The 70,275-nt window shown below is 36.5% G+C and overlaps 1 protein-coding gene across 1 annotated transcript; it reads right to left on the minus strand.

Annotated features, from left to right (window-relative positions):
• Positions 1-31,698: 31,698 nt before the first annotated feature.
• LOC132096753 (divergent protein kinase domain 2A-like) lies at positions 31,699-60,733 on the minus strand. Its single transcript, XM_059502342.1, has 3 exons — positions 59,903-60,733; positions 41,653-41,956; positions 31,699-34,054 (listed from the first exon to the last, which is right to left on the minus strand). Exons 1-3 carry the CDS (start codon positions 60,554-60,556, stop codon positions 33,714-33,716), a joined length of 1,299 nt encoding a protein of 432 aa, XP_059358325.1. The 5' UTR covers positions 60,557-60,733; the 3' UTR covers positions 31,699-33,713.
• Positions 60,734-70,275: the final 9,542 nt, after the last annotated feature.

A 70,275-nucleotide genomic window follows, 5' to 3' on the forward strand; every position in this document is an offset into this window, starting at 1 on the left:
GTTTTTATTTTCAGCATGAGTTACTCAGAAATCTTATCATATACACAATATCTGGAGAATTTCCAAAATATGGCTGTCAGGCTCCTCAATTCCCTGACACCTTCCACCTCGAGGAGAAACACTAGACTGTTGAACTGAGGCTAAATGCTGTAATTACAGAAACATTTGCACTACTGCCAGTACCTGGCATCTTTATCAATATATGTATAATGCATTGTTTAATTAGTATTCCTTCATGCTATACTGTATCAGTAAATTACTATAACAATAATTGTAACCTCAGGTATTCTTACAAACTGCTGCTGCCACAGGAAAAATCCCATACCATTTTATGATTCCATCCCTTGTATAATTATTATTGCATCGTACACTGTGTTTGTCTTTCTTCAAATGTTTAAGATAAAATTAATACTTTTATTAGCGAAGGGTGTGTTCAATTTATAATGTTACAGAAGGTTTCTGTTTCTAAAAATTCTTTGGAACTTTTTATTCATCGTAGAATCACCACTGAAGAAAAACATAAAACAATAAATCTATCATGTTTCCACTAGAATTTTAAGCAGCAAAGCTGTTTTCAACATTGATAATGACACTATTTTTATAACTACATTCAACATATACGAACAATTGTAAAGGATCATGTGACTGAAGTAAATATCACAAAATTAAATGACATTTTACAATGTATTAAAACAAGAACATTTAGTTATTTTAGACAGCTAATGTTTGAACAGTATCGTAAATGTAGATATTTTGCATGCTGCGGGATGCAACATTTTTATCTGTTTTGGTAGCTGTTTAAACATAAACCTCACTAAATGTTGTTAGATTAAAGAACTTAATTCTTATTTTATTTTTATTTTTTTCTAGTAAGTCCAACAGACTTGTTTCAAATCGCTTTATTTGATGATGTGGTAACACTTTAGTATAGGGACCAATTCTCACTATTAACTAGTTGCTTATTAGCATGATTAAAAACATATTGGCTGTTTATTAGCACTTATAAAGCACATATTTTGCATGACCATACAGCCCAGAATATCTAAATTTAACAGCTACCTTACTAACTATTAATAAGCAGCATTTTTTTAGTTTATTGAGGCAAATGTCACAGTTAATTGTTTGGTAATGACAAGAATTGGACCTTAAAATAAAGTGAAGATGGTAATACATTTTGATTTGTGATCACTAATCAGTTCAAATAAGGCATTATGGCAAGGTTATAACTATCTTGTCATTTAGACACTATTTCAATTCATTCACTTTAATTCTTTCTACCTATCTATTCTCTTTCTTATGTCTTATTTCATGTATATTTTCCTCTCAATCACTAATCTGCAGCATTGCTGTTCGTATCCTAAATGAACTTTCCAGTTAGTTAGCTTTCAGTTTTTATGTCATTCAACGACATTGCAATCATTGAGGTAGTTAATCGAATTCCCATCCTGTATTAAGAGCAATGATTAAGGGCTAGATTTAGCATACCCACGTGGGAGCAACTTGATTACACAGCAGCCGTCGTGAATTAGCACCACTAGATTAGCAGGGAGGTCTGTATGTGCTCATCTAGTATCCTCAACCATACAATTATACACCAAACACACTAATTACTCATCCACGCTCTGCAGACTCCCATGATGTCATTGAGTACACTGAGATATGCTCTAGGTACTTCATCTATTGGCAGATAAACTTTTTGCTACTGAATGAAGTGAAAATGTTTAATGGCCTTAATTATCTCTTACCAACCATGAAACTGTATTTTCTGTACTACTTTCTTTTTGTTACTAAGCCAATGTCAATATTGAATTTTTTATTTATTTTTTCTGCTGCAGGTTATTGAGTCACTCACAGCACCATAAAAGATGAGCCATTCTTTCACACATACTGAGTTTGTTCCTATTGTTTTGGTCGCTCGATGTGAGGAATATTTGTATCACCACTGGAGTTCTAAAAAAAAGTAAAACTTTAGGAAAATGCCTAAAGTTTATTCAGAGGTTATAACACATGCCTGAGAAAAAAAAGATTAAGGGGGTCTCACAACAGAGATAAAACTATGCTGAATGCACATCAAAAAATATAACTAACCATATAATTATGCAAAATAATAATAATCATCATCATCATTAACAAAATAGACTCTTGCTAAAAACCGTCAAATTAGGCAGATGCCAACATGACAGACCTAGATAACAGCCAGCTTAAACAAATCTAGATTGAAACTGAATACTGTACTCACCAAAGCCAGTTTAGACTCTCTTGTGAAGAAGAAGTGTGCTAGTACTAGTAGTGTAATTAAAATCGTAAAAGTATATCATTATACTTGCAGATAACGGGATATAATCTGAATGACATGAAAGTGTATATAAAGAGAGATCACTTTATGATTGTTTCTTAACATGCTTAAGTAAACTTAAAAAACATGCACTTAATGTCAAATTAAAAGTTTTATTAAAAAACAAAATGCATAACAATCTACTGTCATACTTTAAAGTACTCTTATTTTGAGGTTGACCAACACACACATAATGTACTTGATTACAATTTTAAAGGGATAGTTCACCCAAAGATGAAAATCATGCTGTTCCAAACCTGTAGGACCTTGAAACACAAATAAAGATATTTTTGATGCATTCCGTGAGCTCTCTAACCCGCCATAGACAGAAAGGATCCTAACACGATCAAGGCTCAGAAACGTAGAAAGGACATCGTTAAAATAGTCCATGTGACATCAGTGGTTCAACCATAACTTTATGAAGCTACAAGAATACAATGAATGCAACATATGTACGTGTATACATTGTTTACGTTGTTTATGCTTTGATATGAACATAAACAACTTATTCACATGCATACGTTGTTTTACGTACTGTATATAGGGTGATCAGGTGAACTATCCCTTTAACTGTATTGTTAGTCAAACTAAATATAAATGTACTAAAATGCATCTTTATCATTACAAATGTGTAATTACCAATATATTTATAAATGCATGCTATACAAGTTTCAATAGAAATAATTTACCATTTGATTGTCAGTACATTTTAACCATAGGCAAACCATGAAATAAGATCTGACAACAGAAAATGATGTTCAAGACAAAGTCTATTTATTTAAGAGGTACAGATTAGCGGTCCTGAAAGAAGATTATTTAAGAAACCATGGGGGAAAATAAAGGAGGAACCGGAGTGACGCCAAACCAAAGAAATAATCAAAAGCAGAAACAACCCTGATAACTTAACCCCAACCCAACTAATCTAACTATCAAACAGAAAATGTAGAAATGAGATTTCTTTGCTTATCTGATGCCTAACATAAACTACCCTAATTAATAGCAAAAGTACAGAGACGACAGTCACTCCCTATCTAAAACTAACAAAAAATAGAACTATAAGTTAAATGCAAAAACTTACCTACCTCCGTCCCCTGAAACTAGGCTAACAGGACTCATTGATTTAGGTTAACTATTCTCTGGTATAATGTCAAAAGAGCAATCACAGCTCCAATCATTCGACAACAGGTGTTTCCAAGTTCTAATGATCAATGACCTAATTTTAGTAACATATCCACAAATCAGTAAACCTCAAACCAACCAATATGTCAGTCAACTAAACAATTCAGAAAATAACTAAAAACACAACTCAAACAATCAAAGAGAAAAATGAAGGCGGCTGGCAAAAATGGACAGTCGCCCGCTGGCTGAAAAGCAGGACGGCTGACAACGTCACACAAAGCCTGGCCCCCTTTTAAGCAGGCAAGTCCATCCTTATTGGTCGAGTGATGAACAGCCAATAAACAAAACCTAAGAATTTAGAACAGAAAAAGAGAGGGAAAGAAAACAGGGAGCAAACAAAAACAAAATACAGAAAGTACAAGGAACGTAACAAGGACAACTGACATAAAGAAACGTAAATCTTATTTAAGTTGGTCAAAAAAACTAAACAAAAAAAGCACTCGTAGGTTCAACTAACTGCATTTAATATACATTTAAACTAAAATGCATTTTTATTTAATTACATGCAACATGCAATAAAGTGTCCAAAAACACTTACACACAGTTGGCACTTAAGTATACTATTTTAAAGTATATTATTTCCATAATAAGCACTCTTTTTAAAAGTATGCTCAAGTGAACAACTTTTTCACAAGGGCTGAGTGCTAGTTTTGGACCCTTTCTACTGGTATGATATATTAAGATGCACATATGAATCTAAAGGTACTAGAAAGGCCTCCATTCTGCAGCCCGTTATAATGCCCTTAAACAAGGCTGTTTGTAGGATGCAACTATCTTCCAACTGTTTTGTCGGTTTTAAATGGAATCCATTGAAAAGACATAAGTCCCTTCAGCTGCCTCAGACAAAAGCTGATTCTGTTTTACTTCCCCGTCATTTTATTAACACATGAGTCAGATTTGATCGTTTTGCTTCTCTTTTTCTCACCATATCATACACAAATCCATACTTTGGGTCTATTTTTTTTTCTCTCTCTTTTTTTGATGAATATATTACCATAAATTTAGTCAAATCCACACATGGATGTCGCTTCTAATGAGGCCACATTACCATTTCAGACAGAGCAGGCGCTGGTTTTATCTTCTGTTCATGGAGACACGCTGCCTCAAAGAGAATGGCAGAAGCGAGCAGTAGAGGCTCTGTCATTCTCAATAAAGCGTGATGGTGTTTATCAGGGAGGATGGTTCCCTTTGCCAATTGTTAGCCTTGCGAGCAGAACCCAGATCTCGCACTTTCACCGATGCACGCTGCAGTCAGCTACTGTGGGCTTTTGTGCCACGGCTAGCTGTGTTAGCATGCAGGTGGCAGCGTTTGGGACTTCAGTGTGCTGGAAACAGCAGTTTTGAGTTGACCCAGGGTACTGAACACAGCTTGAACCAGCTGACGACGAATGACCCAAAACAGATTTCTCACCTCAATTTAAGGGCATTGTGGTTCAAAAGCATTTTTAACTGTTTTCAGGGTCATTAAATTGTCTGTCAAATCAAAAGAGGGTCTGGATCTGCCCTTGGGCATGAAAAGCCTTTTATCTATATGACATAGTGTTTTGTCTCTTAAAGCTTTCTCTCTGAGCACAAGTGCCACAAAACTGACATAAAAAAAGACAATAAAATCTGCATAATTAAAAAAAAAAGACTGTGATTGTATTTCTACTTTTCTTTTAAAGTAATAATTCCTCAGAAATGTATATATATATTTATATAGTCATTTTTACTCACCTTCATGTTGTTTCAAACCGGTATGATTTTCTTTAGTGTATAGTCCTCAAAAGGAAATATTTGGAAGATTCTGCTCTTTGTTAAAATTGAGGCTTTCGAACTTCAAGAAGGAAACAAAACATTACAAAAGTATCAGTAAATTGGTCATTATGACTTGTGAACTATATTCAGAATCTTGTGAAGTCATATGATGATTTATGTGAGAACAGACAGAAATGTAAGTTATTATTCACTGAATAATGTCCCCTCCAGAGAGCCGTTAACAGCTGTGAATTTACCAAGTTGAAGTAGAGGACCAGATCAGTTCCGTTTTCTGGTTTTGTGAAGGTTTTTGTGAACAGAATCAACTCATTGACTGGAAAGATTCAACAGCATTAATTGTCTTCCAAACTTCTTTTGGAATAACATTCTTAGAATACTTAGAATGTAAATAATATACTTTTAAAGAATACGCTTACATGCAAACTCAATAAATGTATGTACTTGGTGTATGCATGTTATTTGCAATTAAATTAAAATGTATTATAGTCCAAATTTATATTAAATGCAATTAGTTGACCGTAAAAGTGTTATATTTTTTGTTTGGTAGTTTGTTTTAGGACTTAAGTATCTTTATACATAATTTAATAATTCTGTTGTCTTTAACATGTGGTTGAAGTGTGCAGTCAAAGTTCTGACAAGCATTTTTGGTAAACCAAACTGTACTTAAATGTCACATCTGAAAAGTGTATGTCATGTATTTAAATCTATTTGTTATTACACATTAGTAATGATGAAGTTCCAATCAGTATATTTAATATATATTAACTTTAAATGCAATATCAAATAACACACTACAGTTCAAATGAAAGTAAGTACTTGTACATGTGCATTAGTATGTTAGTCAACACATCAGAATAAGCATATTCTTTAAATCATAAGATAATATTATTAAAGTGTGTTTAAAATATACTTTAAAGTAAAATTTTAATTTGACATTATTACAATGCGTACTAATGTATATCATCTCAAAGTGCCTTTTAGTCAGTACTAAGTGCACACTTATTTTTTTCACAAGGAATGCCATTGAAAGCTAGGCCTAATTTAAAGATTTTTAAAGAATAATGAATATTCTGTTTTCCTAATCAAGCTATTGTATAGAATAAGAATATATGGAGCATTTTCAGTTTTTTTTTAAATCCTTTTTGAAGACTGAAAGCACTAATTCCTTGTAAATTAAATAGTGTCCAGCACATTCTTGCCTTGCAATGATAATTTATCATTTATCTCACTGCATGTTAGTAATGGAGTTATGGAGAAAAAAGAAAAACTTTGATCATCTTCAAAGTTTTCCTGAGATAAACTTTTTAGGAGCATGCGAGTTGCGACAGATGCTGACACAATGTTTTGTTTCTCATAGCCCTTTCTCAGAGGACTAGTGTCGAGAAATGCCATTGCCACAACTGATGTCACCCATATGCGTAATTTAAAAGACTTGCAATATTTCGCGCTTCCACAGATGGTAGGCAGATGGAGGCGTAGATCAATGACGAGGTCTCAGATCAGAGAGTCTTGAAAAATGGGACACCTGCACGGGACTCGTTGTTTTCACCCACAGATGAAGATACTTTACACTTTATCACCCTTTAATTATCAGCAGTCTCATAAAAAGCCTCTTTGTCTGTAAATGCTCCACGGAGAACAAGGGTGGCAATGACACCGGAAGGTTTGGCTGCAAATCGCTCTCTGAGAAAAGTGAGCAAAATGTCTCTTTGGTGGGATCTTAGGTTGTGAGAGGAAAAGAGGAAATGAAAGGGCGATTCTTAGTGAGGCTCTAAGTGGGCTGGAGAGTCTAGACTATTTGAGGATCAGATTAAATTTTTCATCACGGGTCAAAACCTTTCTCAAGGATAAACTAAAATACCCACTGGCCAGACCGATGGTTAAAGTGTGAATATTTTCAACTCTGTCTGAATAGTTCATACTGGAATGAAAGTTCCGTCATCATTACCTTTGTCTCAAATCTGTACAACATTGATTTTATTCCAAGGAATGCTTTTAAAATGACACATTTAATGTTCATGATGTATGGGTATGAACATGACTTTCCTTAACAGATCAACTTTTAGGAATGTATATTATGATAATTGTAAAAGTATATTTTATCTTCAAAAAATATATATATTGTAACACTTTTATGATTAGTATTCAAGGTGTAAAGAAAATGAGCTATTACGTTTTACTTGATGGTTACATCACATGACATGAGTTTTAATTATATATGGTAGTATGGTACTTTTCCTGGCTACTATAGTATATGCTGGCCACACGATTTTCAATTCTAATGATTTTTTTGGTTTTAAAATCAGTTAACATTCCAAGTCAAAGATGGAAAATGGCAGCAATCTTTCAATTAGACCTAGATCTAGTTCTGTAGCTAGCATTAGCATTGCTGTTCTTTATGTTCTGTAAGTAACAATACCACAATAGTGTTAGACATTGCACTGCCATCTGTCAACATGGTTAAGCACAAGTTTGAAGTATATTACACTGCTAGTGTGTTTTTGAGAGTGGTCTCCCTTACAACAAAGAAAAGGAGCAGTTCGGGCATCATTCTCAAGATTTCCAGTAATCGAATCTTACAACATGTCTACCGTACCAATGTTTGTGCTCCTTTTTTGTCTTCTACAGGCATTTTTTTTAGGTATTGATTTTTCATTGTCTCTGCTGGTAGAGCACAATAATAAGAGTGATTCATTGTCTAATGTTTGCTCCTTGCATCACCAAAGAACACGGCATTTCAGCAAAATGCATTGAATGTTCCGAGCATTGTATAACTAAAATACTATTTGTAGAAACTATATGAGCAGAGTCTTGTGTACGCCAGCATTACTCTTCATAAAAACACTATTTCTGAATGTGTAAAACTAGTACCAAACCTGTACCATGAAAGAAGAGTCTTAAGGGAATGGTACCCAGCAGGCACAGGACGTAAATATAACTTTAGGTTGGCGCTGGACATGACGTCAAACAGACGTTGCATTTTGGTTGAGAATGAAAATCGGGTTGACATAAGTAATCGGCACCAATTTGACATTGACCTAACATTGAATTTTGGTAACACAACCTAAAAATTTCAATGTTAGCTGACGTCGGTATCGGACATCAAATTAATATTGACATTAGATGTTGAATTGGCACCCAACATCGCAACCGAAATTTAACCAAATATTAACGTGTGTTTATAATATAAACATTGAGTGCTGGGTATGTAAAAGTCTCTGTGACAGAGACAGTATCCACATGTTTTAATGTATTAATTATATCTCCACTATGTAGCAACCTTGAATATGTTTTGTCAGTGTTACAATCCTTGGCAAAACCATCATGCTGATAAAGCTTTCATTGACTCAGATTCTGACTGTGGAAGAGTCATGAGTCAAAGAAAGAGCCAGTGTAAATTATAGCTTTATAAAATATTAAATATTTAGAAAATGCCAGCTAGTTCTCCTAGCAGAGCAACGACCAGTTCAGTTCATCCTTTGTTGTGAAGAAATCCGTCTTAAGCAATCTTCTCCTTATGGAGATAAAGACAGAAACGAAGCTGCTGTCCACTGCGCTCTGTGACAGGACGAATCACTCATGATGACAGGCAGTGCAGAGCAGAGAACTTCTGTCTATATATAACATGCTCTGGTGTCAATCTCTTGCTCTCGCTGCCGGAGCCTCGCGTCTAATCACTCCATAATCCCGCACGCATAGACCACCTCAAGAACAAATGGCTTTTGTCGCTCGTTTGGCATACATCAATTTCCTCATGACAGAATGCTTTTCCCTTAATCTTACCGCTTTGCTAAATGTACTGTAACAAGGGAAAGATGTGAGTCCTAATGCCATTACTTGTGTTCACGCGGTTACACTCGCTCTTATTCCCAGTAGCTCTTTCTAGGGCACAGGAGCCCCTTAAAGTAGTTTTCTTTTCTCTACAGAAGTGAGCCAAAGCACTGCCACTAAGCTTCTTATCCCGCTGCCCTGGCCTCACCCCTCGGCTCTCATGATTAGGAGCCAGACAGGAAGTGAAAGAGAGAGCGAGAGAGGGAGGAAGTTTATAAACTGTTGGAGAGAGGTCCATCTGTTAGAGCTGGAGACAGCAGCCACCATATGATACTCAGTCTTGGAAGAATTGCCCTCCTCTTTGTGGAGATGAGGGTTTAATATAGAACATTCAAGGTATTGTTATACCTTACCATAAAGTGTGCATATCCTAAACCAAGAATAATTGTCATAAAATTTTTCACAAGAATCTATTTCATAAAAAAATTAAATAAATGACAGATCACCACTAATAGGTGTGTCTCTGTTGTAAAACCTATAGTTACAAATTTGTCTTCCCTGTTCACCCTATAGTGTCATTTTGGAGAGTATCACGTACATAAACAATGTAGCTACGTATGTACATGAAAATGTTGTTTACATTCGTAAACTGCTGACACAGAACAGCATATATTGTTTGCGTATGTGATATAGTGATACTGATATATGTGTTGAATAAAGTCCTGATTTTTTTTTTCTTTGCGCACAAAAAGGTATTGGATTATTTTAACGATCTCCTTGCTTTGTTTCTGAGCCTTGATTGTGTTAGGATCCTTGCTGTCTATGGGAGGGCTAGAGAGCTATCGGAATGCATCAAAAATATCTTATTTTGTGTTCCGAAGTTGAAAAAAGGTCTTACAGGTTTGGAACAACATGAGTGTGAGTAATTAATGACAGAGTTTTCATTTCTGGGTGAACTATTCTTTTCACTGCATCACAGCGTTCTAATCTACATGAAACCTCATCATAAGAGACTGATTTGGAACACTCTACAAGAGCAGTAACTTCACATGGAATGCAAAAATAATGTTTTGCAGGATACTGAACTTATTGGTAAGTGAAGATGCATTAAAATGTATCAGATAGGTATGAAATGTCTGTGTTGCCAAGTATGTGGTTTTTCCTCAGAATTGGGCTGCTTTTACACTGTTGCAACGAGGTGAGTTTTAGTCCATGGATTTAAATTAATCTCCTCCCACCCAATGCAATTTTGATACCTGGGGGATGGAAAAAAGTGATTGGGATAGTTTTTAATTGGGCTGGATTTGTTTTGCAGACCTGGCAACCCTGGAAATAATCCATTTTAATTATACCATTTTTATTGATGCTTTACAGTATTGCTTGAAATATGAAGTTATTTTTAATTAAACATTTATTTTGCCTCATCCGCCATCTTGATAACTATTATTTTACTATAATAGTCCAGCACAATGCATTATGTTGTCTTCTCTGCAAATGCAATGCTTGTTTCACCGGGTGCAACTAACAGTACTTAATATTATTAAAATGTTTAAAATTACGTTTAGTGCAATTGAAGTTTTATACATAAATAAACAACAAAATAATATTATAGATATAAAAATAATAACATAAGAAACAAATCATAATAAATTATTTATATTAATAACCAATATATATTTGACTAATGCATTTTGGCGACTAAAAAGAACAGATTTAAGGTTATATATATATATATATATATATATATATATTATTTCATTGACCCTTAAAGTATTAGATAAATTTAGATTGCTCCTGTAGCTCAAGTGTTGTGGTTGTGGGTTCGCTTCCCAGGGAACACGTTAGGTAAAAATTGTTAGCCCGAATGCACTGTAAGTCGCTGTGGATAAAAGCGTCTGCTTAAATTTAATTTAAATTTTAAATTTAAATTTAATTTTAGATGTTTAACAAAATGAGACATATACTACATATTAATGTGTTTAAAGTCATCTGATAAATGTTTATTTAAATATGCATTGAAATGCTTTCTAAAAGTTATTATTACAGTGTGTCTGTACTAGATGGTGCTCCCTCCACAGATCTGCAAAAATGGCAGGGAAGAGACTGATGCGGGTCATACTGCAACGTGATCAAAGCCTCAATTTGCTCAGTGCTGAGAAAAATAAATAAATAAATCATGGTGCACATTGTTATTACTATGTGGAATTAGGATGTTCTGATTTGATCAAAGATGGTACCGAAGTGTAAGAACCACTGCTCATTGCTCTCTTTATATGGTTCTACAATGAAGTAAAGCAGGATATTCAGCACTTGTTATGCAAAGCCCCAAAGCACTTCAAAGCTATGAAGACAAATGTGAAAAATGAGTGTAGGATTGCAATATATTGTCATTCTGAATCAAAATAAACTAAATATATAGATACTCACAATATTAAAGGATCATGGTCTAGATATTGATATAATTTTTTGTCACCATGCAGATCCCTGCAGAATTCAGGCACACTGCCCCCATGCACTTAAGATATTTTGCGGGCAATGTATTCCAATGCTTCACATATTGCTGCTTGGCCACACACACACACACACACACACACACACTACTGTATATTGTGGAGTAAAGTCACTATGCAATTATTTCTCCCCTCCCACAGAAGCAAAAAAACTAATTTGCCAAAGGGGGAATTGAGCATCTGGTAAGAAAGCTAATCAGTGACCTGGTAAATGTTACTGTCAGTGCTTAAATCCTCAACCTCATGACCTTCATTCTGTTAAGTATGTGAGTAATGGATGGTATGTTTATTGATAATGCCCTATATAGAGGTCTACTGTTTACATTAAGCTAAATATATAAATCATTACTCACTCCTCATCCTTTTTCTGGGTTTTAGTTCCTTCATCTGAGATCTGGAAGATTAAACATTTGATACTATAGGTCCAAAATCTAGGGAGCTGCCTATAACATTTTAATGTAAACACACTCCAGATGTGCAGGCCTTTCCAAAACGCAAGTAATGATATTATATTTACTCCTGATTTGCAGAATCGCACGTGTCCTTTTAGGACAAGGCAATCACAGAATGCACTACAAGAAGCTCAAGGAAAAATTTCACAGATTCGAGCGAAATCTATTACATTTGATACTAAAGACGCATTGATAAACATAAAATATTTTAGACAATGTTTTTGTTGTTTATTTTTAAGATTACTATGGCTTCGACAGCTTAGCAACTCTTTCTTAAAAAATACAAAAGAGGATATTTTGAAGAATTTTGGAAACAAAATTGTTTTTACAGTTCTTTATATTCCACTGTACTTCCATTGTCATGAGGGTACTACATGAGGGTAACTGATGACAGAAAATATCCATGTATCACATAATACTTTCCTTACAAGTGACATGAAAGATAAAGTTTTTCAAGTCAGTAATTTAATTTTGATTTTAAAATGTATTCATAAATGAAATGACATACTGTAAAGATATACTTAAGTCCCACTTAGGTGGGTCAAAAAATCACACTGGAATTTAACTAACATAAATTTAAACTAAGATGCAGTTTCATTTAATTGGAGTTAACATGCAATTAAGAGTTTAAAAACATTATAATCAGCTCTCTTTTTAGAAAGTATTTTTAAGTATACTTATTTTTCACAAAGAAAATTCCAGCAAATCTTTTTTGAACTTTTCTTCTTGGCAGAACTACCTGTCCACACCTATTCAAGTTCTTCGGTCAGTTCCTGGTGGTTTTCAAGATCCAACACTATGATGCAGCTGCTCTTCATCTTTGATTCAGTAGTTCTTACTCGGATCTAGACCCAAAGTCCCACAGGATTTTAGCCTTGGTTTTCAACCACTTTCTGTGGAGTATCCTATTTGGACTTGAGAGTTTTCAGCAGCGCAGATGTTCCTGTACTCAGTCCTGCTGACTTCAGTCAGCTCGTCAGTGAATGCTGTTCCTGCATCTTGCATCCTGCTCTTTGGAGCAGGATTGACCCTGGGGATTCACTGTACACTCTCCATCTCGGGTTGTTTTGTGTTGTAGACCTTTCTATTGATCGGGTACAAAGTTCTCATGCTGCTATGATTAGCACCCCTGTTCTTTTCCTCAAGCCTGACATTTACAACAGCTCATGGGATTTTGCTATAGGTTCCACTTTCTCCTCATCAGTTTCTCCAGTTGTTCCACCAAGTGTAGATTAAATAACATTTCTTAAATGTATTTGAGTGATCTGAGATAGCTTCAATAGCTGTTATTGGCATCAATCCTGTATGATTGATAATGACAGCATTATATATAAAGTGTAATTATGACAGTGAGTGGTTCCAGGAACATTTTGAATGATCTCAGCAGAGTTGATGGTGTCAGTAAATGGCTAATAAAATGCATAAATATATATTTTTTTCAAGAATATTAAAGGCTCCGTTAAGCAGAGCTCCATCCATGGTGTTCACTTTATCTGAAAGAAAATCAGATTTTTTTATATATATTCCATATAAAGCCTTGGTGGTCTGTAAATCATGTTATCACTAAAGCCATTAGCTATTCTTTATAAAAAAAACTCTCAAAGTCCTGGACCAGAAGCCTAACAGTTCACATCATTGCATTATTCTTAAAAACCATAAACTGTTAAGCTGGGAAGATGTTATCAAATATAAAAACATCTGCCTGGTCTACACAATTTTGCATAATACCGCTGCTGCTCCATTTAATTCATTTGTAATCCGACGTAATAATGGCAGTCAGATCACTAGAAGCACCACACGAGGTGACCTTCTAATCCCATTCAGGAAAAGCACATTTGGTCAATTATCATTTTCTGTTACAGCAATACAAAACTGGAACTCACTGCCCACTATAATTAAAGACATACATACATATTCCACCTTTGCAACACACCTTAAAAACTGGCTGTCCGACAATTATAACTGCATACATTAATCTGAAAGTTGTGATGTGTATTTGATGTGACATGGTCATGCTGCTGCCATTAGATTTTTCTGCTGTCTGTTTCAATGTTAGGTTTTGTCTGTGTTATTATCGTGTATGTTGTTTTGTACTGTTTTAATGCATAAACTGCTTATATGCCTTTGCAATTTCTGCTTGTTTGTTTGTGCTTGTCTCATTTGTGTGCCACATGTTTGTATGTCTTATTCCATCTTGCTTATCCCTGTTGTAAATATAATTGTATTGTTTTTTATTTGTTGTATGCCGTTTAACAACTGGCCAGGGACTACAGCTGGAAATTAGCCGTAGAGACTAAAGCTGCTCTTTTCATTAAAAGGGATTGTCCATGTTATTATAAACTAATAAACTCAAACTCAAACTTAAATATTGACCCGCACTGATTTTTTTCTTACATCTGTCAGTGTCACACTGAAAATAAGCACTGATTGATTTAGTGTCCTGATTTCTGTGTAACACCAATGCCACAATTAGTAGCAGCAACACTACCATCTACCTCCTTGAATGAGGGACATGCTTATATAGCCTGAGGAAGCAGATTCATTAAGGCCAGTATTTAAGCTAGGTTTCAGACTAATAAAATAAAATAAAATCTACTTACAAGCATCATTTGGGTTGCTTTGCTGCCATTCAAAAATCCTCTATATTGTGAGCTCATGGGACAGTTAATAAAATGTCCAAGAGATGCACACTTGAGAATTTTACTCAGTAGTAGATAGTCCAGAAGCTTTTGCCTACTGTTTTATGAATACTGTGAATTTGTACTTGTACTACTATTTACTATATAGTAGAGAAGTGTGAGTCATTCAGTTGTCAATTTGACTGATTAATTCATTCAGGAACAAAGCAAGTGACTGTATAATAATGAGTGACTGAATAATTAACTTAACTGATTTGTTCAGAAAGCCATATTCATTCAGTTAATGCCCAGATATGCAATGGTCTCTATACTCGCTCATTCGCAAAATACAGCAAAAACTCACAATAATGTCAGTATTGTGTTTAAAATGTAAGTCATTTTATATTAAAGGTGCAATAGGGATTGTCTTCAGAAACATTTTTTGTTATACTGGTTGATAGTCCCTTCACATCCCGATAGCAATCATTAAGTTAAGTGGTTTAAATTTATTTATCTATATTTATATATTCTGTGGAAGACGTAGGACCAAGAAATGTACTTTAGGGTGACCATATGAGCCATTTTCCCAGGACGCGTCCTTGCCAGGATTTCTATATTGCCTAAAACATCCAAAGTAGTTTGACCAATAACATGCAGGTATGTTACATAATCAACCAGTCGTGGCGTGTGAGAAGGTGAGATCTACAGAGAACGATCAAAGCAATGCAAATACACATACATGTTAGGTGTTTGTACGTTCATTCAACTTGAAGCGTCGCTGCGAACTGATCATTGTATGACACCAAAGTACCAAGAGAGTGATTTGAATGCATAAGGAGCCGTCTGCTCTGCTTTCTATAGCTCTTATGAATGTAGGGCTGCAACTAACGATTATTTTTATAATCGATTAATCTGTCGATTATTTTTGCAATTAATCGATTAATCGGTTTATGTACTTATATTTTAGTTTTTTTCCATTTTTTTTCCCCAAGTAAATTATTAATAAAGGGTCTTTATCATTCAGCATAGATTTTTAAGAGATTTTAACCATTTTGCATTGTCATATCCTCATCAAAAATATACCTGGAGTTGTTTTATTATGTGTTAGTGATCCTTTGTCGAACTCTTCTGCAATCAAAACACTGACCCATACTCTAGCAAATTTCACAAGGAGATTTCAAATAATGTTTTCACCATGGCAGTCCTTAGAGCTCCTAAAGTAGTTTAACATCCCGAACAAAGCTTATTAAGGAATCTTTCAGAACATATTTTCACGAAGAATAAGGATAAAACAGAATAAGATTGCAGTGCGTTGTATTTTATTATTTACTGGGAAACAGCTTTATAGCTTTTGCTGTGAAATTGTAAACAATCCTTCGAATAAAGTGCCAATGGCATGAAACCTGAATGGAACTCACAATTTAAAGTAAAATCCATCAGGTTGTCCAGAAGGAAAAAAATCGGACACACACAAAAAACCTGCTGTGTGAAAAAGAGCAGTGTATACTTAGAAAAAAAAAGTGAATTTCAAATATCTTTAAACATTTACCTCTCTCATTCAGTCATAATTAGGCTGCACGACTGAATTATGAACTGGTAAACGACAAACTGATCACAGAACATGTTTGTAAAGCTTTAAATGTTAACTGTTAAAAAGCAATGTTATCAGCTTTTACGACTAAACATTTGCAAACAACATTGTACTGGAGAATCTGCACAAATAAAAGTCTTAGGGGCCGTTCACATATCGCGCCTAAAAACGCGTGGAAAACGCTAGGCGCACCGCTTTCTCCTTCTTTCCAAAGCGCTCGTGCAGAAGCGCCCCTGAGGCGTCTGCCTTTGCTAAGCAACCATGACGTGCTCTCTCCTTGAAGACGCGAAAATTTCAGCAAAGGATAAATGGATTTGCAGCTCTAAAAATCGCTTGCTACTAAATGTATTTCAAAATGGAAATCCATATACAGCTATGATCAGCTGTTCCTTCATCTTGGCTGAGCTTTTAACGTTGTTACAGGCAGTGTTCGAATTGAGTCAAAGCTCTTGGGGGGTCCCCCAACCCCCCCCCCCCAAAAAAAAACTAATAATATACATATTTGTATTTATTTATTTCATATAATAATATAATTTACTTTACTTTACTTGTGAATCTAATTTACTTTGTGTGTTTCATAACATGTTTTTGCAGCTGAGCATTTACTATGTAAAATTAAATAAAAATCTATGAAATAACAAGATGGCTCTTCTCTTCTTTCCCTTGTCCATATCTGAGAAAATAATGTAAGATGTAAGTTGTAATATTATATTTGTTGTCGTTACTGTGAATATATTTAAGAAAGCACTCCATGTTATTCATGCTACTTATTAAGGTTATTAATGGTGATATACTTTGAACAGTGCACATGTAGGCATTTTATTTCATTAAAAAAACTAATTTATCTTGAATGTAGTTACATAACCCTTTCATATTTTCAAGCAGAAGTTGTCATAGTTGGGTAAACTTCTATAGTGGTGAATGAGAGTATATGTTTAAATATATGTTTTGTCACAATAGTGTTTCTACAAGAGGGAAAAATAGAAATAATTTGATACGATTACGATGCTGATGACCATTAATCAATTTTGATCTCTTGATTCACTATCAATTCACATGAATAGGCCTACTGTACTTACTTTTCTTGGGTTAAACTCAGTATTTTCTTGCATTAATTAATATTCACTTGTGTGTGCTTATACGAGTATCTTTTTAAAATGTATAATCTAGTGTTTGATCATGTCTAAATATTTATTTAAATGCAAAACCTAAAAATAAGTAAGCAGTTATGACCTGCAATACTCTTTTGAACAACTAGAGTATGTATATTTATTAGAGTGGGTAAACAATGGCATTGCAAATGGAAATTATTATTTTTCTGGCCACAAAATGACTTTAATTTGCCTCTTTGCATTGAATTTAAAATCCTTTTCTCCACTTAACCTTAAATACTACACTAATTGTATTAGGCTATACATAATAATGGAAAATAGGATACAATTCATAACAAAAACGGTTGATCTGCATGTTTGTCTTCGGCGTAATAATCAATGCATTTGTGTCTCACGCACAATTCGTGAGAGTTAGCAACCCTGCTTTATCATCGTTTTTTTTTTGCCCATTTTTGATTGTCCGGCAGAGTTGCGCAGTGATGCGCTGCCAAGATGGCGACGGCTCGCTCTGCACACTTTAGGCTTAAAAAACTCTCTCTTTAGGAATCTACGGGTGACGTCACGGACACTACGTCCATGTTTTTATACAGTCTATGGTACTCCCACATCACGCTGAATGCTGCAGAGACGCTGTTTCGGGAAGCACGTGACATAAAACGGGGCCAGCTATTGGCTATTCGCTACTTCTCCTGCTGTACTGGCTGAGTAAAACCTCCGGTGGCTCATTACTGCCACACTTTGGTCACCGCAGATTTGAAATATGCACGAAATGAGTCGCTTATGGCAAATAAGTTATTTAGCAACGAATCGATGACTAAATTAGTTGACAACTATTTTAATAATCGATTTTAATCGATTAAATCGATTCGTTGTTTCAGCTCTATATGAATGTCATACAATGATCGATCTGCACAGCACAAACAGCCAAAATGTGGATATTTTAGGCAATATAAAAAACCTGGCAAGGACGCGTCCTATGAAAATGGCTCATATGGTCACCCTAATGTACGTTCAATCAAAACATTCGTTCCAAGCATTTTAAATAGCTTTCCTACCTGCCTGTCAACATATGTATCTGCATACCTCTGCACATCCTGTTCACCCAGACGAATATGTCATTAGCGCATTCACCCACGCTGTGCAGACAGAGCTAGAATGGTAGACAAACATCAACAACCCGGTCTTCCTTCCTGGTATTTTAGTACTTTTATAGTTTTCTCGCTGGTTAATGACGCAAGATGTATCCCAGCGGTTCCCATTTCCAGTGCTCGCGCACATATTTTGCATGTCTCGCTTAGTTAACACACCCGATTCAGATGACCAACTCGAGCTATGTGAATGAACTGTGTTCCAGTCGATATGATCCCTACACCGTGTTCATTGCTCCCTACTCCCTGAGCAGGGGTGTACTTTACTTGGGAACATGGTCTGGAATTTGGAGCCACTGATGTAGCCTATTATAGTAATGTTGTCTCTAGTATTCTGGTCTGTGAGCATAAATGCATTCAGGGGGCATGGCTTTGGACAGCGATCGCAGGGAGGGTGGAACATTCGCTTTCAGTGCTATCAGGCTAATGTTAGCATTTTCCAAGATCTCCTATTGCACTTTTAACTTTTTGTTTATTGAAGTGTTGTGTAAAATCAGTATCATATCTGGGTTACACTTTATATTGATAGTCCACTTTAGATGTTCTACTAACTTTTCAACTGTTGGAAGGAATTCTTTGATATTCTATACGAAGATATTTGGAACTGTCTTGGCCAGACGATAAAAGTCAATGGGGTCCAAAACAATAGCATCAACAACAAAAATCAAAACCGTTTGAACTTAACGCTTTAAGATTCTTTTGAAACTGCCCTCTAAACCTCATTAAATTTAAGTATTGTTTCTCTCTTCTTTCTCTGCCAAGTTGGAATCTGTTCACAGTTCTAAGTGTCAGTGTCAGTTGTTTTCTCTATATGAAAAGGTTTTTTTTTACCCAACAAAGTTGTTTTAGTTCAAATTCGCCACTAAGATCTAAGTCACCAAGATTTGTGCCAATTATTGCCAGTGATAATTTCATTCCTGGCAACCGCACACAGCTGGCTATATTAGCTTTGATGGAGCATCAGCATATGCCCTGAGGGAACCCACTGCTTTCTGAGCTTTATTGATCATCTGCCGTCCAATCTGCCGCTGACTTTTTTTGCTCGAGTGAGAATGAGAGATTGGTCAAATATTTCAGCTTTGACAGCTCACCCATTTGTTACCTTATCAGAGACACCACCTGTGTTCCCCTATTACCAAGATCACTCAAGCCTAGATGTTGAAAAATGAAGATGAGTTTTCCTTAAAATAGGACAATCTTATTACCGATGCAATTTCTCTCCAGATAAATATAGTTTACGCCTTTTAAAGTTGTAACTCGTCTTTATGGCAGTCCAGATTATACACCATGGCCTTAAATGACACATTTCCAAGTGTGCACCACGTAAAATTTCACCAGACGAGCGCTCCACCAGATGGCTGGCCATTCAGAAAATAAACACAGACCCATTATGAAAGCAACGTGTGAGTTTTAATGCTAGCTTTCCAAGTCTCGAAGGGAGCTCTAAGTATTTCCAACTGGGACAGGAGCTGCTGCTAAAGCATCAGCACAAATGAGGAAACGCAACACATTAGCGCAGTTAGCTTTCTCCTTTGCAACGTCTGACTTGTTTTTATTTGTGTGTCTCAGAGCTGTCTGCCTCTGTTTTTCAGCAGGAAATCCACTTCGAATCAGATTTGGCTGGGTGTTATTTATGGTGGTGTGGCACTTTGATGTGTCCGAAAATAGCATCGCCTCCTGTCTCCCCTTATCTAAAATGCCATTACATGCTGGCAATGAGTGTTCAACATTTATAGAAAGCTTCCCTTGAGGAAACCACACTCATCTATTTTTCAGCATGGTTCTGCTTTTATAATTAGCACAAATTAACATCAACATTTTCCACTTACAGCACACACACTGTAAGCAAGGGAATCAGAGTCATATGGCTAGCATGGCTGATCTGTCACAATTAGACGTGAAACTTATTTAACACCCATATCAATTCGCCCTAGAGAGGACGGCAATTATGTTGGTCTAATGCCTGGCCTTACGCTTGGCTTTCCACTTCTTTGGGTTTATTCAATATGCCACACGCTCGAATACTGCAAGGAATTACATACAGAGCTGCAGCTCCAGCTGGCTGCTTTGTCTTTAGTGTGATTCCCACTTAGACCTGACATGCTGAGACCACTGAGCTGTGTTAATCTCTCCCTGCTCAGACAGGCTGAATTCACAGTACAAATGCATGGTTCCTAGGGCTATACTACATCAAGTATGCCATTAGTGGATTTTTATTAATAAACGTATAAGAAATAGACAATAAGAGCCTGTTCCATTAGCCATCGAAAAGATTAATACAGTTTTTTTGGCTCTGCATTTGTAAAACTTTGCACTTCACAAAAGTAACAATTCACAGTTTTTTGGGGGGGTAATGTATTATCTAAAAATATGTATTTATTAATCCTTGATGTTGGTTAATTTTTTTTTTTATAAAATAAAAAAGTAGGCCTACAACTTCATTGTTTGTTCATGTGAATTCACAGTGCAACTGCAAAATGCAACTTTTAATTTTAAAATCTATTCATGAATATTGAAATTAACTAATTATTTTGTTTTTAACTAATGTAGTTAACTAATGCTGAAAAATGACATTATGAATCATAATTTTGTCTTGTTTTCCAGTAAAAAATATTTAAAAACTGATGTATCTATTACCTTTTTCTAAGCAAATTAACAAAAAAGAATCTAACAAATAGTAAGTTTTATGGTTGAAAGAAAGAAAGAAATTAGTTTATTTTTCAATCAGTAAGATTTCTCTTAGTTGCAACAAGGCTGCATTTAATTGATCAGAAATATTATAATGATGTGAAATATTATTATAATTTAAAATAATTGATTTCTATTGATTTTCTGCACTCCAAAAATTGCTGGGTCAAATACAACCCAGCGCTGGGTAAAATATGGACAAACCCAGCAAACCCAGCAACCAACAAACTTCTGGGCAGTAACTCAAATGCTGGGTCAAAACAACCCAATCACTGGGTTTGTCCATATTTTGCCCAGTGCTGGGTTGTATTTAAACCAGCACTTTTTAGAGTTTAAATATTTTAAAAATGTAATGTATTCCTGTGATGCAAAGCTGAATTTTCAACATCATTACTCTGCAGCCTTCAGTGTCACATGATCATTCTAATCAAAAATCATTATCAAAATCATTAGAAATCATTAGAAATCATTCCAACATGCTGATTCATTGCTCATTAAACATTTCTTATTATTATCAAAGCTGAAATCTGTTGTGCTGCATAGTATTTTTTTTGTGGAAACCAAAATCTTTTTGTCAGGATTCTTGAAAGTTAAAAAGAACGTCATGTATTTGAAATGTAAAAATAACATCCTAAATGACACCCTTGATAAGTTTCATTTCATTCGTTCAAATAACATTTGTCTACAGAAGTTTGTGAGCCCCTCAATCCACACATGGTTGGAACCCAGTGACCTTTTGTAATCATCCTTGGAAGTGAGCGCACTGTGGGAGACGCATGTTGTCAACAACATGTTGCTCTTCACTGATTCGGCACTGATCTTCATCAGAGTGAAGTGTTGATCAAAAGATGAAGTCAAAGCATCCCAATTTGTTGGCTCGGCACGGCGCCGTCCTGAATCACAAGCTTTGCTCTATTGATCAGCGCTGCGATGCTAAAGAGTTGCCGGCGTCTCAGAGCGTCCTGAGTCTGAGTCAGCATGTCGATGCATTTGATCTGTGGATGCACCTCAGGTCTTTACTCTTCATTCATTTAATAGAGATGGAAAACCTGGTCTGCTCTCAAAGGTGAAAACTGAAGATTCAGCACAAAAAGGCTCAATAGAGGTTTTCAAGCTCTTAGTCGAGCTTTATTGCTTAAAAAGTCAAAGATGAAGGGAGGAACTGTGGAAGGGAAATTGGACATTCATTATACTCACCACCAACAAAGTCAAATATCTCAAAGGTTTAAATGGTGATGTATTTGGACACGTTTATTCAGAGGTTGCTCTTTTTCCTTTGGTGAATTGTTAAGTTTCCATACAACCAAAGTACTTTAAAGTATCATAAATGTAGCCTGCATCAGTTCTAGCATTTCACCTTTAGATGGGCTCAACCCCTTTCATAACAAGAGTAACACTGTGACACAGAAGAGTGTTCTTTGTCATTACCACATCTACAAGAGATTGCAGCTTTAAATCTTGATCATCTGACAATGTTTTAAATGAAGGCTGCAACATATACTTCTGTTCCACCACATCCCAAAGTTGCTCTGTTGGATTGAGATCTGGTGACTATAGAGGCCTCATATAGTGAACTCATTATCATATTCAAGAAATCAGTTTGAGATTATTAGTAGAGATTTGTGACATGGCGTGTTATCCTGCTGGAAGTAGCACAAGATGGGTTGCGTGTGATCATAAATTGATGGACATGGTCAGCAACAACACTCAGGTAGGCTGTGGCATTTACTGTAAACAGTGCTACATTTATTGCTAAGGGTCTCAAAGTGTGCCAAGAAAATATTTCCCACACCATTACAAAACCAGCAGCTGCCTGAAACACTGGTACAATGCAGAATGGATGCATGCTGTCATGTTGTTTTCGCCAAATTCTGACCCTACCAGAAATTGAGGCTCATTAGAAAAGGTGACCTTTTTTTAAATATTATAATTGTGCAATTTTGGTGAACCCGTGCAGATTTTAGCCTCAACTGCTTTTGACATGTTTGAGTTAAGAGATGCTCTTCTGCATACCTTTATTGTAACCAATGGTTATTTGAGTTACAGTTGCTTTTCTATCAGATCAATCCAGTCTGGCTTTTCTCCTCTGACCTCTGGCATCAACAAGTCATTCTCGCCTTCAGAACTGCCGCTCACTGGATATTTTCTCTTTTTTGGACCATTCTCTGTAAACCCTAGAGATGGTCATGCATGAAAATCCGAGTAGATCAGCAGTTTCTGGATTACTCAGACCAGCCTGTCTGGCTAAAATAACCATGCCACATTCAAAGTCACTTATAACACCTTACTTCTCCATTCTGATGCTCAGTTTGAACAGCAGCAGATCATGTTGGCCATGTTTAAATGCCTAAATGCACTGACTTGCTGCCATGTGATTGGCTGCAAATTATTTCATTAATTACTCACCCTCATGTCATTCCAGACTTGTGAGACCTTTGTTCATCTTCGGAACACAAATTAATTTTTGATTTAATCGGAGAGCTTTCGTACCCTGCTTATGTTGTGAAGACTCACAAAAGAGAAGACATAGTTGAATAAAGTCTTTGTTTTTGTTGTATTTTGTGCACAAAAAGTATTCTCGTAGTTTCATAACTTTCAACATAACTTCAAAAGTTTCATAAGGTTGAACCACTGATATCACATGGACTATTTTATAAATGTCCTTACTACCATTCTGTGCCTTAAATGTGTCAGTTGCGTTGCTGTCTATGCAGAGTCAGAGAGCTCTCAGATTTAATCAAAAAGTCTGGAGATGGAACGACATGAGGTTGAGTAATTATTGACAGAATTTTCCTTTTTGGGTGAACTATCCCTTTAACACAATAACACACACAACAGCTGAGGGAGCAAAAGCAAATTTGACATATTTCTCTCTAATACATTTCTCCTCTTTTGTAAAGACATAGAAATGCCAGTGTGGATTTGTTTTCGTTTTTTCTGAAAATGTTAATGCAAAAAATAATGTTTTGAGTACTATCCATTCACCACTGTAAAAGTTTAACCAACAAGAATGACTTCCATTTTTCAAGGTGAAATTTGTCCAGAAAAATAAATATGTTCAATTTGATATTGTTTTATAAAATTCCTATTTTAAATAAAAAAAAATGCATTTATTTACATATTATAATATTATTTTAAATATATAAAAATAATAAAAAATAAAATTTGTTGAAATTATAATTTAAAAAAAATTTTTTTTTTTCTTTCCATAACAGTTTCATATTTGGTTTCATGTTATTTTCAGATTTCACTAGAAAGGATGGAGTTTAGACGAGATATGGCAAAAGCTATAGTCAGTTGTACAATATAGGCAACATTTTGTTATTCAGCTCCAGTCAGTTTAATGTTGATTCAGTCCAGATCAATACCAGTTTTGATGTAGTAAGATTCAGCTATAACGCAATTCTGAAGAAAAATCATAGTGCCAACACCCAGCTTAATCTTAATCTGTGTTCTCATTGTGTCAGTCAATGTCAATAAATTATTAAAAGTGTCTTTCAGACTCCAACTAAGCAAGCCAGAAGGCGACCGTGGCAAGCAACCCAAACTCCATCAGGTGAAAGAAATGAAAAAAAAAAAAAAAAAAACCTTAGGAGAAACCAGGTTAGGGAAATGAACTCGATGTGATATTGATCGAGGTAATCATGGCAGTATTAAGTGGGAAGGAAGAGTTGCATTCTGTCCAGCAGGTCAAAAATGAACGTCCTTTTTGATAAAACAGCATTTTGGTCCTGGCTCAACATGTTCATAGCTGGCTGTACGGATCTGTGCCGAGGGCTTGTCTGGATGCCAAGGTCTTCGCTATGGGGTTTTGTTAAGTCACCAAGGTCTTTGTTGAAATAGCACATATCAACATTATATTTTACATTATATCACACACAGATAAAACTGAATTCTTAGTGATGTCAATCAAATCAGGCATAATGCATCATTAGGTCATTAATGTTTGTGTCAATGTCTCTGATCACATGTACATGGAAAAAGGCAGCATACACATTCTGCTTAATATCTTCTTTTGCATTCCATGAACGAAAAAGCACAATACAAGTTTAGAGTGACATTATAAAGAGTGAACTATATTTTTAGTCAGTGATTTCTGCCTTTAAATAAAACTAAGAATTTTTTAAGAGTGTGGTTAAGGACAAGAGCAATGTGAAAGAAGCGAACAACACTGTCCTGCAGTGTTGTGTTATTTGTGCCAGTAATAGAGATGGATAGCAGAGGGGTCAGTGTGTAGTTCTTCACACACACAAACACACACACACGCACAAACACTCAGAGCTGTAATCATGAGGCCGACACAGCTCTAAAAGTCCCCCAGGGGGGTGTGGATGGTGTTCTTTTTTTTTTTCTTCTTCTGCTCAGGTCAATAGTAATCACATCCTATGTGTGTTCTGTGGGGTGGTCATGTGGGCAGTGAGAGTAATGGGGGCACAGCTGTTCAGATGCCCTGCTGTGTTGGTTTTCCAAGCACTCTCTGTTTTTCTAACCTCAGTGCCTGTGGCCATCTCACAGGGCCACACTGACAGAAAAGACTGCAGCTCTGTTCAAAAACATAGTGAGCTGCCTGCATATGTACCATTTTAAGATACCATAGATGTAATGCAGATGAAAAGCTTGTTTCAAATGCTAGACAACAGTTACATTATGCTGCCAATCTTATTACCAAATTCATAAAACTGCAGAATTATAATGCAGGAACATACAAGGTGATGAAAAAAATTTTGATTATAAAATAACTAGTTAATTACTGAAAGCTAGCAATTAAATAATAATAAATATAAATAATAATAATTCCCCAAAATTGTCTGATATGTATATTTAGGTAAAGGGTTAGTTCACCCAAAAATGTTCTGTCATTAATTACTCACCCTTATCTTCCGGAACATAAATTAAGATATTTTTGATGAAATCCGAGAGCTTTCTGATCCTCCATAGACAGCAATGTAACTGACATGTTCATGACCCAGAAACATAGTAAGGAAATTGTTAAAATAGTCCATGTGACATCAGTGGTTAAACCATTTTTATGAAGCTACAAGAATACTTTTTGTGCCCAAAGAAAAAAAATGGGAAAAAAAAAAACGCCTTCATTCAACAATTTCTTTTCTTCAATGTGAGTCTTAGGCAACATTCACACTGCAGGGCTTAATGCTCAATTCCGATTTTTTTGAAAAAATTCGACTTTTTTGCAAGGCCATTCACATTTCCAATTAAATGCGACCTTTTGTGATCTCCTGTGTGAACGTGAAATGACCCAGAAGTGATCCGCATGCGCAGAAGAGTACTCAACGCTCAACGACGTCACTCGTTGTTTGCGGAAGTAGCTAAACATGGATGTCATAACAACAGTGTAGTCAACAGCGGAGCTCGTTTTAGCAATATTAAAGTTATTTAAGCAGCATCGTCCGCCATGGTTGTTGTTTATCTTCTCATTCCCACCTACTTCAATGCAGAATTATGACGTTTGTCAGCGTATCAATGACGTACGGGTCGGATACATGTGACCTGGCCGTTCAGACGGAGGTCACGTTTCAAAAGATCGGATACGTATCGGATTCAGGACCACATAACCCAAGTGGCCTGGGTCGCATTTGAAAAGATCGGATCTGTGTCGTTCAGACTGTCATGAAAAGATCAGATACAGGTCGCATAGGGGCAAAAAAATCGGAATTAGGTCGTTTCAGCCTGCAGTGTGAACATAGCCTTAGAAAAATATAAAGTCAAGATGGAGAACTGTTATAAAAATGCTTATAGTTCATAAAATACTAAAAAAATCATCAGTAAAACTTGCTTAAAATGATTAGACATTGACAATTTAACCTCCAAAATTGCATATCATATACACACACACATATAATTAGCTCATAGAATATTACAAATCCAAGATGGTGGACGAAATGTGGATTATAAATATACACACAAAGAGCTTTTAAAGTAATTAAAAACATTTTATTATTTAACTCTTTATTTTAACCCCCAAAACATAAATTATCACTAAAATTAAAACAATTTAAAAATGACAATTTTACCTCAAAAACTGTTTCCTACGTATATCTATTATCAAAATTTTTATAATTCGGGTTTTATATTGCTCACTAACCTAAATATACACGGCGAATTATTTGGGACTCGAATATTTGTTTATTTATAATCCTATATTTTTTTTTAATAAAAACGATAGTGAATCATCCTATAATTCATCCAATATTGAAAACTAGGTACTGAATATTTCACCCCAGAATTGTGTGTGCTACATATATTTAGTTCACTTAAAATTTAAATCAAAGGAGAAATTGTTGATTATAAATACAGTTTGTTTAATATTGAAAACTTTGAATGAAATTAAATTAGTTTCAAATCATTAAAAATGTACTATTTTACCTCAGAATTATTTATCCATCCATTTCACAAGCCTGTCACAAGCCCATTTATATTGATATAAATGGTTTAAAATTATTATTTTTTTAAATAAATAAAACCCACAATATATATTATCTCACATCACCAACTTTAATGCCTGTGTAAAGTGTCCAAATCAGTTATTTCTGAGTTTATATTTCTCTTACTGCAGGACGCTCTCACAGATGGCAGCTGTATCCTATAGCTACAGTTTAGAAAGAGCTTGTGTGTTCTGATTTGTACGGTGCCCAGGAGGTGCCAAAGTCAGTTTTCTTAGTTTTGTCGTGGCCACATGGTATCATGTCAGAGTGGAAAGCTTATTTATTCTGCTTTCAGATGATGAATAAATCTCAATTTCGAACAATTGACACTTAAGACTGATTTTGTGGTCCAGGGTCACATATGTCACGGCAACAAGATATTAATTAGCGGGAACGTCATATTATGTTGTAGCCTAGAGATGTTATGTTGAGGGAACGACATCCATTTCTCGCGGCTACTAGTTTAATGCGTAAACAAACCTGCGTGACCATAGCAACCCGGGATTATCAGAGATTTATTCATTAATATTTTATTTTGAATTAAGAAATTATTATATTAAGCATATGCCTTGGCTACCGGACTTTATTGCGTGTGATAGTCAGCATTCAAATGAAGTTTATCATGAATAAATGTTACATAAAGTGCATTATATAAAATAGGCCTCCTTTTTATCCATCCTACAGTCTTGTAAGTCCATTAACTGATCATTTTTTCCCTGTGATATTTGTATATTATTATTATTGGACTATTATTATTGGTTATATTTTATATTCGTTTATATTCATTTGTTGCTTCATTTTGATCTCTTTATTTAACGTTCTAAATACTTTTGTAAATAATAGCCTACTGTAAATGCTAGACATGCCGATCAAGCTTTGATTATGCTGACTGGAATTTATGCTGGAATGCAGTTTACATTTAACATATATCTAATTTTATTTCGGCTAATTAATAGACATGCTCATTTATCGTTTATCTGGCAATTATGCCAATAAATTTTGACGTGATGTGATGATAAATTATTGTGTTGTGTTTTCATTTACAAATTAAACTACGTGAATGAATAATTCCTCAATGAAACACTATAGTATTATAATTATGGTCTATTAATTAGCCAAAATAAAATGAAATATATGTTAAATTTAAACTGCATTCCAGCTAAAATTCCAACCGACATTATCAAAGATTTCTTGGCATGTCGAGATAATCCTGGGTTGCTATCGTCATGCAGGTTTGTTTACGCATTAAACTCGTGGCCACAATATAATATGACATTCCCACTAATTAATATCTTGTGGCCACGACATATTATCACGTTCCCACGAGTTATGCCGTGGCCATGACAAAACTAAGTGAACTGTCCATTTCATCTCCCGGGCACCATAGGCTTGAGCTCCCAGCTGACAGACAGTAGATATAGAGCAGCTTATGGTGTTGTTGGTTCTGTCAGGTCAGGTGCTTGTCATTTAGAGCTCGATTGTTTTATCTTTGTTTTCACTCAGTTTCTCATCCCCGCTCAGAGGAAAGGCAGCACCGTTCCCCTCCAGAAGCTGCTTATTTGCTTCTTTCCTGCTGTCCCTATTTACAGTGAAATATAGCTGTAACATCTGTGCTTACAGTTCAAATTTCAGAAAACCACAACCATGTGGTTCTTCAGAGTAGATGCTGACATTTGTGATGTGATGTTTTTGTCTGCATAATCAGCAACAAAGTGGCCGCAATGTGCAAAAGTTTCCCGTTGAGACTAAAGAACATTAGTCGCAGCTGTAAATTTGCCACTTCCAAATTGATTCATGAAGTTCACTCTGTAAACCTGACCAAACATCCAGCTAATGAAACAGTTTATACAACCCCACACAGCTGGACAGTCCTCTGGCCACAACGTGCAGATGTGTTCAAATTTAGGGTCTGAACAACCATTCTCTGAAGCAATATATTATCCAGTGCATAAATACATAGACATGTAACGCCAAACCTCAAAGGCTCTAATTTGATTTTAGAATAAACAAAGGCTCAAATCTGATCTGTTCTTTATATGAAGTTGTCATAAATCCATTTTTCCATTGTGACTGAAGTTGCAGTCAACAGTAACTCCAGTCTCAACAACCTGAAATGCTTCAGTTTGCATTGGCAAAGGCTTTTCTTCACCATCAGATAAAAATAAAGACTCCAGAATGTTTTAAACGACTGTACATTGAGGTCATGACCAGTATCTTGACCTGTGCATCTGCTCACTGTCATGTCAATGAAATAATGATGGCTTCTGAACTTCTGGACATTAAGGAGCCCACACATGACTAACCAAGGCTACTGTATGTAACAAGATCATGTCTAAAAGGAAACTTCTTCTCTTCCTCTCTGCTTCTTTCTGCAACTAAAGAAATGTCAGAACCTCATCTGTCCTAAAAAGCTCTGCATCAGGCAGGCACAGGCTGGTAATATATAAAAACTGTAGTTCTGAGCAAAGTCAGAAATTAGGAGCTCGCAGTCAAAATGCTATCAAAAAGGAATTTATATTTAAAATATTTACAATTATTATTATATTATTATAGTGGAATTATACCCCCCCCCCCCCCATTTTTTTATTAATGTTTATTGAAGAAGTGTCCATTAAACTGATCAAACGTGATATATATATATATATATATATATATATATATATATATATATATAAATTACTAAACTGCATAATTGTTTTCAATAGTCATTTTTCAATTATTTAAAGTTTTCAGCACTAAACAAATTAGGTTTATAATTATTATTTTGTACCCCATCTTGAATTTAAATTTTTTACAGAGCTAAAATCATACAATACTGAAAACTACAATAAAACTGTCAACTTCCACAAAAATATGAAGCTGTACAGCTGTTTTTAATAGGCAGTTTTTGATCATTTTACAAAAAAAATTCACAATAGCTATTGTATTAAATATTAAGCTGCACAACTTTTTTTCCAACACTGATAATGATAAAATAATAATATCAATAATAATGTGCCTTTAAGGATCATGTGACACTGAAGTAATGACTTTTTCTGATCAAAATATATTAAAATAGAAAAGATTTAAAATAGTAAAAATATTATAATATTTCACAATATTACTGTCTTGATACATTTCAGACTGGAAATGCAGCTTTGTTAGCATAAGAAATATTTTAAAACATACAAAAATCTCACTGACCCCAAACGTTAGAATGGTAACGCACGTCTTGTATATTATAATATGCACATGATTTTAAGTAATAGCCATGTTTATTAAGATTAAACATCCCTTTAAGCATGTGACAGGACAAGTAATACACTTTTTATGGCTTAAAAAAAAATCCCTTTAAAATCACAAAATAATGGCTTCTAAAAAAAGGTTTCGAATTAAAACATTTCTGAAACGGGTACTCGTGTACTTTTTCCACTTCCTGAAACCATTTAGGAAGCCTGAAACTTTTTGCTTGTCTGCAGTTTGGCTCGATTTAGCCTGGAGTTTATGAAACAAGTGAATAATATTAATGGTTTCGGACCGTCTTTTTTACCTTCAATTTTTTCATCTCCACTAGATTTGGAGAACTGTCAGAGCGGAGCGGTGCTGACTCCGTATTCTCTAATCCTTGCCATGGGTTTTGCAACCAGAGGAAGAAATCTATATTTAGATGCCATGGGTGAATGTGTTTAACTTTAGCTCAGAGTCGCTCCATTCATCACAGGAACACATTCAAAGGAGGGCAAACCTTGAAGCCAGCTCCAGGCCCTGGTTTTAATGACTTCTGTGGTCAACCAAAAGGCAAAGACTTTATATTTATTTACAGTGTATTGGCCTACAAAAATAACATTTTGCCTGACAATCCTTGAAAAAGGACTGAAAAAAAAAGGTTCATGTTCTGTTCAGTTTGTCAAGTCTTCACACACTTCTCTCTCCTGCACAGGATATGTGTGTTGGCTTCATTCCATATGAAACCATATGGAGGTTTTCACTCACACACACACACACCTGAAGATATTTTATTACCACAGGAAACAAATTGATGCAGCCTTAAATTGAATTGTTGCCATAATCAAATCTCATAATGGATTCAGTACTGCTGATTCAATAAAGAAAATTTAGAGCAGGTAAGTATAGATATACTTTAATATAATTTTATATTCTCATCCAGTCGAAAATACAACTTTTGAATGAAAGGCACAGTATGACCAGACTTTTCCTTAGTCTCAAAACAAACACATACAGAAAGCAGACTTTTCTTACAGAATAAAACATATTTTAACAGAAACAGCGGATTTCAAAAGTTGGAATGCCTACAAATCAATATGAATTTTTTTAAATCACATTTTTAAAGTGATAATTCATTAGGCTCTATCAACTCCTAATATTGCTTATTACAAACATGGAAAGTGGCACATGAGTAACATTGTTAGGGGGGAAAGAAGAACATTAATATATGCACACAAAATATTAAAGGACACAAAATTGATAAGAGGGGAAATATTAAAGGGTCTACAATGAAAAACTATGATCTGACAATGTAGTGCAACTTGTCGCTGTAAACAATGCAAGTGTAAGTGAAGGAGACGGTATGTCATGGTTGCCGGCATATGAGAAATTAAAACTGAATTGGTCCAAAAAGAAGAAAGAAAGAAAAAAAAAAAACACTAACAGGCTCATGAATACAGAAACAGGACAAATAAGAGCTTTATTGTGGTTTCCCTTTTGAACAATCTTGGTCAAAGCATTGCTAACAGAACAAAACGAACCACGCAACAGTGACAATATTCTTTGGTATTTTTATTCTTGCATACGTTGTTTCAAATCCATTTTGTTCTCCTTTTCGTATCTTCATTTCAGGGTTGTTTTTTTTAAGTCAAGTCATCCAACTATCCATAACTGGCACTGACTGCCACTTTAACAAAAAGCATCAACATCTCACCAAAATGGTTCATTGTAACAGGAAACGATTAAATTTCCCTTCGATAAGAGGCATAATCTGACCAAGCACACTTACAAATTCACTTAAGACTTTACTCCCCATTGCAAAGAAACCAGGTGGTTCATTGAATATATAGAGACTAAAATAAAACACAAATGGATGAATCTCAAAGCTTGTCAAGAACATGTCCTAGTGATATTTCACCCAAAAATCTAATTTTCCCTAAAGAAAATGAATACAGTTTTAAATTCATATTCATAAAAAATATTTAATTATACTGCTTTAAATTTATGCTGACTTTAAATCTTTTTAACAGCATTTTACTCTTTTGGTATAAAAAAAGAAAAAAAACAAACAATTATACACAAACAAAACTAAAAAATAAATAAAAATACAAAAAAAAAAAAAAAAACAAAGCAAAAAAGACAACAAACATCAACAACAAAAAAAGAGAACACAAGATAAAAAGAAATACAGGACACACAACAAAACAAAACAAGAAAACAAACATCTTAAACATCTTGGCATTATAATATGCAAAACAAACACCAGTTTATTTTTGCAAGATGCTTCTAAAACAATGATATTCTGGGCCAAAACAGGAACACATTATATTCAAAATATTTTTTGCTTCTTTCTTTATTTGTTTCATTTTGGATTAAAAAATGACCTGGACATGTTTTTGTTAAGAGTCACTCAAACATAAACAAAGCTCCCTGTGTCACTTCAGTTATAAGCCCCTGCTCACGGTGCACCTACAGCACCCAATTTTTTAATTAATTAGAAACCGTATTACAGGATCCTAATCAGAATCAGTAATAGCAGCAAGGTTATTCAATGAAGCATCAGATATTACAATCGACTCTCTCTCTCTCTCTCTCTCTCACACACACACACACACACACACACACACACACACACACACACACACGCGTGTGATCACAGCAGTTTGAGCCTGTATTCTGCTGATTTTCACACGACCCTTTAATCCATGTTCATGTGCAAACTTCTTTAATTAGCCCCGGACAGGACTGGAGCCAATGTTGGCATGATTGATAGCGGCAACCAAATAGCGACTCCCCTGAAGGTGAACGAATGTGTTCCAGAATCTTGTAACACATTTGTAAAAGTACTTCAGAGGTCTTTTTTGAGTGGGGGGTGGGGGTACAGAACGTCCCCTGTTCTGGACACTACCTGTTAGTATTGCTCAGCTGTGTGAGTTGTGTCAGGAACTCCCGCAGTTCTTTAGCTGCCTGGAAGCGACCGTACTGTTTCTGAGGCCGGGTGCACTCGTCCAGCAGGGCCGTGAGGCGGCCATCTTTGACCACGTCGGCAGGGGGGTCATGGAGGAGACCACCCGTGGTGCCACGCCAGGTGGCGAATCTGGAGAGCAGGTTTTGACAGATAGCATAGTAGTTGTGGTCCACGGTGACTCGAGAGCAGAGGATATCCTTGGAGAAGGAGAGACAGGCCTCTTTGTCGCATTCCTCATAGCGGCTCTCGTACCACACGTCATAGTTCTCTGGTTTATCTGAGTGGATTACAGAAAATACAAATATAAGATATGCCAAAACAATAGAAGAGAAGAAACCACAAAAATCAACATGAAACTGCATTTGCAGCTCATGTTTCTGGGTGAAAATGGATATTCGATAATACTAAAGGTTGAAGTTAGGACTCTGTAACTCCAATTTACAGTATAACACACAATGCCATTGAATTAAGCAAATTTTAGATGAATAAGTCAAAAGTAGGGCTGTATGTTTAATTCACGATGTGGACTTGTGTTTATGAATATTAAAGTGCAAAAAGACAGCTATTTAAATATTAAGTCTGCTTTTTTTGTGTGATTGATTAGCACAGTCTTCTACACAAACACAAGCAATGCTTGTGGTGTTTTCAGCATCTGCCGTCTCACTGTATGAGGACCTGAACACAAGAACTTCATTCATCTCCAGAGCTGCTCAGAAGGTAGATCCAGAAGCTCAAAGGTCTTAATGACAGCCCATCAAAACATTTAGGTTTAACTTCAAGAAAATGTGACAAGAAAAATATTACTATATATCACACAAATATAACACTATTGCCATCAGAATGTACTTGAAGTAATAGTAACAAAATTTTCTCTACATATATATATATATATATATTTATTTATTTATTTATATATATTTATTTATTTCTTAAGGAATATCGAAATTTTAAAATGTTGATATTCAAAATGTTAAAAGTCAACCACAGTACAAAAAAAATAATAATTTGATTAAAATGTGGAAGATTTTTCTTCATTTAATTAACACCTTTTTTGATAAGTTTGTTTTACATCCACCCAAAAAAAAGGCAACAAAATTTCAGATTTTCTTTTGTGAAAAATTTCATAGGGCATTAAAATGATAAATTATTAAAGTTTGACATATTCAGTTGATTAGACATAGCAGCTCCCTGATGCACGCAGTTTCTATACAGTATAATTACTCAATGATATAACTGTGAGAGAAAGTACTGAAATATCTCGTATCTATTCCGCATATATATCATTTTATTGGGATGTAGCCGGATTGCTGGGGGTATGGAGGGGAGGGATCACGATGCCGGCTAAACATTGTGATGTCTATCAGCCATCAGCGATATCGGCCCAACCTTACTAAACAAGCAATTTTTGTTAAACATGTAACAAAGTGTTGTAAAACAGTGTTTCCATAAACTTTTAATGAAATGTTTTAACAACCATTTAATGAAGTGTTGTTAAATGTATCATGATTTAAATAAATTGATTAATACAATTTCATTTAACAATTCAAATGGAACTGTATAATAATAACTGTAAAATTTTACAAAAGAAAACAGATTTTTAAATTGTTGTATTTTGATCAAATAATCACAGCCTTGGTCAGCATATATAGTTTTTTTTTTTTTAAGGAAAAACTAATGATAAAGATATGAAATAATGGTAGTGTGCAAATGATTTAGGATTTCTAATCAGGCACTGAACAGAGTACTTTTTTATTAAGATTGCTTTGGGGTTCTAGAGAGACTGAACTCAGCAATTGAACTGAACGTTTTTCTTATTGCATGCAGTAGCAAGTAGTCTACAGTAGATTGTATTACAATGTAAACTGGCATTTAATTCTTCTTAATAAAACATAGAAAAGATTTCATTATTTAAAACAGTCTAAAACAATGCCTATTTGGCTATTGGTCAAAAAATAAGACCAGGAACATGTATTAGGAGAAAAACTAGGATCAATTTCATGTTTACATTCAACACAAGTTCACTATCCTTTGCAGAAGCAATGATTGCATTTCTTGTCTAGTTCTCTTCTGTGTTTCACAACATGCCTAGCTTCAGTCAGCTGACTTTTATTCAATACGACCTAATCCTTATTCCACTGGCTCTTCCTTTTAAAAACAACTTGCTGTTGGATTCTGTATACCAGACAACATAAAAAGCTCTTTATCATCGCTCTCTTACACCTTACGTCGCTTTCTTGTAGCATTTCAATTTTCTTCAAAAAGCACATCCTACACTAAAATGGAACAATGATCTACAGAATAAAAACACTGACATGATTCAGCTCTTCACTGCGATAAGACATAAGAAATTCTTCTGAAAGCAGGTGCAGTTTTTCTCTATCCACCCATTTTAATGCTGAACAAATCAATAAAGCCGAGGATCCTGCAGAAATAGACTGGGCTGTGACATTTACTCATCAGCAAAAGTATATTAAGTCATAAAGCGCCTTAAAGAGTTGGGGAACTGCTGTCTTGGTCATTTGACACAGCTCAATATCACGCCAATAACTAATTAGAGAAAATGAAGTCACCGTGCTGCCAATCACTCTCGTGGGAGCCAATTATGAGATCCGCAGGAAGTAATGTGCCACAGCCAATCAGAACACACGCTGGCTTCGGTGTTTTTCTCATCCAGAGTTTTATGGAGGAACTGCACAAAATATTGTTTAAGAACTTATGGAAATCTGAAATTAAAAGGACAGTACATTTATCCACCTGACACTTATATGGAACAAAAAAGAACCCCACTGACTTTCAACAGATGAAACAATCTTCAAAATATCTTTCTTTTTTGTTTCGCAGAAGAAACTCTTTCAGGTTTGGAACAACATGAGGGTGAGTAAATAATGACTACATTCGTTTTGGATGAACTGCTCAGCCACAGAATATAACTAGAACTAAATGGGTAACATTGTAACAACGTAGTTACAGAAGCTAATGTTAACAAATTAAACCTTATTGTAAAGTGTTACCACTAAATATTGTTTAACTAATGTAGTTATAGTAACTATAACTAATGTTAAAAGCATAGTTCACACAAAAATGAAAATTCTGTCATTAATTACTCACGCTCAAGCAGTTCCAAACCTGCGAGACATTCGTTCATCTTCGGGACAAGATTTAAGAAATTTTTTGATGGATTCCGAGAGCTCTCTGACCCTCTATAGACAGCAAGGATCCTAACACGATCAAGGCTCAGAAACTTAGCAAGGAGATTGTTAAAATAATCCATGTGACATCAGTGGTTCAACCGTAATTTTACCAAGCTATGAGAATACTTTTTGTGTGCAATGAAAACAAAAATAACGAGTTTATTCATATAGCACCATTTGGGAGAGTTTCACATACGTAAACAATGTATGCAACGTATGTACATATGGATCCACTGTTTACGTTGTTTTCACTTTGATCTGAATAATTTTATACTATCCAAAATGGCACTATAGGGTGACGAGGAGGAGACGAATTGTTGAATAAATTATTTTATTTTAGTTTTCTTTGCACACAAAAAGTATTATCGTAGTTTCTTAAAGTTACGGTTGAACCACTGATGGATTATTTTAACAATCTCCTTGCTATTATTCCTAGCCTTGATCGGGTTAGGATCCTTGCTGTCTATGGAGGATCAGAGAGCTCTCAAAGGGCATTAAAAAATATCTCAATTAGTGTTCTGAAGATGAACAAAGGTCTTACTGGTTTGGAATCGACATGAGGGGGGAGTAATTAATGACAGAATTTTCATTTTTGGGTGAATTATCTTAGCTTGATGAAAAATGAAAATGAAATCTTATTTTACAGTCATGGCCAAAAGTTTTGGCAGTGAAATAAATTTTGTGTTCTGCATAGTTTGCTGCTTCAATATTTTCCATGTTTCTATGGTATATTGAAAAACAATGATAAACATAATACGTTTTAAAGGTTTTTATTGGCAAAAAAATATGAGTCCATATTTACAGTGGTGACCCTTGTTCTTCATAACCTCTGCAGTTCGCTCTTGTATGCTGGATATTAGCATCTGGGCCAAATCCTGACTGATGGCCTTCCATTCTTGCCTGATTAGGTCTTGGAGTTGATCACAATTTGTGGGCTTCTGCTTGTCCACTCGCCTTTTGAGGACTAACCACAGGTTCTATATGGATTCTAGATCGGGAGAGTATCCTGGTCACGGATCCAAAATTTCAATGTAATGATCTTTGAGCCACTTCTTTATAACTCTTGCTTTGTGGCATGGTGCTCCATCATGCTGGAAAATGCATGCATCATCACCAAATTGCTCATGAGTCGTTAGAAGAAGTCGCTCTCACAGGATGTTTTGATACCATTCTTTATTCATTGCTGTGTTTTTGGGCAGAACTATGAGAGAGCCCACTCCCTCGGTTGAAAACCAATACGACACATGAATTGTCTCAGGATGCTTCACTGTTGACAACACAGGACTCATGGTAGCGTTCACCTTTTCTTCTCCGAACGGTCCATTTTCCAGATGTCCCAAACAGTCGGAAGGGAGCTTCATCAGAGAAAATAACTTTGCACCAGTCTTCTGCGGTCCAGTCCTTGTGCTTCCTGCAGCATTTCAGTCTGTCCTTGATGTTTTTCTTTGAGAGAAGTGGCTTCTCTGCTGATCTTCTTGACACCAGGCCGTTGTCCTAAAGTCTTGGCCTCACTGTGCGTGCAGATGCTCTCACAATGACCTGCTGCCGTTCCTGAGCAAGCTCTTCATTTGTGGTAACACGATTCTGTAGCTGACTCCTCAGGAAGAGACGGTCATGGTGCTTGGTGGACACTCTGGGACGTCCTGAAGACTTCTTCACTGCACTCTCTCCTTGAAGTTCTTGATAATCTGGTTAATGGTTCTTTCAGGTGCAGTATTTTCCTTGCATGTGAGGCCATTTTGATGCAAACAATGAAGGCTGCACATGTTTTTTGGAGGTAACCATTGCTAAGAGGAACCCAATGATTGGAATTGTTTCTTCCCTGCTTTTATAGCAATCAGTCTGCTCTGACAATCTTTTTAGTATGACAGTGATTTTACCTGACTAGTACTCATTCACACTTTCACATTTGCTGCAGACATGATTAGTCAATTAATGTTTGCTGGTCATTTTGGGTCAGGATCAAAAAGCAGTTTTTTTTTTTTGTGTGTGTGTGTCTGCGTGTGAGAGAGAAAAGTTCAGTTTTTTGGCCAATGAAGCTTTTAGCAGTTTTTTTAAAATGCATCTGATTGACAAACAATGTGAATGAACACCACAACAGCGTAAACAGCAAACTTTACAAAACACAAAATTTGTCTCTGCAAAAACTTTCGGCTATGTCTGTAGAAAGTGTTACCATTAAATGTTATTAAATCAACTAAAATTGCCAACAGATATTTGCAAAAAAAAAACATCTCCTGTGAATAAAAATCATTTCTGTATCCATGAATGCCAATCATTAAAAGGTTCGCATTTTTAATTAATGCACTGAGATATAAGCAGAATTAATTAAATTTAAAAGATGAATAACAGCCCATCTATCCAATGCCCACTGCAAAAACACTTCCAACCTTGATGCCCACACATGTCCAGTGAAGTGGTTTGACATTAGCACACATCAGAATAGAAAGTCAATAAAAAAAGCTTGTGTTATCTAACATTTCAGAAAGACCCATCTGCAAACAAAGACGCACATACGAGCTCCATTCAGATAAACGCTGGAAGGCTGAAGCAAATAGCCATTGTTATGTAGCACACATGCTCCAAGTTCATCCGCCAGCCCAGTCTTGCCTCTCTGGATGGCAGATCCACTGGCACGAATAGATGGGCCAAGCACTGCACCCATCCATGCCAACTCACTACTGCCCAGAATCAAAAGTGCAGCTTTGGGCCTTGTTCATCTGTTACAACGCAAACACTTCGATAGCAACATTCCTAGCAGAATCGATATTTTAACAATTCTGTTCCTGCGTTTCTCTGTATTATTCAGGCATGTGATCAGCTAGAGACAAAAAAAGAAGGAAAATCTGACCACGTCCCAATCCACGCCCCAATACTTATTATTAAAAATATATTTTAGCACATTATAAGATTGATCTTATATTGTAAAAATGCATACTGTCCTGTAAAAATATAATAATCATGACAACAATATAATAATATATTATAATAAAGTACTATAATATATTAAAGTACATAGAACCCCTCCTTTCTATGAGCCTGCTCTGCTCTGATTGGTCAGATGGCCCTGTCTGTTGTGATTGGTCTACCACGTACAGCGCATGTCGGATATGATATGCTCATTGCCATAGTTCCCCATTTTGAACGTTTGATAGAAAATATAAACATCTATTATTTACAAATAAACAGGGTACTAAGCCATCTTTCAAGAGTAAGCGTTTAGTGAACTCCCAGAGAGGATTTTTTTTTTTTTTTTAACTCAACGAAATTAGAGAAGCAGTCTTCAGTAAAATGACGTGTTTGTGGTCGGGGTCAAGTTGTTTGCTGCCAGCCATTGTAGAGCACAGGCGGGAATTATGCAAATGTGATACCCCATGATGTGTAGCCATCACGGTAGTGGGATTCGAATTACTAACAACTCATCTAGGCTGTAGAGAGTCAATTCTTTAATTTGGGAGACAATAACTTTATCGTTACAACTTTGCAGATCTTTTACATTCACATACGGCTACATTACACACTGCATGAAAGGCAATATTGGAAATGGCATAATAGGGACACTTTAAGTAGCATACATAAAGAATGTAAATGGTAAATAAATAAATAACAGCAAGTTCACTATAACCACTACAAAGTGGGCTGAAATATCATCATCTGAAATAACTATTGTTGTTGATTATTGCTCTTGATATTGTAACAGCCTAATTATTAAATGTTTTGGGTTTGGGGAAACAACATTATATTCCTATATATTCCTAAAAAAGCTAAGAACTTTTCATGAATTACTTTATTACTTTTTATGCATTAGAGCATCAAGACTTTACATTGCTTATTTTAATAACATGAAAAACCAAACGTCATTTAAACTGGGAATAAAGCGAGGAAAGTATGCTCTCCATCACTGAAGCATGACTTAAGTCAGGCACGAGTTATGTACTCATGCAATAACTCGTGTTATGATCACTGAAGCGGTCTACACTGCAAAATGAATCTCTTGCACTGCCATCTGCACTTGTTTGTGATGGGAGAATTTGTGCAAGTACAGATTCAGAATTCAGTCAGTTTCAGCAGTGACTCATCTTGACACCTCTGATTGGTCACTGCCTTCATAAGCTCAACAGAAATGTGCGTGACTGGTTATATTGAAAACTGCAAAAAATGTTAACAGAAATCTGATGCAATCTGATCTAAATCTAATGTTACACTTTACATTCATTTTCACATTTCATTTAAATCATGACAGCCATAATTTAAACTTTTTGCACCCTTATATTTGCTCCCATTAATTTCTGAAACAGAAAAGAAAAAGCCGTCGGTGCTTTTCATTTGTAAAGTTCTTAAAAGTCCAAAAAAAGAAACAGCTATGAGACTTTAATTACAAATCTGAGAGCGTGGGAAGCCCATGCGGGTTTCCACCTGGTCTGTGAGACTGTGATAATTCTTCCTGAAAGTCCTGAAAAACATTTATTTTGATGGGGAATGCAAAGTACAGAAACAAACAGGCCTAAAAAAACAGGTGCTCCAGCCCATCCAAGGGAAAACTGAAAGTGGGTCAGAACGTATGAAAGTAGAAAAAAAAAACCCAACAACAACACACCGTCTAACCTGGATAACAGTTTCCTGTGCAATTTATTAATGCTGTAAAGCAAGAGCATGGAGATACTGGAATGAAGTTATTACTTACTCTGCTTAATCAGTCTCTTGTCTGCCACTATGATGTTTTCTGCATCGACGACGATGACTTTTCCGTCACGAGGCCCGACTGCAAAGTTGTCGAAGCTCACGTCTAGGAGGTAAAGGGCAAAGTCAAAGTCGTTGTTCGTCAGCTGCTCGGCGATGTCCATCAGCTGCTTGGCCAGATCCACTCTTTTCTCCCATGGTGCATTGTAGAAGCTCCAGAGCTCTTCGCCCACGTAATTCACTGCCACCATCCGGCCGCAGGCCCCCAGGTATTTGGCGAACGGCCAGCCCTCATCGGAGGGAAAACTCTGCAGAGATGAAACACGAGGAGAGTCAAGGTGAGAGAAGTTCTTCATTCACACACACCACGTCCTCTCAAATCTGGAGCAAAAAATGCCAATTAAGACACAGACAAAATGCACAATAACTAGCAAAGTAGCTGTACCAAACTTTTCTTAAGTGCTGCGGATATTCAATAGCCCCATTTCCAATTCGAGTCATTAAATATGGATGAGTGAACATTAAACTTTAATCTTAGAAATTCAAATAATTTAGAGGACAAAACACAGCATTCGGTAACCAGTCCGAGCCTCCAACATCTGGCCTCTGTGGTCTGAGCTGGAGCGGCTGAATCATGCAATGAAGGGGACGTTTCCTGCTCTTCATGACACAGGCATGGTTTCTTTTGGACTTCGGCAAAGCAAATCGGTCATATAAATAACATTTCACCGGCTTACAGTCTTAAATGTCATAAATCTGATAACTGCTGGAGGCAGTGTATAATCTGTTACACCCGTCCTGTCCTTGAGTCTTTTAGGGACCACGAGTGAATCAAGTGGAGACAAAACGTACAACAAGATCTGCATCTTCCTCTTGCCTTGACCAGTTCTAATGCGCACAAATGAAACTGACTGACAAAATCAATCGTTGACTATTTCCTTTGACATCGTAATAACAATCATTAATGTAGATTAATGGAATTTTTATTTAAAATGCCATTTTGCATGAGGAATCTGACATTTGTGTAGCTACACATCCAAAACAGACAAAATATTCAGTAAATTAATACTAAATAGTGAACTTCACATTGGCTGTCAGAGCAGCATCAAAACAGATGATTTATTTATTTTTTTAATAAAATATTAAACAACCAAAGCCACAACACACTATTATAATCACAACTTTTTGAGCTCTACAGTTGAGTGTGAGCTCTGGATTCTCACAAATGCTCCTATTATAATAAACAAAGCTGTCCGCACTGCAGAATACATCTGTTTTATATGCTTTGTTGATTTGAAAAGGGCTATTCTAGATTTTTTTTTCAGGCTTCTTGCTCTTAGTGTAGGCTGGGTACAAAACATTCATACTGCATCTGAGTGACACGACATTTGGAGAATGGCAAATAGTTGGAAAATTACCATTAATTATTTTCAATTTTTTTTTCTTAAGCATCTTTCCGGCTGTCTGGCAAATGTACCTTCAGCACTCTTCTACACTTTGTGTGCCAGAATATACACACAATATATATATATATGAAATGCATATATCTGGTAACCTTGATAATTATTTAGCTTAACTAAAACTACATTTTTTTTTTAGGATTTATAGCATACTGAATTCAATTATTAGGTGCTAACAGAGAAACTGCTCGGTCTGTGACAAATGAGTTAATTACAGAAGGGAACATTGTGTCTCTAGAAGTTTTTTTTCACCTCTGAGAACATGTCACCATGAAGTTTCATTCTCTGAAAGTGTCAAATGTCTGTGGAAGGCAACGTCCTGCGTGAGAGTGAAGATTTGTTCCTGGAAAAAAAGCTTCACTGTGCAGAAAGTGGTTGCCCCTACGTTTTGTTGTTGAACTTTATAAATAATACATGACCACCAAAAAAATTAAAAATCCCAATAACTCCCACCAACATGAACAAAAAAAAAAAAAAAAAGGAAGCCATTATAGTGAAACTTTACAGTGAAAACTGCAAAACGTTTACTCAACATTTTTTATTTTAATATTATATTTTTTTAATGATTAAATGTACTAAATTTACATTTTATAGTAATTTCTAGCATTTTGCAATTCAAATATATGACATTTTTCAACTCCAGTATACATTCCATATAAAAAATAAATGTCTAAAGGGCTCTTTATCTTTTAGGAAGCTTTACGGCCTCATTTTGTCAGAGAAACATGCACAGCCAGCTCATGACTATTTTGCAGAAACCGTGTAGTTGCGCTTCAAACCCTATTTTACTTGTACTAAACATTCTGTGCTTACATTTTGCATGACACTGTCAAACATCACACTGTCAATACCATGTCCTGTTCTGCTATCAAATTTCCAAGGATTTGCATCATTACCAAACGTGAAGGAAAACTAAATCCATATACAGTTATGCACCATAATAAACTGAAACGAAACCAGCTTTTGACATAAAACCATTCCAAGAAATTCAGTGAAATAAAACAGCACCCCACACTACAAACCTGTAGAGCTGCAGTTGGCCGCTTAACACGGTTCAGAAGCAAGCTTTTTCTTCCTCTTTTTTTTTTCCAACTTGAAGTGCTGTTCTTGCTATAATTGAAACTCTGACTAACACTTAACTCTACATCCTTACCCACAGAGATCTGCCTTTGGTCAAGGACTCTGTAAGATGACAATGCACATAACCTTCAAAAGTGTTTTAAATAAATTCTATGCAATGGTGAAGTACATCAGTGAAGTACAATCAGACTCATTTTATCACAGTGTTGTCTGATTGGTAATGCATGCAATTGGTGACAAGCAATGCGTGCAAGAGTGAGCAGATAGAACCGTCTCATGGAGATTAGTTATTTGTTTTTCCGAGCCAGTGGAAATTCAAGCCCGTTAAGAATAGGAACGTGTTTGCACTCGACCCTTTCATAAATGAACACAATGGCCAAACGGCTGCGTGACGCACAAAATAGGTGGTTGGAGGCAGAAGGCAGGTTTGTTTTAATAAAAGCACCATCAACACCACATAATGACAGGCGGCCAGGTGCTAGTCATGAATATCTTACAAATACCCTTAAAATCTAAACTGCTAATGGGTTAGGTCTGTGCATTAAAAATATCAAATGAAATGAAATGGTCGACCATCTGGTTATGTCGAGGTACCAATTCAGTATCGATACCAAGGGTCGATGCTAAAACATCAATCCAACCCTAGTTAGTGTAATGGCAGCCTAATGAGATCTGGTCATGAAACCCAAAGCCTAGTTCCAACCTTGATAGGGCCAATTCCAGAGACTGAGAGCTTGTGGGATTGCCAAGAGACCTGGTAGCTTCAGAAAAACTGTACTTGTAATATTTGCACTAAAGTTTCTTTAAACACATCTGCTTGACAACTAATAAAGAACGGCAACTTCCATTTGGGTGGCGGAGCTCCCAAGTCTACAGTTTGCTCACACTCTCCGCAATTATAGAGTGTCAAACTGCTGCTGAAGTGTGAGGAGGGAATATCAACTCTGCACAGATGGCTGTGCTCTAAGTGACAAACTGTAAAAGGAATACAGCAGTGCTATTTTGAAAATATGGGAATGTTGGGGCCGTAAAACAGCTTACTGATGCTCATGTGGGTAATGGTGGTTTAAAACCAGCCTGCAATTTTTTTAGGATTCCATTCCCAAACTCTACTAAACAAGACACAATCATTGTACATATTAATGCAAGACTAGTGTGATAAAACCACTAACCTTGTACTTGCAAAACTCTAACTTTTCACCCACAGGAACTATGATGGTAATGTATGATCATCTGCCTAGCACTGAAAAGAATATGTCGACAACTTTATAGCTCAAGTAGCACATTTACAGAAGAATATAGCCCTTTTACATTTATTAATTAATTTTTTTTAAAGGCAGCATATTTTTCCTCCTCAATGTCTTGCCCCATGGACTTCATTACGAAACACGATTCACACTATGATGGACAAAAAGCAAAATCACACCGATATTATCCATGATGCAACATGACAGTAAGCTGCAGTTACAGAGGAAGAAAAGACAAGATACAGAAGGAAGGGAGCTGTCAGCAAAATCAACCTAATCTGAAGTTATAATTAAGACTGGATTTTTTAAAAAAAGACGTGATTGTGTGAGATTAATTCATGTTTAATGTAGGGGTTTGTATTGCCCCTTGTCATTTGGATCTGCACAGTTGGATCTGCATTTGCAATAATCAGTCCCTGTAACATTCAACGTTATTGAACTAATATTGGTGCAATTTTGGACGTTACCACAAAAGCCCAAATGATGGCAAACTTCAGCTTTATACACTGAACCAGGAACAGGGACAATTCTTTCATTCTCCATTACTAGCAGTGTTATTAATGCTAACATTAGTGGTGTGCTCTAATGCTAGTATTTCCTTTTACTCTCACTGTCGTTCAGAGATGAAGATTGCCATCTAGCGGTCATATTATAGTTAATGTATTTTTGATCAAATAAATACAGCCTTGGTGAACATAAGGTTTATGTATTTATTTGTATATATTTTACGTATTGAAATGTGTTGCTCTTCTTCATATTCTACTGAGACTTCCCTTACTGGGATAGGTCCCTTACTCACGGACAGCCGCGCACCCCATGGTACTGCGCATATGTCAAGCTCATCCATCCACACTCATTTGCAGTTAAGTATACTTTTGAAAGCTGTGCACAAGATGGAAAGGAGCGCTGAATGTGAAGTGTACCCTGGGCCTTAAGTTCTGGGGGCATCTCCTTAAAGGGTTAGTTCACCCAAAAATGAAAATTATGTCATTAATGACTCACCCTCATGTCGTTCCAAACCCGTAAGACCTCCGTTCATCTTCGGAACACAGTTTAAGATATTTTAGATTTAGTCAATAGATATTTTAGACTTACAACACTGCAGTGACGCTGCTGATGTTATCTTCGTTATTGGGTGCACCAAAAAAAATGTCAGCAGCATCGTGAACGCGCTCACAACAGAAACGGAAGAGAAGACAATGCTGAATAAAGTCGTAATTTTTGTTATTTTTGGACCAAAATGTATTTTCGATGCTTCAACAAATTCTAACTGACCCTCTGATGTCACATGGACTACTTTGATGATGTTTTTCTTACCTTTCTGGACATGGACAGTAGACCGTTCACACAGTGTCAATAGAGGGACTGAGAGCTCTCGGACTAAATCTTAAATATCTTAAACTGTGTTCCAAATTTGAACAGAGGTCTTATGGCTTTAGAACGACATGAAGTTGAGTAGTTAATGCCAATTTTCATTTTTGGGTGAACTAACCCTTACAGCCATACTACACACACATGACTGATCGCTTGCACCAACAGGAGGAGGGGTCAGTGTTAAGTAAAAATATATTTCTAATATAGGCCTATTTATTTGTTATATATATATATATATATATATATAACTAACATTACTATTTTTAATGTTTTTGAAAGAAGTTTCTTCTGCTCATCAAGCCTGCATTTATTTGATCAAAAATACAGAAAATAAATTTAATATTGTGATATATTATTACAATTTAAAATAATATTCTAATATGATGATTCATTATCAAAGTTGGAAACAGTTCTGCTGCTTAATATTTTTTCAGAACATCTGATACTTTTTTAGGATACTTTGATGAAGTAAAAAAAAAAAGAAGGGTTTTTAAAATATAAATATTTTGTAATAATATACACTACTGGTCAGTAATTTGGGGTCATTAATTTTTTTTCTTTCTTTTTTTTTTAAATAAAATCAATACTTTTATTCAGCAAGGATGTGTTAAATTGATAAAAAGTGTTAGTAAAGAAAATATATTATTAGAATATATATTATTAGAATTTTTTTTTTATTTTGAATAAATGCAGTTCTTTTTAACCTTTTATTCATCAAATATATTAGACAGCAGAACTGTTTCCAACACTCATAATAAATCAGAATATTAGAATGATTTCTAAATGATCCTGTGATAGACTGGATGTTACATGTGACACTGAAGGCTGGAGGAATGATGCTGAAAATTCAGCTTTGCATCACAGGAATAAATTATTTTTTTAAAGTATATTCAAATAGAAAACTATTATTTTAAGTTGTAATAATATTTCACAATATTACATTTTTTCTCTGTATTTTTGATCAAATAAATGCAGGCTTGATGAACAGAAGAAACTTCTTTCAAAAACATTAAAAATAGCATTAAAAATAGGACTGTACTGTATATATATATATATATATATATATATATATATATATGTGTTATGAAGACCATGTGAATCCTCATGCACTGTTGTTTTATGCTTTTTGTGCATGTAAAATGAATCCCCGGGAAACAAATGTTAGTATTTTTAATGGGTCACATACACAGATCCTTTGAAATTTAATTAAATTCTAACTTAAAATAAACTTGTCGTTTAACGGTTAATAATCAGTTAACAAGCGTCATTTGTTGTTTAGGAAAAATAACCGAAATGAACATCCCTAGTTGTCATTTACTCTTTGTATCTTCTTTGTGTTTAACGGAAGAAAAAAGGCATACAGGTTTGGAACCAGTATTACCTTCTGTCTCTCTTCTGCCAAACTTACGATGTCTGCAAATAATAAAACAGACATTTCTTGTACTATTTAAGATATAAAAGTCATAACTTTTTATGGCCTTACATTTTATATCAGACATTATATTTAAAAAACCTGAGGGAACCTGTATTAAAACTCACCACGGGAATCGCTTCAAACACTTTTTTTTTTCTCTGCAGGCGCTATCTGGACAATTTTCTTCAACAGGAGGAGAGTTCACCAGTTTACAAGCACTAAATAATAGGCATGTCCTTGATAACAACCTTGCTGTGCTCAGTCTTGTTTTTGAAAGCCTTACATACAAACAGCAGTTGACTCCTGTCAGCTCTGGGACTGTTTAGAAAGGTGCCTGGGGCATGGCAACCTCATAATAACCTCATTGTCAGGTGAAGGGAGAGGAGGCACACACTGGGCTGTGTGCAAGATTAATGCTGTGATGGACGTGACCCTCAGGGCTCTGCCTGTGCTATTCTCAGCCTCGCTGAGCAGATGGGCCTCCGTTCTCAATGGAAGGAAGGAGGCACGAGTAATGCAAGCACAAAGTCAAGTGCAGCAGCATTTTTTTTTCTTTTTTTCCCAGAGGACACATATTTCACAAAATTCTGACACAATACCAGGCTAAGGTGAACAAATTGTGTTTCTGACCTTTACGGCAATAAATAGCAGTAAAAATGCCAGTGGGCAAAACAAAAACAAAACAACATCTACAGGAAGGGACATCTGAATTCTTATTACATGCTGATTTTGTAATCCCCTCAACTTTCTTGCTTCTGGTTCCATAGGCGTTTTTTTTTTTTTCACTCCCATCAATTCCTAACATAACAAATTAGTCCATTCGTGTTTTACCCAAACCTAAAAATACACAGACCACAAAAACCTAAACTTGAGTGTCTCCAGATCCATCCTGCCGGGAAAACGAAAAACAAACATAAGTCAGAATCTAAATTCAGCTTTCCAACATACAGAAATCCTTAGATCCGCTACACAAGACCTTAGTATCTCCTTTACAGTCAAAAAAATACCTTTGCAAGCAGAATACAAATGAAGAAAGCTGATAAAACATGTCCAAAATAGATTGTTGGTTTAGAAACCCATCTACCAAGTCACCTTCCGTCTCTGAATGCCGATTAGATGTATCCATTGTTGCCTACGATATCCTACAATTCTAGCTATTGCTGCAAGTTTCTTTGTGAAACTGAAAAATAACAAAACTAAACTGAAATTTTAAATCAAAACAAATCTGAACGAAACATCAGACGAGCTGAATGAGACACAGGTTCACTATTTGACAGCAGATTGCACTTATGAACAGCAATGATACAGCATTTCCTTGGTTACCGCTGTAAATTAGGGCTATCAACGAATATTCTAAATTCGAATATGTATTCGAATGGTTTTAAAAAAACGAATTTCGAAGGTGAAAATTAATATTCGAATAAAAAAAAATGTGGAAAAAAAGGCCCGTGGTAGTAGAGGCGTGGTTGTCTGCTTTGCGAGTGGGCGCGCTAGCGCGCCTGAGGGTTCAGGGAGAGGTCACAGGAGTCGCACTGTCTGGCACAGCATCACTGCTGAAAGTTGACGGGTCTTCATGGAAGATGGCAGCAAGTGCAGAGCCCAACTCGACCGCAGCAGAGAAAATGAGGTAAAATTGTTGACCCGCGAGATTGTTGTATGCAAGCTATTTAAGATACAGTTAGCATACCATTCGACAACTAGCAACATGAGGTCACATCTCAAAAATGTGCACCCAAATGAGCATGGCATAATGTGTGGAACTCCAGCTAAACAGTCACGTCTTGACTAGAGCCCGACCGATATGGATTTTTGGGGGCCGATGCCGATATTAACTCGAAAAGAGCCGATTTATAAGCCGATATTTTGATTTTAAAAATAATCTGGATATTAGACCCATTTCCTATAAACTGCACTTACACAACATTCAATAGCAAAATATCTGCCTGTTCTATGTATGTGGGCTGTATAAACCATTTTCCAGAATGGATTATGTAAAAAAAAAGCCTTAGATTACAGTCTCAATGACTAAACAATTGCACATCAAAAGTATATATTTTTTAATGATCAAAAAACAGTCTGGTTTTAAACATTTAACACTTTTACTTTCTTCCAGTTGAAGCTGGTTTTAACAGTCTGTGTGTGTACTGTAAATAAATTATAATACTAAAGTTAAAGTATTTGCAGAAGTAGTCCCACACTTTGCTGCTACAGCATTCACCTTTTTCAGCCATCTGTAGGCAGAAAGAGAGACAGAGAAAGAATAAGCATGTGTATTAATAATATCACCATGTATCATTACTCATGTCATCATTAGAATTATAATAATAATAAACTGGGATCTCCTACATAGGCAAAAATGAGAAATATATATATTTTTTTTATTTGTCAAGCAATAGGTATTACCTACTTATATTTAACAATATTATTTCAACATTTTCCTGTTATGTCTGTAAAGCTGCTTTGAAACAATATGTAAAAAAAAAAAAAAAAAAAAAAAGCACTAGTTCAGCTCACATTTATTTACATGTCCCCTCTGGTTTAACCATTTCTGACGCACCTACTGTAGTTACTGTAACTACACTATATTTGCTCTCACAGAACATCGTCTTGCCTACTATTACTGGAAGATTACGGAATCAATTCGAAGTTGAATGGTTAACGTTAGTGTCATGAACACACCGCTGTCAATTTTGAGAAGAACCACCTTCAAACAAGTTAATAGCAAGCATTTAAGGGGCCTGCTAAAAAGGAAGCTATTAGCGTTAGAGTAACGTAACCAGCCTGAATTCACCAAATTGTTCTCTGGACCTGAGGGTAGCCTCTTCTTCCTTGCTTCTCTCTTAATTCTCATCAGCAGGACTAGCGCTATCGCTCGCTTCTTACAACGGGACAGATACATGTTTGCTTCTGACCGAAAGGAGGAACAGACTATGAAAGAGCTCCCGCTAAACGTTCTTAAAACCCCGCCTACGCCATAGCGCAGCGCAAATCGCGTTGTATCTGAAGGGCAACGCTGAACCCAGCGGCAAGCGCCGTGCATACCGCGTCCTGTGTGAAAGGCCCAATTACGCGGTCATTATGTGGGAAACACACCGCAATAGAATTACAATAAGTTAAACGCTAACGTTATAGTTTGACCTCCTATTAACGTTCGCGCTCTTCCACTGATAAACATGGTATTAGCTTTGTGGCTAATCTAATATAGCAATGCATTAGCGGCTGTAAGTGATGTTACAGAATATTTAGAAGTGATAATGATAGGACCGTTAGCTAGAACTACCACACAGTTTTTATATAAAGGGTATGAACTAAATCTACAATCATTTCACATGACGAACGACAGACTCACCGTCAAAACACATCTCCTTCATCTCCTTGGCTGATCGCTTTCTTCTGTAGTGGACTTCTGGCGCTGTTGTTAACTTTGGAGCTGCAGAGCTCCCTCTGGTGGGCACACTATGCAATGCTCATAACATGAGTGAAGCATGAGACTCTGTTTCTCATGTTTCATCGGCCGTTATAAATGCCGATGCCGATTTAAATGCAATTAGCTTATATCGGCCGATATATCGGTCGGGCTCTAGTCTTGACACTTAACGTTACTTTGCATTGCCCGCCACAAGCACTTTGTCTGCAACATGACAAGAGGCCATAACGGATAAAATAATTTCGTTCATTTGTAAGGACATGAGACCGATCAGTATCGCGGATGGGGCACGCTTCGGGGAGTTCTGTCAAGCAATGGATCCGAGGTTTGATTATTTATCTTTTCATGTCAAGGAAAAGTTCCATGTTTACCACAGCACAGCTTGCTCGGAGCATTCAATGTCAGTTCTATATGCTGTAAAACTTCAATTAATATTAATAATATTTGTTTCAATCACTGAATGAAGACTGCTATATTTGGTACAACAATCGCGACCTTAAATTGCTTGCACAAAAATTTGTTTGTTCATTTATACCATTATGCGCAGAGAACATGAGGGTGAGAGAGCTATAATGGATGTGTCCGAACTGTTAGAACTCTCCTGAGCGTGTGCTCCTGTGCACGTATCACTTCTCAGCAGCAGGCGTGTGAGGTGTTGTCGTCTTCTTCTTGCTTTATGGTGGATAGCAGACTTAAGTGCATTACCGCCATCTATTTGTCAAATGGACCATTGACACTATCTACAATCTCAATTAGAATGTCAATGGTTGCGTGAATCAGATGTACAAAACGATATAAATACTATTCAGTTTTTTGCACAGACCAATCATTTTGTATCTTACACATCAGTGGCTACGTTTACATGCACCCAAATAATCCATTTGTAATCAGACTGATGGCTCAATTGGACTGAAAAACGTTCATATAAACACCTTAATCGATCCGATTGAGCTCGAGCTGAATGAAATTTTGATCAGATTGAAGGGGGTGGTTTATTCCTCTTCTAATACGATGGAGCGTGCATGTAAACACTCGATCGGACTGAACCACGAAACTGAAAGGACTGCGCATGTGCAATGACGCAGAAATAATATAATGACGTATGACACATGGAACAAGCGGCTCTTCCTTTTGAATTAAGTGTAGAAATGTGTGTCCTGTCAATATAAAACTCTCCTTTCACTCGGCCACTGTGAGCAGGGCAATCTTATTTTGGAGAGTTATCCACAGGCAACCCGTTTTGGGCACGGGGAGGGGCTTTTTTTTGCATGATAAATATGAGCAGCACAGACAGCGGTTTATATGTATATTAGGGCTGGGCGATATGGAGTAAAAAATTTATCTCTATATATTTTGCTATATCTCGATATACGATATATATCTCGATATCTTTACAGGAAAAATAACCCCCCAAAACTACTGCAAAATCAAATATGCCAAATATTACACGTTTAGGGCCTTATGAAATGTTTTATTTTTTTTCTTCACCATATGTTTTATTTTTACCTAATTCTGTGTTTTAGCATGTGCAATTATTTAAATGCATAAAAACAAAAAAACTTAATTTGTAAATTTATTTTCTTAAAATAGCCTTATGTGAAATGCTTTTTTCCCCTCTGAAATTCTGTGTATTTACATTTCTCTGGTTATCAAATGAAGGCATAAAAACATTCATTTAATTTATCATTTAATTATTGAAATTTAAGCAAACTTTATTTTTTGGTAAACAAGGGGATTTACTTTTAAAAATAAAATATGGAAGAAATGTTGTGTGATTATTCCTTAAATTATGTTCGTTTCATTCTAATAGTAGTAGGCTATGTTCATTCTGCTGAACAATGGTAATTTGATTTCTGGCAAATACTTTTATTTTGACGGGTTTACCTTTACAGTTCTGTGTATGTGATACTACAGTCTATGATGTGATATGGCTAGTTTTACTCAAATCAAACAGTCAGATGCTCATGAAGTGACTCTCAGTGCAGTTCTGGAGATGTTGTTCATGTGTTCACATCCTCATTTATTGAGACGACAGACGCTGAAATCACCGCTAGCGTCACACGCGCTTCTGTGTGTGTAGGGGGCGTTCACATATTGCGTCTTTTGCGCGCTCAATTTCATTATTTCCAATGTATGCGCACAGTATGCGCCCTCAATGGAAGCGACACGGTTGCGCTGCGCACACGCACCGCATCGGGTTAAAAACATCAAGTTTTCAGAATGCCCCAGGCGCACCGCGGGTCATGTGACAAGAACTAACCAATCAGCTTCATCCTTTCCTGTAACAACGTTGACAGCTCAGCCAAGATGAAGGAACAGCTGATCATAGCTGTATATGGATTGCCATTTTGAAATAAATTTAGTAGCAGAGCTACTGCAAGCGATTTTTAGTGCTGCAAATCCATTTATCCATTTGCTGAAATTACCGCGTCTTCATGGAGAGAGCAGGTCATGGTTGCTTAGCAACGGCAGACGCCTCAGGAGCGCAACTGCCTGAGCACTTTGGAAAGAAGGAGAAAGCGGTGCGCCTAGCGTTTTCCACGCGTTTTTAAGCGCGATATGTGAAGGGCCATACAGTAGACATCTGCCTGCTGTTCGTCCGATGCCTTAAAACCGAGGTATCTCCATATAATGAAGCCAGTTTGCCTTTTTTTTTTTGGACTAGTTCTGTAGCCTCCGGTCTGGTTGCGGATGACGCCATGTTCAATGAGATAACACGCGAGGGGAGGGGGAACAAAATCAAGGAGGTGGGGGCGAGCACAGCTCAGAGAAGACAAACAAGCAAAGTGGCGGAATCAGAATTAAATATAAACAATATATCGATATATACGATATGTCAAAATCCATATCGAGTTTAAAAAAATCTCGATATATTTTAAATATCGAGATATCGCCGACCCCTAATGTATAATTTATCCATAAACGGGTAAATATTAAAACAAATAAAGAAACCGTGTAGGAGAGTGGTTATGTGCAAACAGTGAGAAACTCTATATTATCTATGTCACTTTCACTATGAGCAGTGTGCACATGTAAAAAAATCTATTCCAATTTGTAGCTTGTGACATATAAACCCCCACATCAACCCGATCACTTTATTTAGCGTTCATGTAAACACTACAAATCAGATTCACTTTCAGGCACTTTCACACTGCCAGTGATTACCCGGGATATGTGCGTGCTTTCACACACAACCCGTAAAGATCCCGTAACGACACGTGACATCAGGGCGTGACGTGTATGTATGAGTCGAAAACGAGGCGCTAACGCACGTCATCACTTCGACACGGCATTAGATCTGGCTTTTGTTCACACAGCGTTCGTCCCGGGTTGAACCCAGCAATGTTACTAGGTCCCCGACCCGGGTTCAATGCCGGAATCAATCCCGGGACGTGTTTGCTTTCACACAGAAGGCGACCCGGCAATGTTCCGGCAATTTGCCGGGTCCGACGTGCAGTGTGAAAGGGGCTTAAGAGTGATAGACTGCTTAAAAATCTTTGGTTTGTGTTCTACTGAAGAAACAAAGTCACCTACATCTTGGATGTCCTGGGGGTAAGCAGATAAACATAAAACTTATTTGGGTGAACTATCCCTTTAAATTAAACAGAAAAGCAAGCAGATGTTCATGATTTGGGATGGAAGCCAATACAAATAATTAATAACCGTTTCCTTACTTAAATCCTGCATTTGGACCAGGTAATTTAACAGACATTTAAGATATAAAACGGTCATTATAACTTTTTATGGCCCTACATTTTATATAAGACATTATATTTTAAAAAACCTGAGGGAACCTAGATTAAAACTAACCATGGGAATCACTTCAAACACTTTTTTAGGAGTACTACAGGTGCTATCTGGACATGCTCCATTGCAGAATCACATCACTTTGTGCTTCTGAAATTATCTTTTTCATATAGCGTAGTAGTTAGCTATCTTTGTTGTACATGGCCACTTGTCAAGCATGAAAAACAATTTTTATTTGATTCTGAATATATTATTGTTACATCCCTAATAGCAACATTATGGTGATTTGGAAGCACCTTAATACACACTGAATGACAGCAAGGCAGCTGCCTCGGGTTTCCAACAAAGTAAAAAAAAATTGGAAAGCAGGTTTTGCCTGCCTTATGAAACTGCAAAAGGTTGCTACAACTTCTGCTAAACTTGAAAAACTGGCTTTTCTTAGCAGGAAGTGGGATGAATCATTTAGAGCATTCTGAGGAGACAAGCATCTGTTAGCTTTAACATGTTTTCAGCAGGAGAAGGAACAGCAAGCGCTGGTGAAGATCACACTTAATCGCATCTATGGATTAGGAGCCAATTCATTAGCGGCATCCACAGCAAACTAATGACATTTCATTATTTTGACCGAAGCGTTTCAGAGGTTGCAGGGCAAAAGGGGGCAAAACTGTATGCTGCTAATCAAATCGAGCGTCTCGCTCTCCAGAGAGAGATCAGATTGCCTTTATCACCTAGAATGCTTGAGGTGTGGCAGATGGAGTGAATGATGGGAGGTGAGAACGGATATTGGCTGCTCACACAGAGATGTCCTTTTGTTTGCCCAGGCCTTCGACAAGCTGGGTCAATCGCAAAAGAAATTGGAATAGATTAGCTGGGTCTAAAAATCAATGCCGGACCGAGGGGTGCAAAAAAGAGAGCTGTCAAGGACTCTCATTGCTGTGAATGAAAAGCTCAGGAAAAAATACACTGGAAATAGGGGTATGTGGTATAAATGGTCTATGATAATATCGCAATTAACGTTTTAACAATCCAGGTTAAAAAAAAGTACACATCCATAATGTACTTAAAGTGCTCTATTTTTTTACACTAATTGTGTACTTAATAAACTTAAAATGATTCTTTAGTACTTCTTAAAATAAACTTCAGATCGACTAAGTGTACTCAACAGTGCCATTTTGGGACAACATGAATATGAACTAAAATGCACTTTTAACAAACTATCTCTGTATTTAAAAATATATTTAGTGCACTTGAGTGTACTAGCGTATGGAAGATGGGTTCAATGGTACTAAATACATTTTTAAATACAGAGATAGTTTGTTAAAACTGCATTTTAGTTCATGTTCATGGTGTCCCAAAAAAACAGAGTTGAGTACACTCAACTTTAATTCAAATGTAATGTTTTGCCACGATTAAATTTTTTTTTTAATCGAGGAATCACAATTTTGAATATTACCAAACATTAGAATTAGACACTTCAACAATATGCCGGTGCTAACAGTAAATCAGAATCAGAATGAGCTTTATTGCCAGGAATTTGTTTTCGTGACAGAAGCTCCGCAGTGCAACAGAATGACAGCGACAGAACATGAAACACATAATAAAAGGATATAAAAATACAAAAAATACAAATAAGTAGATAAGGAATGACAATATACAAATTGACAATTGTAGGCAGGTATATTACAAAAATGCAGTTATGTATGTACATGTATATTATGTGCAAAATTTAAGTGTATACTAAGTATGTGTGTTAGATAAATTAAATGTATGTGTATATAAATATAAAGTGTAGTGTGTATCAGCTGTTCATAAGATGGATTGCCTGAGGGAAGAAACTGTTCCTGTGTCTGGTCGTTCTGGTGTTCAGAGCTCTGTAGCGTCGACCAGATGGCAACAGTTCAAAGAGGGAGTGTGCTGGATGTGAGGGGTCCAGAGTGATTTTAACAGCCCTTTTGCTCACTCTGGATAAGTACAGTTCTTGAATAGAAGGGAGAGTTAAAGAGAAAAGAACAATCCAAACGCATGGCGGCGCACATGATTTAACCCTCACATGTGATGCTCTCATATCCCATAGGTGCCATTCACACACAACATGCTTTTGTGTTGACAAATACGCGACACGGGCAGTGGAATAGGAAAAAAACCATGCAAGAGGATGGGTGTGAACTTTTAACTTGAGCACCACTTTTTTTAGACTGTCTTTCATGCATGAGAAACTTCAAGATATGCAAGTCCAACAGTCAAACGTGTCCCTCTATACTACACATAGAAAAAAAAAAAGAAAAAAAAGAAAAAAAAAAAATGGAAAAGCAGCACAATCAAATAAAAAAAGAAAGGAAAACCTGTGAAGAGCTACTAGCCTACTATATAGCCCCTTAAACACTGCACGTTGGACCCGGAAAATTGCTGGAACATTGCCGGATCGCCTTCTGTGTGAACGCAAACACGTCCAGGGATTGATTCCCGGATCAATCCCTAGTTGGGGACCTAGTAACAGTGAAAGGTTCAATTCCGGAACGAGCTCTGTGTCAACAAAAGCCAGAACTAATGCCGTGGTGTAGTGATGACGCACTTTATCGTGCGACTCTTTTACCAGGTGTTTTTAAGGAAGAACAATTTGAATTACCTTGACTTTTGAGATTTTTGGTAAAGCATTTTCCTTGTATTATTTCTGAACATATAATAGGTCAAGACAAGTTTGTATTGTACAAGATGTGGATGTAGTTCAAGCATCTTTTCTGCAAAGATGTTTAACAAGTGATTTGTTAAACATTTACATCATGTTAAAAAATCATGTGTGGTGCACTTGGAATACACTTTTCTTTAACTAATAATAGTAATAAAAAGTTACTTGAATGATGTTATAGTTACATTTTCAAGTTGACTATTTAAAACTCTTAAAAAAAATTGCTGTGTTAATATTGATAAGTGTGATCACTTTGGTCACTATAACCAAGATATGACTTTTTCACACAATTTCATCTCTACTTAGAATGCCCCCAAATTTCAGGATATACAGGGACATTTTCCCCTCTGAGTTTTTGTCTTAGATTTATATCAGATGACAACAAGACTGCTGTTTACCCTAGAAATCAACACAGTTACAACACAGCAAGCATCAGGTCTGGGGGGAAAATAGTTCCTGGTGAAAAAAGTTCCTGGTACAAATGTTCCGGGTTATTTCAGTGGAAACGCGGCATAAGATGGGAATTCCCCTCATTTCCATAAATGAAACGCAGGCCCTGATTGGACTGTAACTATAAATAATTTTACATGATAACAAGATGGCTTTAATATGGGTATCAATCGATCCACAGGACAACAGAATCCGCACAACGCTCCCTTTCTTAGCCATTATAGAGGAATGCGTTAAAGCTAAGAACAGAGGTAATGGTATAATGACATCCAAATTTTTGACATTTTATTGTAGTAACAATTATAAAAAAAAAATAATAATAATAATAATAATAATATATTCCTGTGGCTCAGTGGTAGAGCATTGCGTCAGGAGCGCAAAAGGTTGTGGGTTCAATTCCCAGGGAACACGTTAGGTAAAAATGTTAGCCTGAATGCACTCTAAGTCGCTTGGGAGAGAGATGCAGAGCAGGGTGACACGAAGAACAGGACTGAGAACCGCTGCTTTAGAACATTGGTTTTAAAACTTCTTCATTGAAAGAAAATCACATCAAATGGTATTTCTATGTGCCTTACTCTCAATGCCACTTCTGTTATTAAATGGCGGGCGTTATTTTTAATTTTGTGAGGCCCAACCTGTTATAAGTGGCCAGAGTTAGTGTAGACTATAAGTCAACAAGGAAGGTTATTTGCGCAATGTAAATAGACACTCCATTTTAGAAACAGCATTGTGAATTGGACTGATATATAATGTCTCACTGAAACGTCAAGGATTCAGAAAAAAATGCTGGATATCAAATTTGGGTTTCATTCGACCATTAGACCCTGCATTAAATCCTTTGCCTCATTCAATTCTAAAAGCACTTAAGAAGACACAGTGCTGCATTTATTAAAGAGAAGCTTGATGTGTAGGCCCCATTTGTGTCCAAGCATAGGACCATTTCTGTTGTGGCTTGTTTATGTTTAAAATTTCACTGCTGTGAATTAACCATTACACAATATTTTACACCCTTAAGTGGAAAATGTTTATCATACTGAAAAACAAGTTTTGGACAAAACTTTCGGAACAATACGCCACCTCTGTGTCTTGCTTATGGAATAACAAGTGCTTTATGATTTATGTCTAAAGGAACTTTTCATGACAAGCACGCTGTTGCCCAAAGCAGAGAAATCTCTAAGTGACCACCAACAGACACAAAGTATCTATCATTTACATAGCCTTGTGCAGAACTTTCAAATATGCAAAGATGCACCGTTAATCCCTTTAACTTCCAAGCGGGCATCAGACACAGTGCTTCAGCATCAAAAGAAAGGTTCAGCAACAAGAAATGCATTTAAATTAGACATTTTATCGGCTAGTGTGTGGATACCTGCAGCACAAGCGGCTCAGGGTTGAACGCCAACGTCATCAGCAGCTGCATTCGTTCCGTGTCCTTAAGGTTCTTCAGCAGGAAGCTTCCAGAGTCCTTGGTCTCCGCGTACCTCCTGACCACGCGGTCTAGAAGCCTCTGCGAGGGGCAGTGTACCAGATCTGACCAGCCTTCCACCACCTCCGGGGTCAACAGCCTTACGTCCCCGTTAAGCCGTGCGAACTCGGTTTTGTACATACCCTGAATGAGATCACAGCGAGGCCTTCCAGTGGCCCGTTTGCAGATCTTCTGATCGATCTCTGCAAGCTCTTGGTTGGAGCCCAGGCGTTTGAGCACGACCCTGCGTGTTCCTTCCCTGGGTTCTCCGTATTGAGCGAAATAAACGTTCTTCACGTTGAAAAAGTCTAGGAAGCGCAGGCGACCCCACATCTCAAAGGTCACCTGGCTGTTCATGAACTTGCGGCACCAGCTAGTGCCAAAGCAGGCCGGACACTTGTTGAGGCCGATGAATCGCCGGTCGGTGAGCTCGTTCCTCTGGAAAGAGGCGAAGAGGTTGTGAGTGTTCATCAGCAGGATCACAAAAAGAGCTACGATGAAGAGGAACTTGCCGCACCGGTAGACGCGGCCAAATTTGAGCGACAGTATCCGCAGCATGCTGATTGGCAGCAGCGCGCTGAGAGTGAGTGCAGTTAATCTTTGTCAATGTGGCTGTTCCATCATTGCTATGTGTAATATCATCATCCCGTTCACGTTAGTTAGAGTGTTTGGCTGGTAAGCTCATCAGTTTCAAGAGCCCCTCTCAGCATGTTTTACAGAAGGGACTTATGGTTTTACGCCCTCTACCTGAAACAGATAAATGAAATCAGATTAATAAAACCGTACAATGCAGTTCTAAGTGTAATAATGACATTATCAGAGCGATCTGCATAGTTCACCCAAAAAATTCAAATCCTGCCATAAGTTACATCCTCACCCGAACATGTATGCCTTTCATTCTTCTTTGTAAAACATCTGTAGAACATTTGCAACCAAACAGTTCTGGTCACCATTGATTTTCATTAACATTGACTTTCTTCCATGTTCCACAGAAGAAAAATAAATACAGGTTTGGAACGACATGAGAGTGAGTAAATGATTTCATTTTTCAGCGAACTATCCCTTTAAGAGAACAGATTGTACCAAGATTTAAAACAAAAGAAGGTTTAATGAGGAAAACAGACGAACAATCAATCTTCATGTTAGTATTATGTCGGTTTGTGCGCTAACGTAATAGTCAAACCCGAGCCTTGTGGGGACACCAACAGGAAGTGGGAGATGTTAAAATATTTGAATGTCAAAGCTTACTCTATAGCACTGTTTAATGTCACCTATTAATGCTTCAAATGCAGTGATGTACATTTCATAGCATTTAACTTCAGCAGACAGCTTAGACAAAGAGAGAATTGCAGAGTGGTTAGATTACATTCAAATGTGTTTACAATTAGCAAGAGTTGAGAAGAGGCTCTAAATATCCATTGATATGAAGCAGAGGCTGTTGCGAATAATCTTTCCAGAAGAATGTGGGATAAGGCTCCTTTAGGTTCGTGGTTTTGTTCATCATCTTTAACCTCATAAAAGATAAAGCACAAAACAATAAATTGCAGGGAGTGCACTTAGCGTCACCAACCTTTTTTAAATTAATCCAGCTAAATGAATGCATAAAAGGAACCAGCAAATCACACCTGTATGATCCTTCAATATATGTTCAACTAAGGAGTAATAATGTGAAATCCTACAGCATAATACTATACATAATTACATAAAATAACAAACATGACTCGTAAAAAAATTAAAAAAAAAACATAAAACTCTGTTACAATCACAAAAATAAGGAGCTCAGTTTGAAACTGCTTGCTTTCAATGAGATAAAAATAATTAAATGTTTAGCTCACAGAGAATAATAGCACACAGTCAATTTACAGATAATCCAGACATGATCAGGCTAGTCAAATGTGTCCGAGTCAAACTAGATATGACTCAGAGATTACATCACCAACTTGAACTCAAAAGACTGTTTCAAACAAGGCTGCATGCATACTTTGAATATAGTATTTGACTAAATACTGGGTAGCGAAGGATAAAGCTATTTTAATGATCGTACAAACCCTTTGTACACAAAGTCTTTCATATTTAATAAATGTGTTTGTATGTGTTAACACAGTGTTTGGCACATTGTACTAGTAGCCTCAATATATCAGCATATATTGTGGTTCACACTGCAGCTTATTCCGGTAAAGAGGAACCCAATTAGACATGAATAGACCAGCATCTAATGCACTCAACCACAGCTTGTTTTGTTATTACGTGTCATTTAGGTCTGGTTTATCTGAAATGGCTGATAACACAATAAGGGGGAAAAAAGAGATAGTGACGTAGCATCGACTTCAATTTTCCCATAAAGTTAATGGCAACCGTCAACTGTTCGGTCACCAACTTTCTTCAAAATATGTTAATTTGTATCCAAGCAAAAGAAAGAAACTCATTCAACTGGAACAACTTGAGGGTAAGTAAATGATGACAATTACAAATTTTGGATGAACTGGCCCTTAAATTTGTGGAAGGGCAAATTAAGACTTTAAGACCCACAGAAACCCTGTAGAAAACACCTAAAAATGTGGAGGGAAAATGCATAGCTTTTTCTTTTCACATTTAATAAATGTATATAGGGATATAAATAAACTGATTGTTGTATTTCATTTCATGATTATTTTGACATAACTGGACATGCCACATTAAACCACAATGCTTATGGCAGCTTTGCTAAATAATTACTGAACTCTGCATGTGTGACAATACAAAAACCAAAGAGGTATGTCTGACATACACATTGATTTGCATGCTGCAAAAGAAAAAAAAAATAGATTTAGCTATTTCACAACTATGCAGCCGAATTATTAGCATGAAAACTTCTAGAACATGTACGCTTATATTTTTCATGGTGTGAGTAAAAGTCGGATGTGAGTAAAGCTGTACTCATTTTCTGCCTCTCCTTCAGCACTTTATGAGCAGGGGAAAAGGTCCAATAAAAACCACACCTCATCATGGAGAAAGAGCTCAGATAACAAAACGGACTGCTCACCGGACATGTTTTCCATACAGAAAAAGAAACAAAGCTCTCGCAGCTCACAAATTTAAAGACTTTGTGTAGAGTGTAAAACTTCTTCTGAAAGGATAAGGCACACGAACGAGGGGTAAACAGATCTGGAAAACATCTGGCAGATGGTGACGGCTGATGCGATGATTCATCAACACCACTTTCAAAGCGAACAACAAACCTGGGCTCCAACACTGCGAAACAAATCCAGTTTCTAGTTAAAACATTCAACATTTACCCTTGCAAATTAATTTAAACAATGATGTTTGAGAATTCCAATGAGTCCGGTCATACTATGCAAACTTTTCTCCTCTCTCTCATCATATTTTGACAAATTTCCATCCCCAGGACTCCAAAAAGTCATACAAAAAGGCAAAAAACAACGCTTTTTATTCTTAATAATGCTTCAAAAGTATTGCTTCAGTATCAAACACACAAGTGCTAAAATAATTCAACACTAATTCAGAATGTAAAAGGGTCCAACATAACCTTTATCTGAAGACATAAGCAGGTGTAAATTAAACGTAAAAGAGCAGCTCTCTTCTCTATAAATGTTTAAATGATGCGTGATGGGTCATTCATTGTGTTGGATGCTGCATTAAGTCGCACTTCTCTGTGGTACGGAGAATGAAAAACCACAGCTGTCACAGTTATTGACTGTTAAAATCAATAATGTTTGATCACACAACGTGGCCATGCGGTTATGCTGCGAGTACAACAGTCACTAAACCAACCAGTTAAAGAGCTATAAATTAACCATGCTGTGCGTGTGAGAAGTGACACAGAACAGGAACCAACCGTGAATGTGAGGGGGGCATATGTCAGCTTGCACTTTACACTCTTATGATTGATGGCTGTGCTGTGTGAAAGCAAGTGGTTGACCTACATGAACCACCCTTAAAGGGCCAGTTCACCAAAATTGTTTTTAAAAATAAATATATAAAGCTCTGTCATTCATTATTTAAAAAAACATCATGTCAGTCCAAACTCAATTTCTGTCTAAAGACCAGTTTACACAACAACGTTTTCAGCCCAAAACTGGAAACTTTTCATGCATTTTGCCTGTTCGTTTTACTCAACAATGGCGTTTTGGGGACTGAAAATGCATATTTTTGTAAATACGTTTCAAAGTGCACATTTTTGAAAATGCCACCGTTATCGTTTCCGTGTAAACACCCAAAAATGGGAATCTTTGAAAACGGTGATGTCATGCGCATGCATAGTACGTGTTAGGTATGTAGACATGCGCAGTATGTGTCGATTTCAAAGGCAAGCGCAAACAAACATACACAACAATGGCAATGGTGTTGCTGCTCAAGAGTGTGCTAACGCTTCTTCAGCAAAGTGTGGATTTACCAGGGGGGCAGGGTTTCATATTTTATTGAAGCACCCCTGGGCGCCACCATTGGTTAGCGAACCCCCACCTGCTGTTAGTATTCCATTGACTCCCATTCATTTTGGCGTCACTTTGACACCGAATAATTTTATATCTGAGGCATTAAAGACTCCATTTGTCCATTCATTATTTCTAAAGAAACACGAAAATGTATAAAAGGCCCCTTTACCTTGTTACCAGTTTACCTTGTATCTTATGTTGTGGCCCCGTAGAAGCAGTTTTTATAAAAAGTCAAGGGGGAAGCCCATAGAGATTCCATAAAAGCAACGGGACAAAATTACTCTACAACGTCTGCAAGATTCGGTGGGTGATTCAGATTTCTCTTGGCACAGCTATTAGAAGACTTACAATTGTCAGACAGGTTGCTCACGTGGCATCTACATCATCAAGCTCAGTTTGAGTCTGCGCATTACGCTCGACCCCCAGGAAGTGCGTGCTTGTAATTTACTTCACTTGTCTCCGTTGAATCCAATGGGGTCGCTGTGTCCATTTCTTTTACTGTCTATGGGATTTACTTCACCAATATTACAACCAACAGCGGAGACGCATCATATACTTCATATAATCGTCACTTCCCTACAGGTACTGTTTACTAACAAGGTGACAGCGCCAACTACTGGCCTGGCATACATAATACAGCGTTTTTGGCCACTTTCGAGGATATGTGTAAATGTGAATCGTTTTGAAAACATTGCCATGCATACGTGAAATTTTTAAAAACACAAGGGAAAAACGTTTCCATTTTTGACTACACCGTTGTCTTGTAAACGCAAGCCTAACACAGAAAAGTTGTGATGGACATTAATATTGCTCACCTCCATACAATGAGGCTATCAAACCAAAAAGGACAAAACAACACAGTAAAAGTATAATTAAATTGTCCACTTTGGACCAGGCAATGTATTCCTAGTGTTCTAAAGGAATAGGATAGATTTGGGTGTGGGGGGTAGGGCTGTCAACGAATATTCTAAATTCGAATATGTATTCGAATAGTTTTAAAAAAACGAATTTCGAAGGTGAAAAATAATATTTGAATAAAAAAAAATGTGGAAAAAAACGCCCGCGGTAGTAGAGGCGTGGTTGTCTGCTTTGCGAGTGGGCGCGCTGGCGCCTGAGGGTTCAGGGACAGGTCACAGGAGTCGCACTGTCTGGCACACCATCACTGCTGAAAGTTGACGCGTCTTCATGGAAGATGCCAGCAAGTGCAGAGCCCAACTCGACCGCAGCATAGAAAATTAGGTAAAATTGTTGACCCGCGAGATAAAGTTGTATGCAAGCTATTTAAGATACAGTTAGCATACCATTCGACCACTAGCAACATGAGGTCACATCTCAAAAATGTGCACCCAAATGAGCATGGCATAATGTGTGGAACTCCAGCTAAACAGTCACGTCTTGACACTTAACGTTACTTTGCATCGCCCGCCACAAGAGGCCATAACGGATAAAATAATTTCGTTCATTTGTAAGGACATGAGACCGATCAGTATCGCGGATGGGGCACGCTTCGGGGAGTTCTGTCAAGCAATGGATCCGAGGTTTGATTATTTATCGTTTCATGTCAAGGAAAAGTTCCATGTTTACCACAGCACAGCTTGCTCAGAGCGTTCAATGTCAGTTCTATATGCTGTAAAACTTCAATTAATATTAATAATATTTGTTTCAATCACTGAATGGAGCCTGCTATATTTGGGACAACAGTCGCGACCTTAAATTGCTTGCACAAAAATTTGTTGGTGGGAGAGCTTGAGGTCTGCAGTCTTGGCCATTAGTTGATTTCCTTGTTTTTGTGTAGGTAATACGTTGTCATATATGTTTAAACTTAAATAGATTATCTATACAAGTAGTTATGTCTCTTTGTATTATTTTTGCCTGTTATTGACGTAATGCGCGTCATTGACAACATGCGCTACCAGATGTTCGAATAGTTCGAATATTCGTGTATTTTTTATAGGGAACATTCGAACGTCAATTTTGAGCAATTTTGACAGCCCTAGTGGGGGGTAAACTAAAATTAAATATTAGGCCTAAAAAAAAATGTGTTTGGTTCCGGTTTCCGACCGACCCTGTCAATTTATGTGCGACCCAAATTTATTTTATGAGACTGGGGAAGAACGGTCTTTCACACATCGTTAATTAAATTACAGTTTCCTTTAAATGCTGTTTTACACTTAAGTAATCCGTTAAAAACCATTAAGTATTACATCAAAACCCTTTAACTGTCAATTCCTAAAGTGAGCTATAACTTAAGGTTTGGAAATCGTAACATTAAGAGAAACACGGGGGGAGGGGGGAGTAAACAATATATCGCGGAACAGAGAGGGCACTGACAACATGCTGACAGACAGGACATTAACATTACCAGCTTACTTTTAATATGAAACAAAGTCTCATTTGGTTATTTCACCTTTCAAATGTGGTCATTTTTTTAAGAAATGTAAACAATAAATACCGTTTTGTGGCTCTTGAATGTGTCGAACAGATCGCTGTAAGTTAGATCATCAGTTAAAACTAACTGATCGTCTCTTGCTTCTAGTTAATTTACAGCATCAAAATCAAATAAACCACATAAATGAACATAACAAAGAATCTTGTTTGACTACAAAAAGATGTCTGTACACTCCGTTTTTCAAGTTCAAATCCTCCATGTTAATCTACTATGAGATCGCCTGTCAAACTCCCGCGAAGGCTTTTTGTGTGTGTGTGTGCGTTTTGCGTGTCTATGGCAACAACAGACTTTAAACGGGAATACAGAATCACTGTCGTAAAAGTACCGGTACACACATTTAAAATCAGCGCGCGTGTGTGTGTGTGTGTGTGTGTGTGTAAAACTGCCACTGGAGAAAAAATAAATAAATAAATAAATAAAAAAATCCCTACCGACCAATGACCTCAACTGACAACCAACCGGAACCAAACTTTTTTTTAGGCCTTAACACGATGCTGTCAACTTATGCAAGATACTGTAACGTTACCATTTACTATAAATCAATGAAAGACAAACATATCATTATTTGTTCCACAGATGAAAGAGAGTCATACAAGGTTTAAAAAACACCAAATGTAAGTAGATTTTTTTTTTTAGGTGAGCTATCTCTTTAACACAACTATTCCTTAAAATACAGAAAAAAAGTTGGGCTTCTCATCTGGTGTGTCAGCCACTTCCTTACTGACTCTGGTAATATAAGAAATTGCTGATAGGCTTCCTGTCCTTGTCAGACCGCTCTCTGAGAAACTTGACTTGAGCTTTGTTTGAAAGCTGCGCTTCAGCCCCCCGAGTATTGTAGTGCTGCGTAGCTCAGTTTTTAACTCAAATATGACATACCTTATAATTATTATTACAACTAAATATTACAAAGATAATCACTTGAGACGTCTGAACGTAAGAAAAAAACATAACTGGTTTGAGATCTCATTACAAGTGAATTATAGTCACAAAACACAAGTAAAACCTTTATGGGTTTTTCTTTAAACACCCCCCCCCCCCAAAAAAAACTATTGCCAGCTTGATCGCGCTGAAACCAAAAATCAACTCACCACGTCAATCAGAAAACCGCACTCTTCGTTCGTTTAATCGCGTCAAGTCTGTGAAGACGCCTCGTATCGCGGACAAGAGAGCACAATAGCAGGTAAACAATAAGGACGAGACAAAGTAATGCACCCAGGAACTTTGTTTGTTAGCGAAATAGTTATATAAACGAAAAACGTGTGTAACTGTGTAATATAAGTTACTATAAGGTAAACAATCCCAAAACCTGTTAACGAAAAGTGTTGTTTATCTAATCATTTTCACCGCTGGTGGTCTATACGAATAACACAATAGATATATGTGAATGTATATGTGAATTGTAAAAAATAAACATGATTTAGCAACATGTGATCCATTATCTCCGGTCCAAAATAGCAAACTTTCTCGATTCATTCGCTTTAAGTTACCAGAGAACAGCAATCAACTGAAGTTACTTTCGGCGCCTCGATTTGGAAGTTCATAAGTTCCTTGTAGAAATCACTGCAAATCTGAAAATAATCACATTTAATGATGACATGCAAATCCCACAACCTACCAAATAAAAATGAGTGAAATTCCCGGTTTAATTCCAGTCGCTCGAGGAAGCTTCCGTTGTCTATTTACCAACTCCTGTCTCTTGCTACACGCCGCGCGCATCAACGCTTTCCCACGTTGTCCATATGCTGCGTGCACACTTGCTTTTGTTTTTTTCTTTATTTCTATATAATTTGCAGGGGGTTGTCTTCTCAATCTCGAGACAAGTTCAGTCTGCGAGCGTTGAAGCAGCTGCACACAAAAGATCCGACTTCGCGGATCGGGTTTCGTATTTACGACCCTTCTGGTCAGTTTACGTTAGTGGTTACTAGGTGATCGTGTTGTAACTCCTCCCCCGATCTCTCGAGCGCTGCAGCTCTCACGTCCTCATGTAGGAGTAAGAAGTGTCTCCTCAGGTAAAGAGCAGCCTGTCCAACAGGACTCTGACCTGCATACATGCTGAAGACATCTTAGAAGAAAAACGTTTCGTGGTGGAGAGCTGCTATATTTAAACACTATGACAGATTGTAGGTGAATGAAAATTATTAGTGAATATTATTTGAGTTGAACGCCCACAATACTCAATAAAGAGATACAGTTCCACGTAAGCGAAATTGCAATTGATGAGAGTGAAGAGATTGAAAGCCACTTTTGTCTATCCCTGTTTTTCCCACGCAATTATTTTGAGTTCCTGTGAGGACGTGAACATTCATTTCCTTTTATTTATGCACAGGAAATCAAACAATAACGCACGGAAATCACATACGCACACACATTTTTGGATTTTATACGGTTTAGTATTATTATCTTTCACAAGATTCAAGACTTGTAAAGTTTATGACTTGACTTTGAATGAATATGCAGATAGCTTTATTTTGGCTACGGATAAACTTATATCAAATTATTTAATGGAAGTATAACGCTGACTACATTAGCAAATATACTTTTGGATTTTAGACAGTTTAGTATAATTATTTCTCACGATATATGACTAGACTATGAATGAACCGAAAATGCAAATATAGTTTTTAAAAATGGTCTCGGTTTAAACATATATCAGATTATTTAATGAAATCACGATGATTAACAAAAATTCATTAAAATAGATAGATAGGTCGATAGATAGATAGATAGATAGATAGATAGATAGATAGATAGATAGATAGATAGATAGATAGATAGATAGATAGATAGATAGATAGATGGATATATAGATGGATGGATGGATGGATGGATGGATGGATGGATGGATAGATAGATCAGTTTCAAAGGAGATAAGCTAGAACCAAACCAATGATTCTCTCTTCATACAAAATAAAGAGCTCTTAACCAGATATCAGTACTCTCGTGACATCTAGTGGCTTATAACTATATTTTACACTGGCTCTAAAACTATTTGGCCTCTTAAGGCACACATAACAATTGTAGCAAATGTCCAGCTGCATTAGTTAAAACTTTAGACTCTTAAGTACTAATTGCCGTCTGCAAATAAATGATGCTGGGGTTTTTTGTTGTTGTTTTTTCTTCGGTATTAGATTTTTCTAAGAGATTTTGCGATGGCAAATGGTGTCAGGATGATCTGCACTGAATGTATGAAGTCAGTTCATTTAATCTATTACTTTATCATTTGATTTGACCTTGCAATCTGTTGTGAAACGTTTTGTTGAAATGTGTTTGTGTGCTGTCTTTCTTTAAAACAATGGCACCTTGTTTGAAATCATATATAAAGGAATATATATATATAGTATATACTATACTATATATATATAGTAAATCTGTAGCTTTTAAAGCCATGTCATCAT

The sequence above is a fragment of the Carassius carassius genome, chromosome 20 (genome assembly GCF_963082965.1).
Source record: "Carassius carassius chromosome 20, fCarCar2.1, whole genome shotgun sequence".
Classification (NCBI taxonomy): Eukaryota; Metazoa; Chordata; class Actinopteri; order Cypriniformes; family Cyprinidae; genus Carassius; species Carassius carassius.

Bases quoted from the DNA above. Each gene is read 5' to 3' on its own strand.
- LOC132096753 (XM_059502342.1), bottom strand. From the start codon at position 60,556: ATGCTGCGGATACTGTCGCTCAAATTTGGCCGCGTCTACCGGTGCGGC. The intron at 41,957-59,902 runs GTATCCACACAC...TCATCTCTGCAG, and splicing joins CTGAGCCGCTTGTGCTGCAG to AGTTTTCCCTCCGATGAGGG. The intron at 34,055-41,652 runs GTAAGTAATAAC...TAATCCACTCAG, and splicing joins CAAGAGACTGATTAAGCAGA to ATAAACCAGAGAACTATGAC.